The sequence below is a fragment of the Chionomys nivalis genome, chromosome 12 (assembly GCF_950005125.1).
Source record: "Chionomys nivalis chromosome 12, mChiNiv1.1, whole genome shotgun sequence".
NCBI classification, from domain to species: domain Eukaryota; kingdom Metazoa; phylum Chordata; class Mammalia; order Rodentia; family Cricetidae; genus Chionomys; species Chionomys nivalis.
Window position 1 is genome coordinate 59510393 of NC_080097.1, and position 56358 is coordinate 59566750.

General features: G+C 47.9%; 5 protein-coding genes across 10 annotated transcripts; 1 reads left to right on the plus strand and 4 right to left on the minus strand.

Moving 5' to 3' along the window:
• Positions 1 to 2493: 2493 nt before the first annotated feature.
• Emc9 (ER membrane protein complex subunit 9) lies at positions 2494 to 5251 on the plus strand. The gene is made up of 5 exons (XM_057786564.1): positions 2494 to 2905; positions 3045 to 3121; positions 4609 to 4678; positions 4760 to 4854; positions 5012 to 5251. The coding sequence occupies exons 1-5, from the start codon at positions 2708 to 2710 to the stop codon at positions 5190 to 5192; spliced, it is 621 nt and encodes a 206-aa protein (XP_057642547.1). The 5' UTR covers positions 2494 to 2707; the 3' UTR covers positions 5193 to 5251.
• Psme1 (proteasome activator subunit 1) lies at positions 5228 to 8062 on the minus strand. The gene is made up of 11 exons (XM_057786565.1): positions 7875 to 8062; positions 7099 to 7131; positions 6902 to 6964; positions 6707 to 6817; positions 6588 to 6633; positions 6377 to 6474; positions 6073 to 6141; positions 5929 to 5996; positions 5768 to 5822; positions 5608 to 5694; positions 5228 to 5446 (listed from the first exon to the last, which is right to left on the minus strand). The coding sequence occupies exons 1-11, from the start codon at positions 7911 to 7913 to the stop codon at positions 5366 to 5368; spliced, it is 750 nt and encodes a 249-aa protein (XP_057642548.1). The 5' UTR covers positions 7914 to 8062; the 3' UTR covers positions 5228 to 5365.
• Positions 8063 to 10681: 2619 nt separating this feature from the next.
• Positions 10682 to 11974, minus strand: Fitm1 (fat storage inducing transmembrane protein 1). Its single transcript, XM_057786563.1, has 2 exons — positions 11656 to 11974; positions 10682 to 11321 (listed from the first exon to the last, which is right to left on the minus strand). Exons 1-2 carry the CDS (start codon positions 11919 to 11921, stop codon positions 10709 to 10711), a joined length of 879 nt encoding a protein of 292 aa, XP_057642546.1. The 5' UTR covers positions 11922 to 11974; the 3' UTR covers positions 10682 to 10708.
• A 5815-nt stretch (positions 11975 to 17789) lies between these two features.
• Dcaf11 (DDB1 and CUL4 associated factor 11) lies at positions 17790 to 28725 on the minus strand. Of its 5 annotated transcripts, none has more exons than XM_057786401.1 (15): positions 28577 to 28725; positions 27290 to 27632; positions 25329 to 25456; positions 24799 to 24926; positions 24484 to 24548; positions 24142 to 24242; positions 23570 to 23716; positions 23311 to 23365; positions 22926 to 22994; positions 22588 to 22645; positions 22312 to 22497; positions 21479 to 21632; positions 20920 to 21072; positions 18892 to 18998; positions 17790 to 18794 (listed from the first exon to the last, which is right to left on the minus strand). In XM_057786401.1, the coding sequence occupies exons 2-15, from the start codon at positions 27310 to 27312 to the stop codon at positions 18660 to 18662; spliced, it is 1509 nt and encodes a 502-aa protein (XP_057642384.1). In that variant the 5' UTR covers positions 27313 to 27632; positions 28577 to 28725; the 3' UTR covers positions 17790 to 18659. The 5 variants fall into 5 exon arrangements, with proteins under 5 accessions (XP_057642384.1, XP_057642380.1, XP_057642383.1 ...); XM_057786397.1 differs by having other exon boundaries at positions 17791 to 18794; positions 27267 to 27632; XM_057786400.1 differs by lacking the exon at positions 28577 to 28725 and adding an exon at positions 28172 to 28191 and having other exon boundaries at positions 17791 to 18794; positions 27267 to 27632.
• Positions 28726 to 35732: 7007 nt separating this feature from the next.
• On the minus strand, positions 35733 to 46966 carry Pck2 (phosphoenolpyruvate carboxykinase 2, mitochondrial). 2 transcript variants are annotated; one of them, XM_057786201.1, is made up of 10 exons: positions 46762 to 46966; positions 44547 to 44792; positions 43740 to 43924; positions 43456 to 43659; positions 42911 to 43098; positions 42460 to 42622; positions 42048 to 42266; positions 39867 to 40004; positions 39567 to 39662; positions 35734 to 39351 (listed from the first exon to the last, which is right to left on the minus strand). In XM_057786201.1, exons 1-10 carry the CDS (start codon positions 46788 to 46790, stop codon positions 38897 to 38899), a joined length of 1923 nt encoding a protein of 640 aa, XP_057642184.1. In that variant the 5' UTR covers positions 46791 to 46966; the 3' UTR covers positions 35734 to 38896. The 2 variants fall into 2 exon arrangements, with proteins under 2 accessions (XP_057642185.1, XP_057642184.1); XM_057786202.1 differs by lacking the exons at positions 43740 to 43924; positions 46762 to 46966 and having other exon boundaries at positions 35733 to 39351; positions 44547 to 44672.
• Positions 46967 to 56358: the final 9392 nt, after the last annotated feature.

The window sequence follows — 56358 nt, forward strand, 5'->3', positions numbered from 1 at the left end:
CACAGGCATACATGCAAGCAAACACTCTTACACATGAAATAAAAACAAAGAATTACAAGAGAAAATGGGAGAGGGTGCCTGGAAAGTGAGGTTGATGTGTTCTTACCAGTTCCTTCTAAAGAACAGGGTAGAGCAGGGCATGGTGAGTATGCCTTCGATCTCAGCACTCGGGAGGCAGAGGTAAGTGGATCTCAAGTTCAGGGCACCCTGGTTACACAGTAAGTTGAAAAGGAACAGGGTAGAAGTTTGCATGCCTTGTCAGCTATGCAGGTAACCCGTAGTTTGTAATGTCACAAAGGTATGTCCATCCGATGTTACCATGGTAAAGACTATATTGGGCAAAGCTGTTGGAGGAGGAATTAGCCTTTGGATAGACGGGGAAGCTTTATGGCTATGGTGTGGGAATTAAGAACAGTTGTGGAGTTGAAAACAAGCTTGGAGGCGAATGAGATCCTGAGATTTCTCAGTGCTGGCAGAGAGGAAGGTCTTAAAAAGGCATTAAACGAGAACATATTACCATCCACGGGCATTATTCGGAGTGGGGGGAGTTGTCTTTTTATCTTTTGCCCTCCCCCAATCAATTTCTGTTTTTACATCTGTTGAGATTTGGGTAGATTTGGGTATTTTTCTTGTTTTTTTTTTTTTTTTTTAAATTGTGACTGTGCATGTGTGTGCGCGTACGTGTGTGAATGTATTCCACGTGTGTGCTTGTATGCTGGTGCCCATAAAGACCTGAAGATAGCGCTGGATCCCCTGAAGCCGTGGTTCACAGGTGCTTGTGAGCCACCTGATAGGGTGCTAGATACAGAAGTTGTAAAGTTGTACCTTGACTGTTGAGTTATCTCTCCAGACCTGTTTTTGAGACTGTTTTTGTTTTGTTTTTAGATAAGTTTTTCCATAGCTTAGGTTGGCCTCAAATGCACCGTGTAGCTAATGCTAACTTGAACTCTTGTTCCTTCCGCCTCTTGATGGAGGTGGGTCTTGTATTTATCTGTTGCTTTCATTGGTTAATTAATAAAGAAAACTGCTTGGCCCTAATAGGACAGAAAATTAGATAGGTGGAGTAGACAGAACAGAATGCTGGGAGAAAGAAGCCGAGTCAGTGAGTCGCCATGATTCTCCCACTCCAGACAGACGCAGGTTAAGATCTTTCCTGGTAAGCCAGCTCATGGTGCTACACAAAATATTAGAAATGGGTTAGATCAATATGTAAGAGCTAGTCAATAAGAGGCCAGAACTAATGGGCCAGGCAGTGATTAAAAGTACAGTTTCCGTGTAATTATTTTGGGTAAAGCCATGTGGGCGGCTGGGTGCCGGGGACGCAGCCCCGCCGCTCATATTACAACAGCCTCTACCCTGTGAGTGATGGGATTGCAGTTTAGGATTCACTTCTGAGGCGGTGGAGACATTGATTCCTCTGCTGTGTGGCCGGTTATAGACTCCAAGGGACTTTTAAATTCAAGCTCGTGTCCTGTTTTAAAATTTATTTATTTATTTATTTATTTGTTTATTTATTTATTTATTGGTTTTTCGAGACAGGGTTTCTCTGTGGCTTTGGAGCCCATCCTGGAACTACTCTGTAGACCAGGCTGGTCTCGAACTCACAGAGATCCACCTGCCTCTGCCTCCCGTCGTGTCATGTTTTAAAATACGTCAAAAGAATGTGCTTCATTCTTATCAGTTTCAGTTTGGAATTCAGTGCACATAATTTATCCTTAAAGGGTCATGGATTTGTACTTTACCTTAAAGGTGCTGCACTACATTAAGGAAGCCAAAGCCCAGAGCTTGAAGTTGGGAAGGCTAGGCTGCTGGTTATCGATGGTGCAGGCCCACTCTTTCTATAGTTGGAGCAAGGCAAACGAGTTTTTTGTTTTGTTTTTAGTTTTTTGAGACAGTGTTTTTCTGTGTAGCTTTGGAGCCTGTCCTGGAACTCACATTAGTAGACCAGGCTGGCTTTGAACTCACAGAGATCCGCCTGCCTCTGCCTTCCAAGTGCTGGGATTAAAGGCATGCGCCACCACTGCCTGGCTAAGGCGAATGGTTTTGTCCCCAAGTTTCTCCAGAACACCCAGCGAGGGGCCAGCCCTCTAACCTACCTGTCTTTGCCCAAAGCCTTTAGGTACAGTAAGAGCTGGTAAACCGGCTAAACCAACCTGCAGTAACCCACACAAATTGGAACTGGGTGTGACGGCCGGGGTCTGTAAACCTAGGGCTTTCACTTGAGATGTGGAGGCAGAAGCATCCGTGAGTTTGAGGTCAGCCTAGGCCGAGACTGTCTTCCCTCCTTAGAACGAAACAAAATCCAAAGTATAAACCGGGTAGGTTAGCTAATAAGCGTTTGCCCTGTGCGTTCTTTCCAGTTCGCTTCAGGCCAAGGCAAGCCAAGCCAAATTTAAAAATTTTTGATTGGACGAAATTAGAACGTCTTGTCCTATCAGAGAGCACTACGGAGGCGGGGTTCTTGGGGGGGGGGATGACCCGGAGCAGGCCTGCGAGCAAGTGCGCCTGCCCAGGAGTGTTTAGAGGAGGCGGAGCTCGATTCCTCGGGTTGTTTCTGCACCGAATTCTGGTTTGTGTTGAGGGCAGGCTGCGCAGAGAGGTTACCTGGTATTAGAGACTACTTAGACCTAAGTGAGGAGCCACAACTCGCTTGCCGTGGTTGGGAAGCCACACTGGTTGGTCTGCGTGCCGAGAGGCACGGTTCGCTATGGGGGAGGTGGAGATTTCCGCCCGGGCCTACGGGAAGATGTGCTTGCACGCCTCTCGGTACCCATACGCTGCTGTCAACGGGTTGTTGCTGGCTCCCGCGCCGCGGTCGGGAGAATGCCTCTGCCTCACCGACTGTGTGCCCCTCTTCCACAGCCACCTGGCCCTGTCAGTCATGCTGGAGGTTGCGCTCAATCAGGTGTGGCCTCGAGAACCCCGCCCCCATCCCTACTCACCGCCCCCTCCCGCTCCCGTTCTTTAGGTCCCTCAGCCTAAATGCATGCTCGACTCCTTGTCCTAAGTACGCACCCAATGAATCGTTGATTTATTCACGACAGGTGGATGTGTGGGGCGCACAGGCCGGTCTGGTAGTAGCTGGGTACTACCACGCTAATGCTGCTCTGGACGACCAGAGGTGAGTTTGGTAGCTCGGGACGAGAAGGCAGATGATTGTGGCAGGTGTGGGTGAGGTGCAGCTAGGCAGAGCAGCGTCATTCCATTTATTTATTTGTTTGTTTGTTTGTTTATTTGTTTATTTATTTATTTTTTAAGTCAAGTGTTTAGCAGCAGGGCTGTTCACCAATCATTATACCGAGTACTGGAGTGAGAAAATACCAGTGATGAATATGGCCGTCAAAGGTTCCTGCCGTGGGGGTGGGACATACAGGCATCTGGTGCTTCCCAGGTTCTGTAAGAAGTGAGGAAGAGCGACTAGCGACTTAAAAGCCCACCATTTTTAAACCGGTATGTGGTGGTGCTTGCCTTTAATCCCAGAATTTTGGGGAGCAGAGACAGGCAGATCTCTGTGAATTTCAGGCCTGGTTTACAGAGGGAGATCCAGGACGGCCAGGGATACAGAGAAAACCCTGCCTCGAAAAAAAAAAAAAAAAAAAAGCCCACCACTTTATACATATATACTACAGACACCAAATACACTTGATTTTGATATGGACTAAGATCTACTGTAATTTGCTTTCCCCCTCCCCAAACTTAATACTTTTGATGTTCCATCTCAAGGTCTATCTCATCCTATCTTTAAAGAGATTTTAACTATAACTATATATATATATATTTGTGTAGCTCTGGCTATCTTGGAACTAACTCTCTAGATCAGGCTGACCTCGAACTCAGTGATCCACCTGCCTCTGCCTCCTGAGTGCTGGGATTAAAGGTGTGCACCACCATGCCCAGCTAAAAATAATGTTCTGTTTTTGTTTTTTAGTGGAAAGAAGAAAAAAATATTTATTTAATATGGCCATGCTAGAAAGAGGACAAAGCTCCAGGGAGATACTGCTACTCTTCCCAAGTCTGACTTCTGGGTCACGAAGAGAGATTAAAGTTTAAACAGAGGGACAAGGATATGCATATCTAGGCAGGCAGGAGCAAGGTGTGGCCTTGCCCAACACTGACCCATCTTTAGGTGTAGATCTGTCCTGTAGGATCGTCTGACAAGTTGTTAGAGCTGTGTGAAATTACTGTATACATCACGTTATATCTGTATACCATGTGCATGCAGTGCCCCAAGAGGCCAGAAGAGGACGTTGAATCCCCTGGGGCTGGCCGTAAACTGACATGTGGGTGCTGAGATTCAAACCTAAGTCCTCTGGAAGAGTAGTTAGTACTTTAACCAGTGAGCCATTGCTCCAGCCCTCTTGGTTTTAATTTAATGATTTAGGCAAATTGCCTTCCTCAAAGCCTACTTTAGATTTCCACTCTCATCAGCAGAATCTGAGCACGTTTCCCACAGCGTTCAAGCATCAAGCAGTCGTGCGTCAAGCAGGCCCGACACTCCCAGGACAGCTGCAGGGAAAGGCTACAGCTGTGCGCATCTGTGAGACCTGGGAGGAGACCTGGGTCTGCCCTCAGTTGGCTCCTCACTCCTCTGATCTTCCCCCTACACAGCCCCGGGATTCTGGCTTTGAAAATCGCCGGGCGAATTGCAGAAGTCTTCCCTGATGCAGTGCTTATTATGGTGAGACTTGGGCTTTCCGGTGGGGAGGTGAAGAGGAAGTGGGGAGAGCATCTTGAGACTCTCACCCCTTTATCCACTCAGCTGGATAATAAGAAATTGGTGACTCGGCCTCGTGTCCCTCCAGTCATTGTCCTGGAGAACCAAGGTCTTCGATGGGTGCCTAAGGACAAGAACTTGTGAGTGCCCCACTACCTCTATCGCTTCTTGGAAGTCCAAGGCTCCCCAGGCCTCCTTTGTCCTTGGTCCTGCCCTGTGGTTTCTTTAGACACAATCCTTTAAGTCTGGGTCTGGCCCCACTGTTTGACCTCCATGGTTGCTTTCCTTTAATTTCAGAGTGATGTGGAGAGACTGGGAAGAGTCAAGACAGATGGTGGGAGCTCTGCTGGAGGGCCAGGCCCACCGCCACCTTGTGGACTTTGACTGCCATCTTGATGACATTCGGCAGGACTGGACCAACCAGCAGCTTAACACTCAGATCACCCAATGGAGCGGTCCCACCAGTGGAAATGCCTGAACCAGAGGGTCAGAGTACAATAAAGAGATAGGCTGTTGGGCAACCCTATATTTATTGTGTTTGGGAGGCAAGTAAGGGGGAACCTCAGCAGGAAGAAGATTGGGTACAGTCTATAATTCTGATGAAGAGCAGGAAGGTCTCTATTGTACCCATCACGGAATGAGAGAGGGGGCTCAATAGATCATTCCCTTCGTTTCTCCACGGGGCTTCTTGAGCTTCTCGAAGTTCTTCAGGATGATGTCGTATAACACAGCCTATAGGATTATGGTGGAGTGGTGGAGGTCAGCCACCGACCCCCGGTGGCTCTGTGTCCTAGTTCTAGCTTTGGAAAGGCTGATCTTGTCATCCTCCACCCCAAGTCTGCTTGGCCAGAAAGGTGCTTCTGTCCACCCCTGCCCTCCGTTCCCCTTCTCACGTAAGCATTACGGATCTCCATGACCATCAGCCGGATGTCCTGGTACTCTGCCTCGTCCAGCTCGTGCACCAGCTGCCGATAATCACCCTGCAGAAACCCAGCGTTAGTCCCAACTTGCAATGTGTCTTCCCCAGCTTAACCCGATCTGGGCCTCACCTACCACATGGGGCTGTTTGGCTGCTTTGGCCACTGCGTCGCCCCTCTCTGAGAAGTACCTGTGGGAAATGGAAGCAGTGTGCATGGAGCAGGAAAGAAAGGAGGGAGCCCCGGCCTATCCCCAAAGGCAGAGTGAGCTGGGGGTGTGGTGGCCAGGCAACTCACTTAGAGATTTGAGTGTGGAAGCCCTCCAGCTTGGTGTGAAGGCTGGTCATCAGCTCAAACACCTTCTCCTGGGAAAGAAAGGGGTGAGAAGGAAGCACGGGCTACCTGGGAGGGCTGTGTAGGATTGAGGGGCAGTGCTCTTACCTGGACAGCCACTCCAAAGTTATTCCCATCCTCTATCCGAGGTATCTGTAGTTGCAGCCAGGTAGTGACCTTGGAGCAAAGGAAGGTGTTCGGTTTATTACCATCTTCCTTCCTTCCCTCCATATACACATCCCAAGTCCCATGTTCCTATTCTTCCCTTGTCTGCCCACAGTGAATGGAGGAGTGCCAGGTCCATGCTGAGCCCAAGGCTGGCTCACTTGCTCTGCCCTCTCCGATGTGCCATTGTCCTAATTGGCTGGGACTAAGAGGACAATGCTGAAGCATGGATAAAAGCAGACCTCACCAGATTGAGTTGCTCAATGACATCCTTGATCTCAGGCTTTAGGCGCTGCAGGAGGACCACAATCTTCTCATTGCAGTTGACTGGGCCACAGGGAGGACCTAGAGTGCAATGGGTCAGTTAATAACCAAGCTTCCGAGGGCTAGAAAGCCGAGTGTAGAACGCAAGCTGGAAGTTGGGAGACACAAGCCTGTCTCTGCCTGGGTTCAGGTACCTTTTTCTTCATCTTCCCCCTTCTTCTTCTCATCCTTCTCTTCCTTCTGTGGGGAGGAAGACAGGACTGAGGCTGGGTTTTCTCTATGGTTGGCCCACCTCCCGGGTCTCCCAGCTTGCCTCCTGTTGTTTCTTCCGCTCCTCCTTCTCTTTCTCCTTGACTGGATCAGGTATGGGGATGTCCAGTGGAGCCTTCAGACTGCCCAGGTTGGCTTCATTGAGATCTGGCTCCTAGTGGTAGAGCTGGAGATGAGGGTGTTCCTCTTATCACATCCCTATCCCAGGCCCCTCCTGAGTCCTTGCAGGACCCTGTACCTTTAAGAATGCATCCAGCTCTGCGATCTTCTTGGGAAAATAGCTCCCAAGCAGGTTTTCTGTCTGTATGAGGTGTTGGAGGAGGATGGGGTCATAATCAAATGCCCTTACCCAGTAAAGTAAGGGCTCACACCGCCCAACAAGGAAGGGCGCAGCAGTAGCAGCTGGACGGGGTTGCCGATGACTGAAGGTCTTACCTTGCTACACAGGTCTTCACGGAACACATCCACCTGTAGGGTACAGGCAACCCTTCAGAAACCTAGCTTTAGGCCACTTCATTTGAGGGCAGTTCCCTTTTGGGAACAGAGTGGATCCCTCTATGGCCACTCCTGAAGAAAGAGAGATGAGTCCCTCCCTGAATAGGGTGGTCTGAGGTGGTGTGGCAGTTTTCAGCACACCTCAATCTGAGGACGAGTTCAGTGGAACCCCATGGGGGCTGGATTTGGGGAGAACATCCCTTGGGTCACCAGAGTTGTGTAAGGAGAGATAAGAAAGCCCTCTGACCGGGCGTGGCACACCATGCACGCCTTTAACACCAGCACTTGAGAGGTAAAGTCAGGTGGGTCTCTGATCTACATAAAGAGTTTCGGACAGCCGGGGCTACATAATAAAGAGACCCTGTCTCGAACAAAACAAAACCCTATGCCAGTGGGCAGGGGCAGGGAGCAGGCGTGTGTCCTTCCTGAACTGAGTCAAAGATCTCGAAGTGGCCGGGGCAAGTCCCTCTCCCCGGCTCTTCGTGTAGCCCGGGCCCCAAGCCAGGAGACTTCACACTAGCTCTCGGCTTCATTTCACCCCACTGGACCACAGCCGCCTCACCTACTCCCAGGGGATCAGGTGCGTCTGGCTGCAGGCTAGTAAGCAGACCCCCGACCCAGATGTGGGGGCTTGGGGCTGATCCCGGGAACCCTGGTCCGCTCCGAGCCACGCCTCTCTAATGCCTCTCATCCGGACTCGAACCCGCAGCACTTACCTTGGCTTGGGCTTCAGGATGGACCCTCAGTGTGGCCATGGTCGGAGCGGGCGGGGGGCTAAGCGCCACACGAGGAGTCTGGAGTGGGCAGCGGGAAGGGAAAGCGAAAGCAGAGCTCGAAACCTGCACAGCCTTCCTTGGCTTGGGGAGCGGAGGGACTGGAGGAGGCGGGGACAGCCTACTGAGGGGCGGGGGCTCCTCCTGCAGCCCGAGTATTGCTTCCGCCCAGCATTCGGGGCTCTCCCCTCTGCGCCCAGGCCCGCCTCCCAGAGCCCGCCTGCCAACGCCAGCATCTCTGCCCCTTCCCACCCCCGCCTTCCATTTCCGGTCGCCCCCTACTTCTCCTGCTAGGGCCAGGGCAATAATAAGCCTTACTGGGGGGGGGGGGAGGTTAAATCTTCTCTGATTTGGAGCAAGACCTGGTCTCTTCTCGCCTTGCCGGAATGGTCCCCTGATTTCACCTGCATACTCCTGCACACCAAACGACCACGCTGAGACACTGGCACTATCATCCGCACAAAACCATTGTGGCACACTCTATTACCCTATGAACTATCCCCCCGACAGCTGGGAGTCAGGTCTCTATGATAAAATTCGAAACCCTTTCTTTCACAATCACCTGTCCCCTTCAAGTTGACGCTCTGTTGCTTTCCACACTCATTACACAAGCAAATACTTGTAGGTAGTGTTTATTCCAGGTCAAGGGCTCAGCCCTTGGGAAATCTACAACACTCTTCCCTCAATGTCCTCACTCATTTCGGTTGTCAGTTTTTCAGAGAGAATTTTCCACCGTCACTTTCAGAAAGTACCTTCCCTGCCCATTACAAGCCGTCCTGTTTCAGTACCTCTGCAGCACCCGCGACTCTGACATTAACTATTTTTGTTTGTTTTTGTTTTTGAGAGAGGATAATATAGTGGTTTGAACAGGGTCAGGCAAGTTTTTCTGTAAGGGGTTGGTGATGGGTAGTTAGGTTTGGGAAGTGTTACCATGTCTGTAGCTGCTCAATTCTGGTACTGCAAAAGGCAAGCAGCCCATGAAATGAATTAGTGTGGGTGAGTTTCAATTAAACCTAACTTATGGACCCGAGATTTTGAGTTACATGTAATTTTCACACATCACTTTTTTTCCAACCTTTTTTTTTTTTTTTTTAAATGTTGAGTAAAAAGCCAGGCTTAGAGCCGGGAGGTGGTGGCACAGGTCTTTGATCCCAGCATTCTGGAAGCAGAGGCAGGTGGATCTCTAAGTTGGAGGCCAGCCTGGTCTACAGAACAAGTCCTAGGACAGCCAGGGCTACACAGAGAAACCCTGTCTCAAAAAACAAACAAAGATGGTGTGTGATGGGAGGTGCTCAGTGGTTAAGAGAACTGGCTGCTCTTCCAGAGCGCTTCTGATCAATTCTTGGCAGCCACACGACAGTTCACAATTGCCTGTAACTCCAGTTCGCGAGGATCCAATGCCTTCTCTGACCTCCACGGATATGTTCACACGCACATACAGTAAAAACACCTATGCACATAAAAAAAAAAATCACAATAGGAACACTACTGAACTTATCTCCCTGGGATGTTGTGGGGGTTAAAACTGTGCATATGTACATGAGAGTGCATGCACACACATGAGTCCATGGAAGCCAGAGGTGAATGGTGTCTTCCTCGCCCCTCCCACGTCTCACTTATTGAAAAAAGGCTCTCATACCAAACCTGGAGCTCACCCCTAAGCTACACTAGCTGTTAGCCAGCTCCAGGAATTTTCCTGCTTCTGCCTCTGCTGCACTGGAGTGACAGATGCGTGCTGCCATACTCAGCTTTTTTAAAAGAATATTTATTTATTTATTTATTATGTATACAATATTCTGTCTGTGTGCATGTCTGCAGGCCAGAAGAGGGCACCAGACATCTTTACAGATGGTTATGAGCCATCATGTGGTTGCCGGGAATTGAACTCAGGACCTTTGGAAGAGCAGGCAATGCTCTTAACCATTGAGCCATCTCTCCAGTCCCCCATGCCCAGCTTTTTTTTTTTTTTTTTTTTGGTTTTTCGAGACAGGGTTTCTTTGTGGTTTTGGAACCTGTCCTGGAACTAGCTCTTGTAGACCAGGCTGGTCTCGAACTCACAGAGATCCGCCTGCCTCTGCCTCCCAAGTGCTGGGATTAAATGCCCAGCTTTTTATCTGGGCTCTGGATAACCAAATGCTGGTCCTTAGGCTCGCACAGCAAGCACTGTACCCGCCAACCATTCCCCTGGCCTCTAAATCTATTCATTTATATAAATAATATATACACTCTTAGAACAGTGCCTGACGTGCAAGCACCAGCAAGCATTTGCTACTTGTGTGTTTCTCTTTTGCTTTTTCCAGAGCTGATCTGTTTCTGAGCAGCAGAAGTCTTGTTTGTCTTGTTCACACAGCACAGAACTATGCCTGGTTTAACACACCTTCGTGAAATGAATGAGTGTGCCATCCTTATGAGACAGAGGTAGGAAAGGTCCTGGTGTGAGCTGCCTAGAGAGGCAGGCTCCTAAGGAAATCAGGAGTCTGTGACGGAGGCAGGAAAAAAACCGAAGTTACCAGGTTGGAGATGAAGCATCTGCCAGTGGAAAGCTTATAAACACACCTAAGGGCAATTACCGGCCTCCGTAGAACCATCCCTTGACATCACAGCTCCAGAAAGCTGGAAGTCGAGTTCAAGAAGACACATTCAAGGTCAACGACGTTCAGGGAATGACGAGGAGGGGACTCAAGCGTCTATCAGCCTATTCTCTTACCCCTCCCACCCTCTTAGGCCTGACAAGAACAGGAAGAGCCAGAGCCAGGCCTGGTATGATTTTATTTCTTTCAGTTATGTTTGCGGATTGAGCGGGATCGGGGGAAGAGCCCATGGCCTGGGATCCCAGGAGACCAGGGCTGGTGGTACCAGCTACCATAGGTAAGGTACCATGCGAACGTGCCTACGGCTGCACCCACCACCTTGTGGGTGTACTGATGGAAGTAGATGACGGTGCAGAGCAGCAGGAAGTTCCAGAGGCCCAGCAATAGCACATTGAGTAGGAAAACAAGGCGCAGGGGGGCCCCAGCCGGTAGCCCGTGGGCCAGGTACTTGGCAAATACAGCGGCTTCCTCAGCCATGAGGAGGCAGCAGAAGGTGAGCAGGAAGGTGTGGGAGGAGACAGTGTAGCCTCGCCACTGGTGGCCGGCTGCCAGGCAGCTCCTGCGGTCAGGCAACTCATGCAGCAGTAGGCCCTGGGGCAGAGGCTCGAAGCAGGAACCGGTCAGGTCCTCGATGAGTAGAAAGGCCCGGCCGGCCCCCCGCCAGACAGCTGCCCCCACCACCAGTCGGCTCAGGTGCCTGGCCGTCACTGCCACGCGTCGTGTAGCCAGGAACACCACCAGCAACACAAAGCCCCCCAAGAAGGTACATGTCCAGCCCCATGCTGAATTCACAAACTTTCTGTGGGCAGAAAGAGGGAAAGCAAGTTGAGCCCCAGTCCCATCTCCCTACCTTGATCTGTGTTCCACACCCCATCTCCAACCCCCACCATTTCCACATTGCCCCGCTCCTTAGCGGACCACTGGGCATTCTAGGGTCCACATCTCCTCTCAGTTCTTTACTTCCCCTGCACCCCCAGGCTCTGTTCCTCTCCTCCCTCCTCTTCTCCCCGACCTTCTCAACCTCCTAGCCTATTTTTAGTGTTCCGACTGGCAACAGAAGAGAGAGGCCTGGAGAAGGAAGCCGGGATCTGAGAGTATAGGGAGCCAGCTCCCGTGGACTCCAGTGGACTCACATGTTGAAGAAGTTGCCGTGGCTAGCGAAGATCGTCCGGGAGTTGACATGAAACTGCAGAAGGGGCCCAAAGATGACCACTGCTGCCAACCAAGCGTGGTAGAGGCGCCGTAAGCAGGGGCTGCCTAGGAGGCGCGCGGCTTGTTCACTTCCAAAATACAGTAAGGCAGAGGCCACCCAGAGCAGCGCCTTGACCATGCATCCGAGCAGCGCTCGGACTCGGGTCCCGGCCCCCGGCCCTGCCCCCACCATCGGTCCCCGTTCCATGTTCCCTCCCCTCCCCACTAACTGCCTGCTCCGCTGGGAGGCTGAGGAGGGGCTAATACTAGTCCCCCTCGGACAAGGATAGGCAGTGACAGGTGTGGAAGACACAGGGCAGAGCCCTGCTGGCAGCTGGCAGGCGGGGAAGGGGCAGTAATGGGCCAGTTGGAGGGCTGACAGTCAGCATGGTCCTGGCCCTGGGTGTGTGGAAGTGTGTCCTGACACAGCCTCTGTCCTTTCCTGTTAGCTTTGAGTTCTCAGTTCCAGCCACATTCCAGTTCATGTCTCAGGACAAGGCCTGCTGCTCAGAGCTGTCCTGGTCCACACTCAGCTCGTGTCTGCTTGTCTTGTTTTGGCCAGCTGAAGCCCATCTACCTTCATCTCAGCTCTACCTTTTTCCCTCCACAGGGAACCTCAGATGCCAGTGTTAGGCAGGGTTCTCTAGAGGAGCAGAGCAGATGGAATCTATCTGAATGAAGGGAGTTTTACTAGAGTGGCTTCCAGGCTGTGTCTGCCTCATGTCAACAATAACTATCTCCCTATGGAAGACAGGCAGTCCTTCAGTCCATGAGGCTGGATGGCTCAGTGGGTCTTTGGTCTGTGGGAGTCCCCGAGAAGTAGGTTCTGATACCTGGGAAAGAACGCCTCGGCATCGTCAGGATAGATGCACTCGCCAGGGAGACTGACGGCAAGCCGGCGAAAGGCGAAGGCTCCCTTCTTCCACGTCCTTTAACTTGGGCTGCCACCAAACGATGTGGACCAGATTTATAGTGGTTCGTCTAACCCAAAAGATTCAGATTTGGGGTGAAACTTCTTGCTTCAAATTAGCCAATCAAGACAAATTTCTCACAGGTGTGCCCAGCTGCTTCCGTTTTAGTTCATTCCAGATGTAGTCGAGTTGACAACCAAGATTAGCCATCGTAAGGCATTAAAACAAACCAACAGACTTTATCTTTCCCCCCAAATGTGGGTCCTTCTCTTGGGCCCTGAGAGCAGTGAGGTGTGTACACAGTTTGGTGTCATAGGCAGGTCATGGAAGTGGATTCACTGGGGTAGTCATAGTTATGGTGGCCCTAGCAGCTTAGCTAGGCTCCTGCTCCCACCCAGATGAAGATCTCCGAAAGGCCAGTTTGTCCCAGGATGGCTGTGCACATTGGTGGTGGCAGAATACAGTGCTCAGGGCATTATCTAATGGGCTGCAGCTTGTGTTCATGATGATAAGAATCAGTAGGTGAGGGGCTGGAGAGATGGCTCAGAGGTTAAGAGCATTGCCTGCTCTTCCAAAGGTCCTGAGTTCAATTCCCAGCAACCACATGGTGGCTCATAACCATCTGTAATGGGGTCTGGTGCCCTCTTCTGGCCTGCAGGCATACATACAGACAGAATATTGTATACATAATAAATAAATAAATATTTAAAAAAAAAAAAGAATCAGTAGGTGAAATCCAGGAGCCTTGAGAAAGCCACTTGTATGGAATGATGGTGGCCATGACTGGGTGATCCCGGTCCTCCAAGGTGATGGGTAAAGAGCCTAAGACAAGATTACCCAATCTGTTATCCATCAAACTTTAAATCTGGCTGGGCGATGGTGGTGCACGCCTTTAGTGCCAGTACTCAGGAGGCATAGACAGGTGTATCTCTGTGAGATCGAGGTCAGCCTGGTCTACAGAGTGAGTTCCAGGACAACCAGGGTTATACAGATAAACTGTCTCTAAACAATAACAACCAAATGAACAAACCAACAAAAGAACCACCCCCCAAAAAACTTGAAGTCAATTCTCTGGTCAATTACTCTGGGTCCCATGGTTGACACAAACCTGGCCTCTCATCTCAGACTGAGCCCTGGGCAGGACCTACCTATGAAGTACCTGTTACTGGGTAGCTGTTTCAAGATGGCTTGTCACTTTCTTTCCTTATTCCGCAAAGCTGGGGTTTCAGAGCAGTGGAGGCCCACAACGCAGTGAGAGGAATGAGTGAACAAGGACACCCAGGTTGTGCGCCCAGCTGTGGTTGGGGAAAACCCACTAGCCCCCCTCTTCTTATACATGCTACTGGGGATCAAACACAGTGCCTCAGGTATCCTAGTCAAGTACACTACCACTGAACTGTACCCCAGTACCCCTAGTCAAGTACACTACCACTGAACTGTACCCCAGTATCCTCCTAGTCAAGTACACTACCACTGAACTGTACCCAGTATTTTAGTCAAGTACACTACCACTGAACTGTACCCCAGTACCCCCTAGTCAAGTACACTACCACCAAACTGTACCCAGTATTCTAGTCAAGTACACTACCACTGAACTGTACCCCAGTACCCCCTAGTCAAGTACACTACCACTGAACTGTACCCAGTATTCTAGTCAAGTACACTACCACTGAACTGTACCCCAGTATCCTCCTAGTCAAGTACACTACCACTGAACTGTACCCCAGTACCCCCTAGTCAAGTACACTACCACTGAACTGTACCCTCAATAGCCTCCTCCTTCTCCTTTTTTGGAAGCAGGGTCTCATGTTTCCCAGATTGGCCTCAAACTTTTATTTATTTATTTATTTATTTATTTATTTATTTATTTAAGATTTCTGCCTCCTCCCCTGGCCTCAAACTTTCTACATAACCAAAGAGACCCTGAACTTCTGATCCTCCTGTTTCCACCTCCTTCCTGAGGGTTGAGTGCTGGATAACAAGTATGTACCACTATGCACATTAAAAAAAATTTTTTTAATTACTCGTGTGTGTGTGTGTGTGTATGAGAGATGTGAGGATGGGGGCATACAGAGGACAACTTTTGGGAATCAGTTCTCTCCTTCCATTGGGTTCTGGGGATCAAACTCAAGTTTTCAGGGACACACAGCTCACTGGGCCATTTGGCCAGGCCCCATTCCCAGTTTAAAGGAGTACTGGAGGTGGGATCCAGAGAAACTGGGCTATGTCTCCAGCCCCTTTATTTCTTCCTGTTTCTCTTCTTTCTTAGAATCTTATCCCTAGCCCTGGCTAGCCTGAAATTGTGACAGTCCTCCTACCTTAGCCTCCCAAGTCCACTACCACGCCCAGCCCAATATGCTTTTAAGCTCTGAAGGTCTTTTATTGGTCATTTATAACATCTTTGTAAAAAAAAAATTTTAAATTTAGCTAAAAAAATTTAAATCTGGGTGTGGTGGTGCACTCCGTTAATCCCAGCCCTCTGGAAGTAGAGGCAGTCGATCCCTGAGTTTGAGGCCAGCCTGGCCTACATAGTGATTTTCAGGACAGCCAGGCCTACATAGAGATAAACTGTCTCAAATAACTAATAAATAAATAATAACAATAAAAACCAGACATGGTTTCATGTTTTTGTAATTACAGCACTCGGGAATTCCAAGCAGGAGGATCAACTCAAGTTCATTCCAGCCTGATCTACCTAGTGAATTCCAGGCTAGCCTGGGCTACAGTGAGGCTGTCTCAAAAACACTAAAACAACAAAACCCGTAAACAAAAAGATTCCCAAACATAAAAACCAACAACAAACACTTCTAGAGACCATAAAATGATAGTTATTTTTTTCTCTGGAATTAAATTTCTATAATAATTATTATTGGGGTTTTTTGTTTTATTTTTTTGGTATTTTGAGACAGGGTTTCTCTGTAGCTTTAGAGCCTGTCCTGGCAAACTATTTTTACTTCATGTTTACTGTATTGTAACTATTTTTTTAAAAAAAAAATTTATTAATTATATTTATAGTATTGTGCCTGTATGTGTGCCTTTATGCCAGAAGAGGGCACCAGATCTCATTGCAGATGGTTATGAGCCACCATGTGGTTGCTGGAAATTGAACTCAGGACTCTGGAAGAATGGCCCGTGCGCTTAACCTCTGAGCTATCTCTCCAGCCCATACTGTAACTATTAATAGTACTATTTATATTTGTTAATAACAACAGTGTATGGTAATATCTTGAATGATATTCTGTGGGTCTTTGAAAATACTAACAATTTTTTCTTTAGATTTGGAACCCTGGAATATAGGTTCACCGTAGGGGTAAAATGACAGAGAAGGGCTTATCCTAGTTAGGGTTTTCAAATTCACACAACCTAGAGTCATCTGGGAGGAAAACTTCAGTCAAGGAAACGCCTAGATCATCCTGTGGACATGACTGTGGGGGATTGTCTTGATATTTAAAGCAGGAGGGCCCAGCTCACTTGGGACAACCATTCCCTGTGCAGATGCTCCAGTTATGGAAGGTAGCTACATAAACAAGGTAACGAGTCAGTGCCGTCCCTCCATGGCTCCTGCCTTACTTCCTCAGTGATGGGCTGGCTGTTCCCTGGAGTGTGAGCCAAGTAGCTTACAGGCTACTTTTTGTTAGTGTTGTTTCAATTTATTTTATGCATCTTTTGCCTCATGTATGTTTCTGCAACACTTGTGTGCCTGTTGCCCATGGAGGCCAGAAAAAGGTGTTTGCTCTCCTAGGACTGGAGTTACAAGTGGTTGTGGGCTTTGTGTGGGTGCTTAGAGAATTGAGCCCAGACAGTCTGGAAGTCTGGAAGAACAGCCTGCACTCCTAACCACTGACCCCTGGTCAGAAGTTAGCACAATAAAAATACAGTAGGCAAAGGAGCAAAAGGACAGACAAGATAAAACATGTTCGTTTTCTTTTTTGTTATGGTTTTGTCTTGTTAGAGACAGGATCTCATGCAGCCCAGCCTGCCTTCAAACTGCTCTGTAGCGAAGACCTTGACCTGTGAGCCTTCTCCTCTGCTTCCACCTCTTAAGTGCTGAGATTAGAGGCAAATGCCACCAAACCCAGTTAAATTTGGTGATGGGAATAACCCAGGGCTGCCTTCTCAGCTCTGGATAGTTTTCAATTATTTTATTTATTGTGTGGACACATACACACCAGTGTGTGTGTGTGTGTGTGCTGGTCAGAGGACAACCTTTAGGAGTTGGCTCTCTTCTGAGTTTCAGGGACTGAACTGAGATCAACAACAGCATTGTCACTTCAAGGCAAGCTGCTTTGGGGGCCAGGTGTAGTGGTGTGTGTCTGTCATCTTTGCTACTCAAGCTAGAGGACTGAGAGAGCACAAGCATTCAAGACCAGCCCAACACTTCTGTGGCCGTGAACACCACCTCTTCAGATGCATACCCAGTTTAAAAGCCGCCTCAAAGAGCAAGATGCGTGAGGAAAGACTTAGACTGCAGCGTGTGAAGAATGCCATCCCCTCTGACTTCGACTGCTCTAAGACTTGTGGTTCTTTTTTTTCTTTTCCTTAGAGATTTATTTTTTATCTATACGGCGTTCTGCTTGCACATATGCCTGCAGGCTAGAAGAGGGCACCAGATCTCATAACGGTTGTGAGCCGCCATGTGGATGTTGGTCCTTTGGAGGAGCAGCCAGTGCTCTTAACTACTGAGCCATCACTCCAGGTCCCATTTTGGGTTCATTTATTACACTTATTTGTGTGTGTGTGTCTGTGGGTGCTCAGCAAGAGGAGTTTCTGAAAATCAGTTCCCTCCCACCACATGGGCTCCAGGCATGAAGCTCAGCTTTCAGTCTTGTCACTGGGTGAGCCATCTTGCTAGCCTAAGGAACTTGGGTTGTGAGTGGGCTGACTGGCACTGCTCAGGTTCTCTACATGTGTACTTAGCCTACCCCCTCTGCATACTGGAACAGCTCCAGAGCAGAGGTGACTCGGGTATGCCTGAGCTTTAACAGAAAATGTGCATATTGTCTGCTGCCTCCAGGCCTACATGATGCCAAGTTTCTGTGTTGGAGAGGAAAGACTTTTACAAGCCTTAATAAATGCTGTAGATTTTCATTCACTTGAGTCATCCAAGAAGTGTCTTCTAGAGAGCAGCACACTTTCTGTAGAAACTTTTATTTTGGTTTTCTGAGACAGGTCTCATGTAGCAGTCTAGGCTCAAGCTGATTATGTGGCTGAAGATAACCTTCAACTTCTGATCCTTTGCCCTCAGTTCCAAGTACTGAGATTACAGTATGTGTCACCACACCCATTTTAAAAACTGTTTCCTTCAAGTGAGGTGACAACAGAGCTCAGATGGAAAAGGAGAGAGTGACACACTGAGCCAGTTTCCCACAGACAGTTTATTGGGAAAACCAAAGCCAGTGAAAAGGTGAGAGGTCCTGCTTTAACCTCTCTTGTTGAAGCTGCTGCCACCAGCAATGATAGGATCCAATGGCAAGGAGGGCCATATAGAGCTTCGGGAGACTCCTACTTCTCGGACCATAGTCTCTTAACCTCGAGAAGACTCACCCCCAAGAGGGTGCCGAGGAAACAAGCTCTACCCACCCTGTCCTCCTTCAAAGATCTCAGGAAGAAAGGCCAGTATACTTAGCCCTGATTGGCCAATCTAATCCTCAGTGTGAAGACCTGGGCAAAGGGCACTGCTGATGGGTCTATTCAGACCTCAGGGATCTACACTATGAGCCAATATCTAACATTGGAACATGATTCAAAACACTCAGGACAATTGACTTGTTGGCAGAAGCTGCACCCCAGATAAAGGCTGTCCGGCCACACTCTGGCTACAGACAGAAATCCAAGCAGACTGGGTGTGAATGCGTGAGGAAACCTCTTGGCCTGGGGGTGGGGGTAGACCAGGCTCAGCTTGGGCCCAGACCCTGGGCTTCTGTTTCTCACCACCCAATGTCATCAGTTCCTCCTCATTCTTCCCAGAAGGGGAAAGGGAGGAGCAGGCAGAGAATATGTTGAGAATCCACCCTCTACAGAGCTGGAGGTCAGATCTACTGAGGGGAGGAAAAGGCCACAGAAGGGCAGGACGCCGGAGAGGGAGCACTGGAACCTTTCTCAGACTCTGGCATGTCATCCTGGAAGTATTCAGCCTGGCGGTACTGCCAAAGACGCAGACTCCCATCCCACTGTGGAGCAGAAAGTGTTAAGTAGTCAGGGAGATGCCCCCTCCCAGGTCCAAGCTCTAGACAGCTGTCCTCCTATTCCCAACCCTTGGAGTCTCACCGAACTGCTGACAATCTTCTCTTCAAAGGGGTGCCAGCTGACATCACGCACACATGCCTTGTGGTTGGTCAGCTTCTTCACAATGTGGCCACTTAGGAGGTCATATACTGTCCAGGAAAAGCCAGACAGGGTTGCTGTAGAACTTCAAACCACCCCTCAGTCTCCCAAGCAGCACCACTGACTTGCTTCTCAGGCAGCATCCCACTTTCCCAAGGAAGCAAAGCCCACCTCAGAGGATGGTGCCCTATTGGCTTCCTTCTCTGGCTCCTGTCCCTACCTTGGGTTGAAGGTAGAGTGGAATGTGGATATTTCTGGGCCTTAGCTAGAATTCTAAGGACTACTGGGAGGAAAATGAGATTATGGTGGTAATCTCAACATTTGGGAAGTTAAAGCAGGATAATCAAGAGCTCAAGGCTAGTCTTAGGTATATAATCCCAAGGCTAGCCCGGATTACACTGTCCCAGTCTCAAACAAAATGAAAACTGGAAATGCACTGGCCTCAAAAAACTTTTAGCAATGCTGGGCATGGTGGTGCATGTCTTTACCCTAGCACTCAGGAGGCAGAAACAGGTGGATCTCTGTGAAATTGAGGCCAGCCTGATCTACACAGTGATTTCCAAGATAGCCAGGGTGGTTACACAGAGAAACCCTGTCTCTTAAAATTAAACAAAAACTTTTAGCAAGATACACAAGGTACTGCCAGTGAATTCTAGGCTGAGTTGATGTGTGCACTTGCTCCTTGTCTGACATTTCTGCTTTTTAAACTTTAGCCAGTGTGCAGGGTGGAGGTATTTCCATGTTTGTGAATGCATGTACACGTAGAGGCCAGGGGTCAATGATGGCTATTTTTCTCAACTATTCTCCACTCTATTTGGTTTTTCAAGTCAGGGTTTCTTTGCATTGCCTGGCTGTTCTGGATCTTGCTCTGTAGATCAGTCTGAGCTCAAACTCATAGAGATACACCTGCCTCTGAGCCCCAAATGTTGGGATTAAAGACGTGCATCACCACTGCCCGGCTTCCACTGTAGTTTTTGAAAAAGCATCTTTCACTGAATTGAGAGCACGCTGATTTGGCCAATGCAGTGGTTTGAAAGAAAATGGCCCCCAAAGGGAGTGTCACTATTAGGAGGTGTAGACTTGATGGAAGAAGCGTGTCACCGTGGGGGTGGACTTTGAGGTCCCTTTTCCTCAAGCTTCTCTCAGTGAGGCTCCCAGTCGACTTCCTGTTGCTTACAAGATGCAGCACTGTCAGCTCCAGCACCATGTCAATGATGGACTGAGCCACCCCAACAAAATCTTTTCTTGCTAAGAGTTGCCATGGTCAGGGTGTCTTCACTAAGACAACTAGAGTGGCTGGTCTGCATGTTCCCGGATCCTCCTGTTTCTGTCCCCAACTTCAGGTGCTCAAGATATAGTTGCATTATGTATGGGTTCTGGGGACCTGAGCTCAGACCCTCGTGTGTGGACAGCAAGTGCTTTACGGCCTGAGCCATGCCCCTAGCCCAGCTTCTCTCCTGTGCATTCCCCTGGTTTGGGTCCTGCACGACCTCTCTGCCCTCTTCTCTCCTATGCATTCCCCCAGCTTCGGTCCTGTTATTACCCATGCTGTTTTTTATTCTGAGAGGCAGGGTCTTGATTAATAGTCCAAGCTGGCCCAGAATTCCCTATGTAGTTCAGTCTGGCCTTGAACTCCTAAGTGCTGGAATCACAGGCATGAGTTACTATGCTCAGCAACTCAGTGCTGTCTTTTTGTCATTTGTTTGCCTCTGTTGCCCTTCCATCTTTTCTGTGACCCCTTTCCTTGACTCGATGAAAAAAACAGAATTATGTTTTTGGTTATCTATAATTGACTAGAATTCTATGTTCCCTTTCTTAATTAAAAATGCTCATGAATGCTTCCTATCTCCTTATTTAAGCCTTTTATGCTCCAACAAAATTCACTTGTGCTTGTTACTGAGGTTTTACGGTGCTCACTGTAGTTATGGACAGAATGCCAGAGAAACACGCCTGTTCTCACAAAATCCTTACCAACTACTTTGCCAGTAGAGCAGCCACTGTAGATGAACTGCTGGCCAGTGCTGTGGGCTGGGGAGAACCGGCAGCGGATGAGAGTGTGCAGCACTCCATGGCCTCGGTAGGTCATCAAGGAGCTGTCTCCCGGGAGCTTCAGCTTCTTCCAGGCTGGGGAAGGATACACAGTTTTGGAGGTGGGCCTTGGATAAGGGAGTTTCTACTAAACTGTCCTGTACCACCAGCTCTTAACAATCAACACTCAAAGGCAACTGGCTACCCAACCCAAAACTGCTGACCTTCCCCATGTGACAGAAGTCACCAACACGGCCCTGCTGATTTGACAATGTTAACGATACTAAAATATTTTTACGTTGGTTGGTTCTGTGTTCCCTCAAGCCTGGGAACCCCTCCCCCAAATAAAAAGTCTAAAAGAAAAGACTGAGGGAAGGGCTCCAAGATTCCCAGGCAACAGACAAACCCACACCAGTCCCATTCCAGGCCACACCAGGGGCTAAGTATTCTAGCCCCCGCCCAACATCCAATCCCCAGACCTTAGCCTCACTCTCACCCTCACCTTTCTTGGGCACCTGCTGCCACCGATAGTCCCAGTTTTGCTGTGTGGCAGCCTGGCGTGATGCTTCCATGCCTTCTCGGCTGGAAAAGCGTCTGATATCCCAAAGCTTAATGGTCTGGTCTTTGGAGTTGGAGATGAGATACCGGGCATCACCCTATGAATCCAAAGACAGACACACGCATCAGGGCTTGCCAGGATTAGTGCCTGCCAGGGTAGTTCCTCTGCTCTAGCTGACGCTAGACCTCTAAGCTGCTCAATCTGCTTTGGTCTTGACTCATCCAGATCAGCTTGCTTTTGATGTCCTGCTTCAGGTCTCCTTGTCTCCAGGTTTTTTTTCTTTTTTCTTTCCTAGAGTACTAGCTACGTCCCTCATTCTAACTTGGACTAAACTGTTTTCTACTTCCTTTTTTGATTTATCTATTTTATATATATATGGGTGTTTTGCCTGCATGTATGTCTGTGTACCATGAGCATGCCTGATACCTCAGGAGGTCAGAAGAGGGGGTTAGATCTCCTGGAACTGGAGTTATAGATGGTTGTGAGCTGTGGTGTGGGAGCTGGGAACTGAACCTGGGTCTTTTGGAAGAATAGCCATTGCTCTTAACCACTGAGCCATCTTTTTAGCCCCATCTTGCACTTTTCTTATAAAGTCCTGTTGTGGTCCTTGCAGGCTGATGAGTACAGAAGAAACTCATGCTTCTTGGCTTAAACAGTTTTCCTAAACGCCAGTTCCTGCACACCCTAAGAAGGAACTTTTTGAGTTTCCAATCCAGTCCACTGTCACACCCTCCTGGGCAACCAGAACCTTTATGCAGTCTTGTTTCCATGCTCACCTTGCTGTCAATAAAGGTGATGCCATCCTGGTGTCCAGCCAGGGCACCCACAGGCTTGGGATCATCCTCTCTCATGGTGCGTCGATCCCACACTTTGCAGATGGCATCATCTCCCCCAGAAAACAGGATTTGGGAGCTTATGTCAGCAAACGCCACTGCATTCACGTCGTCCTCATGAGACTCAATCTAGAGGAAGCTAAGGGTCTTAGAATTTCTTTCTGGTTTTAAAATAGGTCAAAGACCAAGAGGAGGAGGTTCTTGTCTCACAAACAATACCTGAAGAGTGCGCCGGTTTTGTTCTCGGTCAAAGACATATAGACAGCCATCATTGGCGCTGTAGGAAATGAGACAAGAGGTCCTAGAGCCAAGACTATTGTTCTGTGTGCTTGTTCACATGTGGGAGAAGCAGCAGCTTAGTCTTCAAGGAGGCTCAAGACCTGACACCTCACACAGGGAAACGGTGAGCAGAAGTGAAGCAATTTGTAAACCCTGATCTTGGAGAAGTCAGCTGGGTTTCCGTAGCTGCTAGTATAGTTTCTGCAACAGCAGAACCTGCCTCTGGCAGAGCACTCACCTCACTAACAAGGTAGACATTTCCCACAGGGCTCACTCACCCTCCTAGTACTTCTCGTCCATCTGAGGAGACAGCAATGGAGAAGACAGCAAAGCGACGTTCTTCTGGCCTAGAGATAGCAAAGGAGGAGCTACGCTAAGGGGATGTCCTTTTACTTCTCGTCAGTCTACAAAGAATATACAAGAATTATAGAGAGGAGGACACGGAGGGCTGCCAACTCAAGCTAGCATGCAGATCACCTGAGAGAACCCGGAAGCAGTCCTTTAACTAGGGCTCACAGGATGGGCAATGCTCTCAGGAAGCCACACAGAGAAATTGGCAACCAGTGCACTTTTCCATCTAGCTGGGAGCTCCTGATCGAGAGGTGCTCCTGGAAAGCCTTCCTTGGGAAGCTTCTGAGAAGTCTGACAAGAAAAAGCCAATACCTTAGGTCCAGGGCAGTGTGTGTGTCTCCTTCCCCATAGATATTGCAGATATGAACTAAGAGAAGAGAAACAAGAATTCCTTAGGATTGTGGGAAAGAGAACAGAAGTAAAACTAAGAAGGGAAGGAGCAAATGGGAAGGATGTCAGAGCACTTTGGGAGTGATTTCCCGAGGGCAAGGCAAGGCGTCCTCTCTGAGGGGTGGACCTGGAAGCTTCAGGTTCCAAGCCGGAGACACTGTGGAACCTGGTGCATACTCACTGTAATCAGACCAGCTGGAGTACAGAAAGTGGTTTCCGTCAGGAGTGAAGGCCACGTCCAAGACACTCCAGCCTACGTCCCGGGCCTTGATGCTTTTGAATTTATGGAAGCGGCCATACCGACAGTCGTATAGTCGGATTGTCTGATCTGGAGAGTTGATTTCAGGCAGAATTATGGACTGTTCTCCTTATAGCCTTCTTCATCAGATCTCTTTTTCTTGGTGTATCTATGGTGCCCCCCCCTTTTAAAGATTTATTTATTTTATGTATATGAGTATTCTATATGCATGTATGCCTGCACAACAGAAGATGGGATCCAATCCCACTATAGATGACTGTGAGCCACCATGTAGTTGCTGGGAATTGAACTCAGGACCTCTGGAAGAGCAACCAGTGCTCTTAACCTCTGAGCCATATCTCCAGCCCCTGGTTTCACTTTACCAAGGGGAATCATGCTCTAGGCTAAACATCTCTAAGCCAGGTTTTGAGTTCTCTGGGTCTGAGGCTTCCTATTCCAGTTGAGGATATTCTTTGTCCTCGGTTAAGGCAGTTACTAGGACTGGGGTCTAGTACCTTGGCAAGCAGACATGAAGATTTGACCATCTTTACTGTAGATGCCACAGAATGCCTTCTGAGAGTAGGTATCAGTGAAGCTTTGATCATTGGGCAAGAAGCTAGAGAGAGGATAAGGGAAGCCCTGAGTGAGAAGACCCAGTTAGCAGAATGGAATGGCAGCACATTCCCTGTTTATCCGTTCTGTCAGCTTTTACACTTTTCCATTTTGTTTATTCTCAAAGCTTCAACCCCCTTTAGCCTAGCCTTAATATTTCTGAGAATCCTTTAACTTCTACCCTTCCAAGTGTAGAAGCTAAGTCTGCTGGCCCTCAGAGTCTCTCCACCAAGCCCCATACTCACTGAGACATCACTCGAGACTGTTCTCCAAGGGAGAAGCTTCCCCGGTGGCAGAGGCCCCGTTCTCTCTAAATGGAAGGGATTGGGGGGAATATTGCTAGCAGAACAGGAGGGCCACTGCAATCACAAGCCCCGCCTCCAAGGACAGTTCTCTTACTACAGAAACAATGCCTTGCAGCACTGATGCAGGCTGGCTAAGACACACCAGCCCCCACAATTGAGGTCTCCTTGGGAAGTTCACTTCTGTTTGTCTGGGGCTGGTAGAGCTTCTGGCCTCAACAGGTCAGCTGCCAGCTGACTAGAGATGGAAAAGCCTACCTGGCGTAGCATTCGCGGGAAGCTGTGCTCCTGAGCAGTTCTCCTGAGGCCTAGCCGCCCTGTGGCCAGTTCCACCTGCGTCTTGATCTCATTGTATTCCAGCTCCCCAGTGTCAGGGGTTGCATCCACTGTGAGCACCAAAAAGAGGAGTTTCATTCCAGGTCTTCCGGCCCAGAAGATAGCTAGCAGAATTGTACCCATTCAATATGGGAACAAGGATTCCTTCGTTCCCTGAATTACCTTTTTTCAATGTAACCTATTAAGCTTTAGGAGATTGATTACTTTTAAAAGTAAAAGGGGTCTGGTGAACATCTTCCAACATTAAGATTAGACTGTTAGTTATGCAACACCTTTAATCCCAGCACTCGGGAGGCAGAGGTAGGCAATCTCTGATTTTGAGGGAAGCCTGGCTTACACTGAGAGTTCTAGAATAGCCAGGGATACAGAGAGACCCTAGCTCAAAAACAAAAAAGAAAACAAACAAACAAACAAACAAAAACCCAAAAAGATTAGATTGCCTTTGGTCTTACCAGGTGGGTTGTATCGATCCCCAAGGCGACCATCCCAGGCACTGTCATGCTCTTCCTCTGAGTCTGAGAGGGCCTGGATGAGTTGTAAGTTTGCTGCGCCTCCTCCTTGCACCAGCCTCACTTGGCCTCTGTGGAGAGATCGCCATTATAAAGGGGGTGGGATCCCATCTCCCAAATAGCCAATGGCTATCTAGCTCTTAGTACGCGTGGTTCTCATTTTGAAGTCTAAGGATGACCAGACTTTGGCTGTTATTTTAAGTCTCCTATAAGACATAATAGGGTCAGGGGATAGTAGTGTATGCCTTTAATTCCAGCACTTGGGAGGTAGAAGCCGGTAGATCTCTGTGAGTTCAAGGCCAACCTAATCAACTTAGTGAGTTCCAGGGCAGCCAGGATGTTGAGAAACCCTGTTTTGAAAAACAAACAAACCAAACCAACCCCAAGAAGATATAATTTGTACTTTTATTATTTTTGAGACAGGGTTTCTCTATGTAACTGCCCTAGCTGTCCTGGAACTAGCACTGTCGACCAGGCTGGCCTTGAACTCACAGAGATCCAACTGCTTACCTCTGCCTCCCAAGTGCTGAGATTAAAGGCATGCACTGCCACTACCCGACTTCTTCTTCTTCTTAAAGATTTATTTATTTAGTATATGGCGTTTTGCCTGTATATATCCCTGCATGCCAGAAGAGGATCTAGATGGTTGTGAGCCACCATGTGGCTGCTGGAAATTGAACTCAGGACCTCTGGAAGAGCAGCCAGTGCTCTTAACCTCTGAGCCATCTATCCAGCCCTAATTTGTACTCTTAAAAATCAAAGCACAGAATTCTAACAGTTTATGAAGACTGACCCACTAAATTGATTTCTTGCAGAGAGAAACATTATTTCCCCTCAGGTGTGGAATGACCCCCAGGGCCTCAGTGCATGCTAGGTGAGCTTCTACCACTGAGCTACACGGCTAGTTCAAGAGCTAATTTAGCATATCCACTTGTCCTTCTTAGTCTCCTTTCCTGCTGTGATGGAACACCCTGATGAGAGCAACTTCAGAGAGGAAAGGTTTGTGTTAGCTCACAGTTCAGGGTAGAGTCCAAAGCAGGGAAGTCAAGGCCCTGAAGCAGTGGCTACGTAGCATTGGCAGTCAGGAAGCAGAGGTGGATGCGGATGAATGATCGTGGTTTGTTAGCTTGCTTCTTTCATACAGTCTAAGACCCACACCCTAGGAACGGTGCCACCCACGTTTAGTTTGGACCTCCCTGCTTCAAGAAACTTAATCACTGTAATCCCTCGTGGGCCTGCTCAGAGAGGTTAAATAATCCCTCAGAGGTGTGCAGTCTCCTGGGTGATTCCCGACCCCATCAAGGTGACAAGATAACAGGCCAGTGCTGGAGGAAACACAGCACAGAACACGACATTCCGCAGGAATACCAGGCTTATCTTTTCCCCAAGAACCAAATGCAAGCAAACAAAGCCAGGTACACACCTTTTATCAGTTCCTGGTGGTCACCCCCTTCAGGGCATTCTTTTCCTAAGAACAGGGCTAATAAAGTCGATTTAAACTTGTTCTTCAAGTAAATCCACCTGGTTTCATCTCAAATGGCAAGTGATTTAACACCCCCTTCCCAACTCTTGGCTTCTCCCGTCTCTCCTTTTCTCCGCATCCTCCTCCTTTTATTTTCTCAGAAAACAGACTAAATTTGTGTCGTGACAGCCAAAGGGGCTGCCCTAAGAAGCCCCTCAAACACAGGAGCTGAGCGTGTCGGTGATCTGCCCTAGGTGGAACCATCCCGGGTATGGGGCTGGGTAGTCTGGGTGTCCAGCAGGAACCGGTCCTGTTCAAACACGACCGTTGTCCTGGGCTAACACCATTCCCTAGCCTCTGCACCTTTCCTGCCTGGAGTTGAGATCAACTTAGCAGTGTCACAGCAGAGGGTAAGTTACCTGCGGAGGAGATAGGCCAGTACCTGGGCCAGATCCACATCTTCATCCTCTTCCTCTTCTTCCTCACTCCGACGCGAGCCAGCCGCTCTTCGGGACAAGCCCTCGGAGGGCTCTAAGGACCCGGATCCTGCGCTGCTGCTGTTCCGCGATCCCATCTTCTGGTTACAGCATCCTTATGTCCTGTCCAGGGACTCCTCCTCTCACCAACTTGTGTTTGGTGAAAGTAATTTCTGCTCTAGAAATACCAGATTTCCAGAAACGGGACAGTAGCTACCTTTAGAGGGGTGCCCCCCTCCTGGAGACAGAATTCCTTCTCTTTAGCTATGACAGCTCCCGAGGTTTCGGGAATATAAACCTTCCTCAATCCTGTGAAGCAAAGAAAGCCATATGAAACCTAGGGTGCAACCCTAGCTTACTACTGTGAGTCCAAAAGGAAAAATTCCCCATTTTCCTACCGAAACTCACCTATCAAAGTCCCCGGCCCCGGGTGGCCGAATCCCAAATAACCTCTCCGGCCGACCAATCAAAAGCCCTTGCGGAAGAACGCGCCTCACTAGCTTATTTCAGGCAACCAACCAGAAGCATTAGAACTCAGACCTCGACTCCCCTCTGCTGACCAATCAGAGCAATTTCTTGCCAGTGCCGGCAGCAGCGACAGCGAATGAAATTAGAAGTCAGCCTAACACCCCCCCTTCAGTTTAGCTTCATGCCCACGTGGTGCGCTGGGGGTGTGTACAACAGGGGGAGGGAAAGCGGAGAAGCACCTCACCCGGCGGCCGGCGGTTACCGCCCCACGCGAGACCACCCACCAGCCAGGAGCCGTCGCAGGACCCGCAAAGGCGAGGCCCTTGTTTACACCGATTACCGCTGCGCTGCCCGCTAACAGCTCAAGTCGCGAGCCTCACCCGTCAGGCATCGGGATGCCAGGCCCGCGGGTGCTTACGTCACTCGACGCGCCTCGCAGTTCCGCCCCCCTTCTGCCCACTGATTGGACAGCTGAGTCCGCTGATTGATAGGTGGGCTGGAGAAAGTGAGAGACCCAAGAGGGGCGTTCGTTCGTAGCGGACGGGAATTGGCCGTGGCGTGCATTAGAGTTGGCGAAACGAGACGTAACGTCTGTGAGGCGGCCCCTTAAGGTCGCTTGGCCTCGAGTTTTTTAACTGCCTGCCCAGTCGCTTTTTTTTCACTCAGTGCCCAGCAACCCCAGCTCAACCGTTTTGCCGCGGCTAGAGCGCCAGAGGCCTGCCCGAAAGCAAGCTTCTTCACCGGCGGGGACCCAGGCCTCCTCCCCGTGCTGTGTACCCACTTACCCGCGGCGCTCTTCTCAGACGACCCCTAGCTTCCTTTCCCGGTCTTTACAGACGCTCTAAGTCCCGCAACCTGCCCCGGAGCTTTTCCGGTTGCGTTAGTGCGCACGCGCCCCCTCCGGCTGAGTTTTGCAGACCTTCCCTAGGCTTTGCTAGCGCGCCGCCTCCTCCGGGTTTACGAGTAACAAGGTCGCGTCCAAGGCCGAGCCCGACCTACCCCGTCAGGACTGTTCCCCACGCGGAGGGCGGAGAGCTGGTGAAGTCGGCCTTGGCCCAGAACCAGGCCTCCGCGAGGACACCTCGGCTCCCTGGACGAGCATGTGGCCGGTCCTGTGGGGGTGTCCCCCTGGCCTCTAGGCCAGAGACCCGAACATTTTCTCCCGGACCCACACCGTGGATGATTGCACTGCCAGTGTTGCCTAGTGTCACTGCGCCTAGTTTCCTATTCCGCTGTCACTGCCTTAGAATTCTTAACTTTAACCAAGAGTCCAGCATTTGTTCTTCGGCTGGTTTCCATTAGTTAATGTGGACAGTATTTCTTAATACTTCCAGCCCTCATAATTCCAAGGGTTATCCGGCCTGGAAAGTCTATAATTTTAAAAAATATTTTTCCTTCCTTATTACTCCATAAATCCTAGCAGGTTCTGTAGATATTTTCACATTACTTGAGGTTATTTTCACAGTCGCAGTTTCCCCCACTTCAAACCTCTTCCACTTGTCGATCTGCTCACAGCCTCTTAACAGTCTTTTGTTCTTAAGAGCTGATCAGTGATTTTTCCATTTTTTATTACTTCAAATACAGACTTCCAAGCCTGATGGTCTTTTTACTAACCTTTAATTTTTTTTTTCCTGCCAAGCAAATGTGCCTGTGAGTGTTTTTTCTACTTGTGGACCTTTCTAGAAGGTCCTTTCTGAGAGATGCTTTATCTTTACCGGTCCTAGCCGGCTCTAATAGCCCTAAACTTTGGCCTAGTAGTACTGTCTGTCAGTAAACATGCGGGGACCTGCAGAAAGTTCACGTTCTGCTTAACGGTTTCTGATAATAGTGGAACACTGGGAACAAAAGAAATTCAAATATACAATAAAAATTGATTAAATAAGTTACGATCAGCATTGTACAGATAAGAAAATACCAGGTAGCCCCTGAAATAAATTTTGTAATGGGCTGAGAATATTTCTATGGGCGAGTGCTTACCTGGCATTGACAGTACACTGGGGTCAATTGCCAGCACACACACGTACACACACACACACACACACAAAACAAAACCAGCCCTGCTGCAGTTCTTAATATAGTATAAAAGTAACCAAGTATGGGCCAGTGAGACGGTTCAGCTCACTAGGTAAAGGTGCTTACTACTAAATCTTATGGCTTGAGTTTAGTCCCTGGGACTCACATGTAGGAGCAGAGAGAATAGACTCCCACTGGTTGTCCTCTGAACGCCACGTTTACTTCCCTATTCACCCACCAGAAATAAAAAAAATCCAAGCTCATTACGTGATTAAATAGTAAAATGGACAGGCTCTTGTACATCATAACAAAGGTAAGACATGAACAAAGCATGGGTAATAGGACTATAACGCCTAAGGTCCAGAAACGGGGTCTGTAAAATAGTTCCTTACTGCCTTTCTGTATGTGTGTGTGTGAGTGTGTGGGTGTAGGTGTGGTGTGCTTGTGTGTTCAGGTATGTTCTGGTGGATGTGCACATGTGTACCAGTTGGTGTAGAGGCCTGAAATGGATGTCTGGTGTCTTCCTCCATAAAATTTCCAACTTATTTATTTTAGAGTATCTTTGTTTATGTGTGACAATTTCACACATGTGTATAATGTATGTTGATCACATTCACTTGAACTACTCCCCTTCCCTCTGATATTCTCCTACACACCCCCTTCTACTTTTATATCTTTAAAAGTTTTTTTTGGTGTTTGGGTTTTTTGTTTGTTTGTTTTTGTTTTTCAAGACAGGGTTTCTCTGTGTAACAGCCCTAGATGACCTGGAACTAACAATGTAGACCGGGCTGGCCTCGAACCTACAGAGATCCACCTGCCTCTGCCTCCTGAGTGCTGAGTTAAAGGTGAGTGCCACCACCACTGGGCTTAATTTTTTTTTTTCTTTTTAAAGATTGATTTATTATGTATACAACATTCTGCCTCCATGTTCACCCGCATGCCAGAAGAGGGCACCAGATCTCCTTACAGATGGTTGTGAGCCACCATGTGGTTGCTGGGAATTGAACTCAGGACCTCTGGAAGAGCAGTCAGTGCTCTTAACCACTGAGCCATCTCTCCAGCCCTGGGCTTAATTTTTTTTAACCAACTTCCCTTTTGAGCCAGGACCTACCACTGACCTGGAGCTAGCTGATTGGTTTGCTGGCTCACCAGTGCAGGAACTCTTTTTTCTGCTTCCTTAGCCCTAGGGTTTCAGACCTGGGACCTGAGCATTGCTGGGTTTTTTTAGGTGGGTGCTGGGGATCTGAATTCAGGTGCCCCTGTTGAAAATTTATTGACTGAGTTGCACTATGACTAGGTCTAAGCAAAATCTGTAAGTGCTAAGAAGACGAGAGAGGTCATCAATTAAAAAAAAAAAATGCCACGTAATTTCACCGCCATCTTGATTACAGGTGACCATGTGGAGTGGGCCTAACAAATCTCCAAGATAGTTTGGATTGGGATAAACTTTTGCATAATGTTATGTTTTATCTTGTTAATGCTTAAACTTAAAATAAAAGGCTAAAAATTAGGATCTGAGCCATCCGCACCAAAAGCTAACCAGAAATGGAAATGTTCATATATATATATGGCAGGGGGTGGTGACACCCCCACACAAAAGGACCATTTTGACATGTTCTTGGCCTTGCAGAGCACGGTGAGTTTGTAAAGTGCTTTGACTTTGAGCAGCTTCTGCTTTCCCCAGCAGTGCTCAGTCACTTTAGTCCACAGAGAGGTTTTCTTCTTCCGGTTAAGACCAAGTCCACTAATTACTAAGTAAATATCAGTTGATTAACTTCCCGTTCCACCAGGTTTGGCCAGTTTGTTTTGTTTTGTTTTGTTGGGTTTTTCTTTTTGTCCTTGAGCAGCCCCACTAGAGGGCGACCTGGTCTGTGGAGGAAAAGGCCAGCAAGTTTTCACGTTGGGGGTGGTCACGCGGTGCCTCTCTGGTTTCAGAGTGAGCCCAGCAGGAGGATGAGTATGTCTGGGCTGAGACGAGTTCAGAAGGGGAGAAGGGATTTATTAGAGAGTAATTGGATAGAATTCTAATACTCTCATGTCTTAGATCTTTTTTTTTTTTTTTTTTTTTTTTTGCCTAGGCTGATCTGGAACTCATCGTATAGCTGAGGATAACTCTGAACTTGATTAATCTTCCTGACTCTGATGTAGACACACTTGTAGTCCTGGGAACTTGGGAACTACAAGTGGGTACCACCATAACCTTTGTTTTCTTTCTTTTCTTTTTGAGACAGGGTTTCTCTGTGTAGCTTTGGATCCTGTCCTGAAACTCATTGTGAAACCAGGCTACCCTTGAACTCACAGAGATCCGTTTGTCTCAGCCTCCTGAGTGCTAGGATTAAAGGCGAGCGCCACTGCTAACTGGCTTAAAGGGCTTTTTTTTCCTTTTTCCTCTCTCTCTCTCTCTCTCTCTCTCTCTCTCTCTCTCTCTCTCTCTCTCTCTCTCTCTCTCTCTCTCTGTCTCTCTCTCTCTGTCTCTCTGTCTCTCTCCCTCTCCCTCTCCCTCTCTCTTTCTTTTTTCCCCCCAGAGACAGTGTTTCTCTGTGAAACAGTCCTGGAACTCACTATGTAGACCAGGCTGCCCATGAACTCAGAAAGATCCACCTGCCTCTGCCTCTCGAATGCTGGGATTTTGCCTCTGCCTCCTGAGTGCTGGGATTAAAGGCATGAGTCACCACTGCCCAGCCATAACCAGTTTTATATAGAATTTAGATTGAACCTGGAGCTTCATGCATGCTAGGGAAGCATTCTACTAATTGGGTTACATCCTCAGCCATCTTAGGTCCTTAAGAATTAAGTTTTTGGGGTGATGGCTAGCCAGGCTGGCTCAGTGGTTAAGAGCCCTGGCTGTTCTTTTAGAGGACCCAAGTTTGATCTTAGCACCCACATGGCAGCTCACAACCATCTGTAACTCCAGTTATTATATATATATATATACACAGATATGTGTGTAGGCCAACCAGCCATACACATAGAAAAAAAAATCTGTGTGTGTGTGTGTGTTTTGTTTTATAGAAGTAAAACCTGTAATGCTATTTTAATGTGTGTTTGGTTCTGGGGTTTGAACAAAGGCTTTGCACATGCACTTTAAGACAATTCTGAGGACAATTCTGAGCCCTCTCAGTCTCAGCAGTAATGCTTTTCCCTCCCCACTGGGAACTTTCCATCATATCCCTGAGTCCCTGTGAATGTTCTATTAAATAGGGGCAAGATAACCCTTAGGTGTTGACTCAGTTAACAACTACACACGCACGTACTACTTGACGTTTTGACTCAGTCCCTGGGAAAGGGACAAATTGACCCTCAGATATTCTCCCTTACCTCATCTGATCTAGCAACCACTCTCCAGCCAATTATTGGTAATAGTCCTTTTGAATAAGCCAATCATAATAGGTAAAGAACAACCCCCAGACACCCCCCTTCCTTCTGTGGCTTTTTCCTTTATAATTAGTCTATACCAGCCATTCGGGGTCTTTCTGGCCTCTCTAATGCTGAAAGACCCAGTCATGACAGAATTAAATAAAATCCTCATGCCTTTACATCAGCTGTGGTGTGAGAGATGGCCTCTTGGGGCGACTCCTCCTGGGTGATTGGACTCTAGGGTCCAACATAAGTAAGTGTTCTACAACTCAACTACATCTCTAGTTCTATTTTTTTTTTTTGCTTTTGAATTTGAGACAAGGTCTTATTGAGGATAGCCCAAGGTGGCCCTGTACTTTTATCCCTCCATCCTCATCGTTCCAGGGGCTTCAGTTATAGGTGTCTACCACCTCATGAGCTAGCAACCCTGATTTTGAGCAGTAATATAAAATTATGAAGTGTTGTGGTAGTTTGAATGATAAATGCCCCGCTGTAGTCTCTGTTATGTGAATACTTGGTGGAACTGTTTGGGTAGGTTTAGAAGGTATAGCCTTGTTGGAGGTGAGTCATTGGGTGCTGGTTCTGAGATTTCAAAATTTTCAGGTTTCAGAGCCCATGCTGTCCCTGCTTCCCAATCTCTGCTTCCTTCCTTCTTTCTTTTTTTTTCTTTTTTTCTGTAGAAAGTCTTTTTTTTTTTTTTTTTTTTTTTTTTTTTTTTTTTTGGTTTTTCGAGACAGGGTTTCTCTGTGGTTTTGGAGCCTGTCCTGGAACTAGCTCTTGTAGACCAGGCTGGTCTCGAAGAAAGTCTTTTTTTTTTAAAAAAAAAAAAAAAAAAAAAGCAAAACTTAATTTTGTATTTAATTCAGACTTAATTCTTGACTAGCCGTAAAGCTTAAGGAGTAGAAAGTCATGTTGGCACAACAATAAAACAAGGATTAAGCTGAAATGCAAAACTGTGTAATAGGTTCCATAAAGCTCTATAGTTGTTCTGTTACTGCATGAGTCAGAGCAGTGCTGACTTGGTAATAATTGAATTTAACTCCTCTGTTTCTCTGAGACTTGACCTGTTCATCTACAGCATCAAAATGGAAACTCAGTGAAGTCCACTGTAAACAAAAGTGTAGATCTCAGAGTACTGTAAGATACTTTTAAGTCAAGCTCCCTCTTACCAATACTGATGGCAGTAACCATTAGCATCATTGATTGTTGATGTGTTGGTCCTGTTTCTTTTTCTTTTTTTTTAATTGATTTTTATTGAGCTCTACCTTTTTCTCTGCTCCCCTCCCTGCCTCTCCCTTCCCGCCTTCAACCCTTCCCCAAGGTCCCCATGCTCCCAATTTACTCAGGAGACCTTGTCTTTTTCTACTTTCTACTTCCCATGTAGATTAGATCTATGTAAGTGTCTCTTGGTGTCCTCTTGTTGTCTAAGTTCTCTAGGATTGTGGTTTGTAGGCTGGTTTTCTTTGCTTTATGTTTAAAAATCACCTATGAGTGAGTACATGTGATAATTGTCTTTCTGTGTCTGGGTTACCTCACTCAAAATAATGTTTTCTAGTTCCATCCATTTTCCTGCAAAATTCAAGCTGTCGTTATTTTTTTCCTGCTGTGTAGTACTCCATTGTGTAAATGTACTACATTTTCCATATCCATTCTTTGGTCAAGGGGCATTTAGGTTGTTTCTAGGTTCTGGCTATGACAAACAAAGCTGCAATGAACATAGTTGAGCACATGTCCTTATGGCATGATTGAGCATCCTTTGGATATATACCCAAAAGTGGTATTACTGGGTCTTGAGGAACGTTGTTTCCTAATTTCTTGAGAAATCGCCACACTGACATCCAAAGGGGTTGTACCAGCTTACATTCCCACCAGCAATGCAGAAGTGTTCCCTTTTCCCCACAACCTCTCCAGCATAAGTTGCCATCAGTGTTTTGATCTTGACCATTCTTACAGGTGTAAGATGGAAATCTCAGAGTTGTTTTGATTTGCATTTCTCTGATGACTAAGGATGTTGAACATTTCCTTAAGTGTCTGCTTCCTACTTTCTATTCAAGATGTGAACTCTCGGCTTCCTGCTCCAACTACCATGCCTCTACTCTGTCACCAACATGGACTTTTTTTTTTTTTTAATTATTTTGTTTTTTCAAGATGGTCTCATTATGTAGCTCTGGCTGTCCTGTAATTCACTCTGTAGACCTTGCTGACCTTGAATTTAGGGATCCATCTGTCAGCTGTCTCCTGAGTGCTGCGATTAAAGACATACACTACCGTCAATGCCTCCACCACTACCGTCAGGCTAAAAATGTATGTATTTAATTTTATGTCTGAGTATTTTGCCTGCATATATGTATATACAGCATGTAATTCTTCACGGCCACTGAGATCAAATGACAATAGGATCTTGAGAAATCGAGTTATGGATGATTGTGAACCATGGGACTTGAATCTGGGTCCTCTGCAAGAGCATCGAGTACACTTGCTTTCTGAGCCATCTTTCCAGACTCCCCCTCCCACTATCATGGACTCATCCTTCTGGAACTGGAAGCCCAAATAAATTCTTGTATAGGCTGCCTTGTCATTGTTTTATCACATGTGTTTTATCTTTCTATCACTGGAAAGGTCTAGAAAGAATGACAGATTCACAAACACAGAGTGCACAGGTTGTGTTTTATTTTGTTTTTGCCAGTTTTATTCATGTGCACCTGTGTTTGTGATGTGTGTGGGCTTGTGGATGTGGAAAAGAGAGTTGGTTCCCTCCTACCGTGTGGGTCTTAAGGACTGAACTCAGGTTGTCCGACTTGGCAGCGGGCATCTTCACCTACTGAGCAGTCTTGCTGGCCCTGTTGTCTGTTTTCTGGGACAAGTCAAAGTTGGGTGTGGTGGCTGGTTCCCATAATCCCAGTATGCAGGAAATTTGAGGTCAGCCTGGGCACCATGTCATGGTTATATTGTTAGGCTGGCCTCAAACTCTCCATTGTCCTTGTCTGAGGTTACAAGTGTGTGCTACTATGTTTGGGATCTTGATGGTTTTTCATATTGTTTCCTACTGAAAGACTCCAGTTTCTTAGAGGGCTGGTTGATTCCAGGGCTGGAGCATAAAATATACAGGATGTTTGTACAGCAATCCTTATCACCAGAGAAATAGGCAGGGACTGTCAGCACCCTGTTAAAATGACTCAGCCAAGTTTCTATAAGCTAAGGTGGGAAGATTTGAGCATTAGTAAATATACTTTATTAAGTGCAGTATTTAAATTTATTATGTGTGCTGTTTTAACTGACTATCCTTTTGAAAGGCCATAGTCTGGGGGAATGTAGCCAAGTTGGTAGAGCATTTGCCTATCACTCAAGGCTTTGGGTGCTATCTATTGCCAGTACATCATCCTGGCTTGGTGATGTGTGCTTGTCTCTAGAGATAGGAGGCAGGAGGCAGGAGAACCTCCTATTCAAGGTTATTCTTGGCTACATAGAAAGGTGTCTTTTCCTCCTAAATTTTCTTTTCACTGCTTTTTTTTTTCTTTCGGTTTTTCAAGTCAGGGTTTCTCTGTGTAATAGCCCTGACTGTCTTGGAACTAGCTCTTGTAGACCAGACTGGCCTTGAACTCACAGAGCTCTGCCTACCTCTGCTGGGATTAAAGGCATGCGCCACCACCGCCTGGCTCCTTTTTCCTCTTCAATGCAGAGTCAGCTCCATAATTAGGGCCAACTCTAATCACTGTAGAGTGGAGAGGAGCTGACAGCTAACGGTCGCTGCTCGTTAAGTGCTTGCCTCCACTGACTCAAGTTATCCCAGCATTGTACGGTAGAGACACATTCCCACGCTATAGATGAAGGGACAGAGCCACTGTGTGCAGAAAACATTGTTTTCACCCCTTGCTAATGATGAAGATAAGGATCTGACTGTAAGATTGTGCATATTTATGAGGTATCGTGGGATGCTCAGCTGCATGGGTGCACTATGTAATGTTCAAATTAGGATGAACTCCCCTCAACCATTTCTTTGTGGTACAAAACAGAAAGCACTCAAAATCCTTCAGTTCTTTTTTGCTTTCTTTTTTCTGGGACAGGGTCTCCCCCCTGGCTGTCCTGGAACGTGCTCTATAGACAAGACTGACCTCGAACTCTAAGATTCTTCTGCCTCTGCCTCCTGAGTGCTAGGATTAAAGGCCTGTGCCACCATACCCGGCCCTTCAGCTCCTTTTTGGTATTGTTATCCTTAGCTGCCTTAAAGTGCAGCAGAGCAGAATGTTAGACCTTACTTCTGCCATAATTCGGGACCCAATCAGCCTTCCCTGGCTGCAGTTTTGTGTTGTGTACTCCACTGCTGTGTTCTGTGTGTAGCCACCCTGACCTCTCTTCCTTGACTAGTTTTCTGGCCTTTTCTTGGAGAACACTCACTATTTCTTCCTTCATCTAGTTATTTCTTCTGAGGAGTTTTCCAGGAATCCCATTTTGTTTGAAGGTTTTTCTCATATTTTATTATTTATTATTATTTGAGAATTTCATATGTATATGTCTTTTGATCAAGTTCACTTCCCCTTTCCAATTTTCCCCAGACCCCTTCCAACATATTCCCCTCTGAACTTCAAGTCTTTTTTTCTTTTACTAACACCCTGCTGCCCGTACACACAAAGGTGTGGGGCCGTTCTCTGGATGATCTTTGGTCTGTGATTTTCTGTGTAGACAGGGTCACTGTGTACACAATTCTCTTGCCTTGGTGATAGGGTCCTTCAAGTGCCAGGATTTTAAGACATGTCATTTTGCTCAATCCAACTCTCACTTTTGAGCTGTAAAATGGGACTTTCATAAGGTGCTTAGAAACGGCACCTAGCATACAGATGGTGGCATGCTTGCCAGGAGGGAGAGAGGAGGATCAGGAGGACAGGGTTATCTTTAGCTGCACAGTGAGTTTGAATCCAGCCTGGGCTTCATGAGACCTTGTCTCAAGTTAAAAAAAAAAAAAAAAGAAAAAAAAATAGTATGGTTCCTGGTTCAAGTCAGGTGGGGGAAACCAGCACAAGAATTAATGTTGGAGCTGCCCTCACTGACCTTGTCTCCAAAAAGACTGCATGACTCCTGGTTCAAGTCAGGTGGGAGAAACCAGCAGAAGAACCAGCAATGGAGCTGTCACTGCAGAATGAAACTTCTGCAGACATGCATGTCTGCATGGGACAAAGAACCCTAACCCTAGACACTGAGCAGCCTGCTGTGGCCTCCCTTTTTCTTTCTTTCTTTCTTTCTTTCTTTCTTTCTTTCTTTCTTTCTTTCTTTCTTTCTTCCTTCCTTCCTTCCTTCCTTCCTTCCTTCCTTCCTTCCTTCCTTTCTTTCTTTCTTCTTCTTCTTTTTTTTTTTTTAATTGATCTTTACCATGTAGCCCCAGCTGGCCTGGCACTTGCTATGTAGACCAGGCAGACTGGTCTCAAACTCCCCGAGATCGGGCTGCCTCTAGGATTAAAGGTGTATATCACCATACCAGGCTACATTCTTCTGAAGAATCATGCCTTCTTCCACAAGTTCTTACTATGTGAGCCAGTATCGAGACTGATATTAGAAGGAAGCCTACGGAGACAAATGGGGAGTGAAAACAGCACAGACGTATAAGATAACAAGGGAGAAGGTCTGTGGCCTGGCCTTCCAATACTCACACATTTAATATCAAACCGTCCATGTTTTCTATGAGCCTGGGAATTCCCTAGCCAGATGGGGGTGTTGTGTTCTTGCTAGCCTAGAGCCTCAGGTCACATTCTTCGCACACGCCCCTCCAGAGCCTCGAGCTCTGACAACACCTCCTTAGGCAGATCCTGGTTGACTTGCTCGGTCAGGTAGCTCCTAATATCACGAACCTCCTGTTCCCAGAAGTCCTTGGGGATGGAGAACAGCTGAATGTTGTCTATCGCTTTGAGGCCACTGAGATTCAGGGCTCCTTCCTTTGGTACCAGCCCGATGGGAGTCTCTTGGGCACTGTCTTCCCCATCTAACCGTCTGCAGATCCAATCTAGCACACGAGCGTTCTCCCCAAAACCTGGCCACAGGAAGCGGCCCGCTTCATCTCGCCGGAACCAGTTGACATGGAAGATACGAGGCAGCCGGGCTCCTTTGTGTCCCTCCATGCTCAGCCAGTGTTGGAGGTAGTGTCCAAAGTTATAGCCAAAAAAAGGCCGCATGGCAAAGGGATCATGCATAATGATCTTTCCTAGGACAGGAAGGAGGGTAGGTAAGGAATCCTCTTCCTGTCTAGGGAAGGGAAGGGAGCCCTGTGTCCTGTTGGCAGAGGCGGGGTAAAATCTGACAGTTCTGAAATATCTTCAGGGAAAGTGAAGAGAAACAGCAGAAGGAAGGAGGAAGGGATAGGAGAGAGCTGGGATGCACGTGCGAGCAGGGACGGGACAATGGAAGGTGTAAACTCACCTTTGTGCTCAGCAGCTGCAGTGGACTCTGAACGCATGGAGCTACCTACAAACACCCCATGACGCCAGCTGAAGGCTTCATACACAAGAGGTACCCCTAAAACACCAATGAACAGGCTTAGAGGCAACCCTTCTCGTCCATCTCCAGACCCATGCCTCCCACGGATTTTGCATTCACTATGGGGGAAGGTGATGGACAGCAGCAGCCAGAGGTCATGTAGTTTCAAATACAGGAAGGCTGGAGCTTGACTGCAGAGCTGGACCTTCTACTACAAAGGCACAGAGCCCACCTGCTGCTTACCTTTGGGCCTGCGGCCTCCAAAGATGATGGCATCAATGGGGACACCCTCTGGTGCTTCCCAGGCTGGGTCCATGATGGGACACTGGCGAGCCGGGACACAGAAGCGTGAATTGGGATGTGCACAGGGTTCCTTGTCACCTGGCAGAGGAAACGCAAAGACCATCTTCCAAGGTCATGTCCACCTTAACACAGTCATACATACATGAGCAATGACACATTTTCATGATGCTGAGGCTTAACCCAGGGTCTTATACATGCTAGGCCAGTCCTCTATCACTGAGCTCTGTCTCCAGCCCTTGCAAGGTTTCTTTTGGTTTCATCAGCTACTTATAATCTTGTGTGGTAAAGAAGAAGGGGGAAGGAGCCCAGGACATCTTCCCACAAAGATCAGGCTGATTATCAATCAATAATGGTGCTGCTCAACAATAGTGGAGAGGAAATCAGGATGACAGGGCACTCTGGGCACTTGGCATTGACCAAGACTTAAGGGAATAGTTAGATATTGGCATGTCGTCATAATAATAATTTTAATAATAATACTATAGAAATAATATTTGCAGGATTATTAGTTCTCAAACTAATTTTTCCTAAGTCCAAAGCAAAAGCTGAGAATGTTAGGTCAATATTTTAAGCAATTGGCTTTGCATTAACAAACCAGGGAAGAAAATCTCGCAAGCTATCAAAATACAAACAAGAATTCCTTTATTATACATTTACTTATTTGTTTATTGTGATGGGGGTTAGGAGTTGCTGTGGCATGCATTGTGGAAATCAGAGGACAACTTGTTCAGTCTTCTTCCTCCACGAGGGTCCTGGGCTCTAACTCAGGCCATCAGACCTGGCACTTTAACATGCCGAGTCATCACGCTAGCCCAGTGATCGATGGAACTGGTTATTTATCTTGACCTGCCTAGACCCTGACAGTGGTAGGTTAGGGCATGAACTCAGTCAGGGACATAACCTGAGGAACCCAGAGCATTTGACACCTTCAGGTATATTGGAGAGAAGCTGGAACAAGTCAGTGACATATGTGTGAGGGAGCCATGGGTCAACAAGACTGTCCCTGTCACCTCCCAGCCTAGGGCCCTGGTACAGGATGTTTATGGTTCTGGGAACTAAAGATGGGCATGTGGCTCTCTAGTTCTATCAGTGGATTCAGAGTTGATGGAAGGGTTGGGCAACTAGCCTGTAGGGAAGATTATCGTCTGTGGATTTCTCAGCTGGGCAGAGAGACTGAGGGGGACTTAATGATGGTGTTAAGAGAAAATAAAGGCTGATCAAAGAAGGAGGTTAACTGCCAGGCCGTCTGGAAAACTCAAGTTCGGCCTTCAGTGACCACAAGCCCTTCTTCCTCTGTGTTCTTTTTCTATGACCTCAGAAGGCCAATTGTTAGAGTGCAAAGCTTGGGGAGGGATGGGTCTCTAAGGCACCCAGGTAATGACAGGGTCAGGAAATCAGCCTCCAAGAAAGTGTAAAGTGCTAACCTGAGTTCATGTCGAAGGATTGCAGTATAGTGAGGGATGGGAAGGGGAGGGTAACTTCAGACACTGGCATCAGCAGGGAAATGCCAGAGCCAAGTGTCAAAGGACAGGCTTTCTTCTTTCCAAATAGGTCAAATGTTACCAGCCCAATTCTTTTTATAACTTTCCAAATAGTTCTTCCCCCACAACTCTGGCTTATATTTTCTGTAGACAAGTGCTATGTATTTGACAGTATGTTAAACTCCTTTTAGGTGTTATTTAAGTCTCTTAACAGGTGAGTACTATGATAAGCCTCATTCAGTTGGTTGGAAAAACTGTGTAAAACTTAAGGGAAGTTAAGTAATTACTCAGATTCCCAAACAACGATTAATGGGATCAGAGACGTAAACTGAGATCTTGCCTGGTGTTAGAAACTACAAAAAGCTAGGGTTTTAGAGTGTTTTCCATCATTAAAGTTGCTATGGTTGGGGACTGGTTGCTTTTTCAAGAGGATACAGATTCGATTCCCAACGCCTACATGGTGGGCTCACGGCCTCCTGTAATCCTGGTTCCAGGGGATCTGATGCCCTGTTCACTGCATACATACGATACGCAGACACTTGCCGGAAAAGCACACATTCACATTAAAAAGAAAAAAAAAAAGAAAAAGAAAAAGTGCTGAGCCCTGGGGCCTTTGTCACAACCTCCTCACCCCACGTACCAGGTTTCCAGGGCTTTCCCAGCCAGGAGGTCACAGTGACACCAGGTGGAAGAGGCTGGTCAATGCCTTCCCAGTACACACCACCGTCACTGGTCTCGGCCACATTGGTGAAAAGAGTGTTACTCTGGATTGTGGCCATTGCATTGGGATTGGTGGTAGCAGATGTGCCAGGGGCCACCCCAAAGAAGCCATTCTCAGGGTTGATGGCCCGGAGCTGACCTGCCAGAAGTGAAACAAGGAAAGACCTTAGGAAAAGCTGAGATGTGAGGCTGAAGGAGGGCCTTCTCTGTCCCCCCCCCTTTTTTTTGAGGGGGGGGTGTCTAGATCTGACTGATAAAGGCTTTGTTTCTGGGACTGCTAGACTAACTGGGGCAGGGGACCATATGGGCTGTTTAGGAAAAGGCTCCCTCACCTTCACTGTCAAACCTCATCCAGGCGATATCATCCCCCACACACTCTACTTTCCAGCCTGGCAATGCAGGCTGCATCATAGCCAGATTGGTTTTGCCACAGGCACTGGGGAAAGCAGCTGCCACATAGCGCTTTTTCCCTGCAGGGTTGGTGATCCCCAAAATCTGTGTTGGAGACAGAGAGAACAGAAGGAAGTCACCCAAAGTCAGGGTGTAGTCTTTACGGATAAGGACAGCTAGCTGGTAATGGGGTAGGAAGCAGGGAGTGGACTGTTGGATATTCACTAAGCCAGTGTCCTGCCTGACACCAGGGCAAGGGTAGCAGTGTTCAGCCAGGCTTTCAGGCTCACCATCCTGGCACCTGGCAGGAAGGAGCAAGGTTGAGGCAGATTGCCAAGGCTTCCCCAACCACCCCCTCCTCCACAGCTGCTCAGTTCCTCACCAGGCCCTCACCAGCATATGCTCTGCCAGCCAGCCCTCATCCCTGGCCAGGCGAGAGGCGATGCGCAGGGCAAAGCACTTCTTGCCCAGCAAGGAGTTACCACCATAGCCGCTGCCGAAGGAGACGATCTCCCGCTGGTCTGGCACGTGGCCAATCAGGGTTTTTTCCGGATTGCATGGCCACGGGCTCACAGGATCCCCTGGAGACAATGGGTCATAGTGCTGCTGGTAGTGGCCTCAGAAACCAGGGTGTCAGGGACTGGTGGAATCAAGGATTGACCCAAGAGACACTTGAAAACATTGGCAGTGCCCAGAGGTAGCTAAGCCCCCTTTTCCAGTACCCATCAGCTCTTGTGCTTCTGTCAGACATGGAGACTGACTTCTGAATCTTGTGTAAACTGTTCTTGAAACAGTGTTACTCCAGTCCAGAATGCTTCCCTGGGCTTTGGGGAGTAATCATTCACATCCACAATTTCTCTGTGGGTGGGTAAGATTTGGGGCTCCCTCTGAGTACTGGAAGGTCTCAGTGTCCTACTCTAGATAAGGCAGGTACTCACCATGCCCAGTCAGGGGCTGGCCTACTGAATGCAGACACTTGATGAAGTCACCATCTCCCAGGGCCTGAAGCACAGGTGTTCCCAGGCGGGTCATGATACGCATGCTTGCTACCACATAAGCTGAGTCAGTGAGCTGCACTCCGATGCGGGACAGTGGGGAGCCCACGGGACCCATGCTGAACGGAAGCACGTACATGGTGCGGCCTGTAGAGGAAGGTGTCACTGGGATGACGGTTCCCAGTCAGACCTTCAGTGCCCCTGCTCCTGTGCCCCTGACTTGTTACCCTGCATGCATCCTGGGAATCTCTCATCCACAGCTCGCTGGAACTCATCTGGGGACATCCAGTTGCCCAGCTGCCCACGGGCCCCATCAGCCAGGAGGGGCACTGTGTCCCTCTGCGAAGGGGTTACAATCACCGTCTTGCTTTCTACCCGTGCCACATCCTTGGGGTCTGTGCGAGCCAGCCAGCTGGGGAGAGAGGATTGCCAGGAGATGGTGGCTGGTAGACTTCACTTACCTTCAGAGTCACTTTTGTTGCTTATGTTTCTCTCAAGATGGTTTCACCATACAGTTCTAGCTGTCCTGAAACTCTGCAGACCAGACTGACCTCAGACTCACAGAGATCCTCTTGCCTCTGCCTTTAAGTGCTGGGATTAAAGGCGTGCACCACTAAGCCTGGCCAGACTCACTTTTTAAGTCCAACTTTGACTCTAGGTCTGTTTGCCTTATGTTTTCTTATCCAACTACGTTTTAGCCCCTTTAGGTTTGTCTCGTTAAGAGGTGGTTTCTGCAAGGCCCAGCCTCGAAGCCTCTACCCCTGACAGATTATGTTTCATCAACTGATTCATGGAGTGGTGGTGGGGGCAGTTGGTCTCCCACTCCCCGAAAAAGCAAGAGCTCCAATTCGTAAATTCATATCAACTTTTTCATTTAATGTGAAAACAATCACTTCCTAGTTGATTTTCCCTCAAGCTCCCATTCTGTTTTGTTCCACTGATATTATCCAGAAATATCTTTGTCTTGGTTAACCTAAGAGACTTCAGTCTAAGCAGCTGCCTGTTTTGGGGGGGCTGTTGGCTTCAAGACTTACCAGTTCTCATACTTGGGGAGCTTCCGGATAAGCCCCTGCTGTTCCAGCAGGGCCAGTGTGGCAGCGTTCTCAGCCTCAGACCCATCACAAATGTGAATGCTCTCTGGTTGGCACAGACGGGCACTGCGTGCCACAAAGTCCTGGACTCCAGCAGGCAGCTGGCCCAGGTCTCCACTGAGTACCCGCAGAGTTTGGATGTTACGGCATGGTGACCAGCGCCAGGGCCTCAGCCCATGCAAGCTAAGCCTAGAAGAGCCCAAACAGAGAGGCAACCATCCGATGGCTATCATGGGAGACAGCTACTGGGGAGGGAGGACAGGAAGCTCGTGCCTTGGGAAAGTACTAAGGCATATCTGATTGCGGGCACCACGAAGACCAGGCTACGGTCGGTATGTGGAAGGAGTTCAGACTAGCTATGTTTGTGGCCTTTATGGGGTATGTGTTTCCTGGTCAGGGAAGGGGAGCTGGTCAAATAAGCATCCAAGCACACATCTGGCTGTGGGAGTGTACGTGCCGATACCACACGTGTCGCCCGTGCCCTGTTTTACTTCGTCCGCTGTAGGATTAGGAAAAAAGCAGGTGCCCTGTGGTCCAAGAGTCAAGGAACTGCCCAGATGAGAGCTTCATAAGGCTATTTTTAAAAACCTCACCAATGTTCTTTTCAGTCACAGTTTTTATGTTAAAATGGCAGTTATTTTTATCTTTTTCTTTGGTGTAGATGCCTCACTAAGGGGCGTAGTTTGTGCGATGGTAGAGCCCTCTTCCAGTATCTGGTTTTTTAGATTAGGATTCTTACATGAAGACAAGGGATGCTGGGGGTTCAGGCAGTGCATTTGTTCACCTGGGTCGACAATGATTGGCTAGTTAGGTGTTTTTTAACTAAGTGAAAGGCGAATTAAGAATAACCAATGCCACTGCCTGGAGTTCGTGCCTAGATCCTCAGAAGAGCAGCGACTCAGTATTGTTTGTTCTGTGAGGCTCCTGGGAGATAGTAGGGTCTGCTGTGATTGGTCTGGACCCAAGACAGTAAAGGCCAAGAGAACCTTTCTCACAGGCGAGGCCTCACCTGCCAGAAACCCACAGCAGACCACGCTGGCTTTAGCCTGCCTATGCACTCCCTGGCTCACCTTAGAAGCCACATGCCTACAGAACTCTAGGGGTTGGTGGTAGGTCAGAACACTAGAGGACAGGAAATTCAGATCACAGGCTAGATGCCTGGGAAGGAAGAAAACGGAGGTCTTGGATGTGGGGGTTTGGGTCTGGGTGGTTTATTTTCCAGAAGACAAAAAAGGCAGCACACTTAGTGCGGTCCTAGGCGCACAGCAAAACAGGGCTCCTTGTACTGCTTTCTGCCTGGAACGTTTCCCCAAGGAATTAATTTTAAAGGCCCAGTCTTGAACGCTTCTCTCCCTTGGAATCTGGCTCCCCCCAAACCCCCATCCTCCTGCATGCCTCTAGGAGGGACTGCTCACTATCTTTCATACCACACATGAACTGACCACGTAAAACCTGCGTGGGAGAGATAAGGAGTCAGTTTAGACTCAGTGTCAAAGACCCCGGAGAAGGGGACACACGGGAGAGACCTGGTTGCATGTAGGCAGAGCGGCCCGCCAGGACAAGCTTGGCGCCCAGGATCTGCTATGGGAAGATGTCAGCCAAGTTAAAAAGAAAGCAATTTGTCTCCCTTCTCCCATCTTCCTTCCTTCCCTCCCTCCTTCCCTCCCTCCCTCCCTCCCTAGTCCCCAGATCCCCGAGGCTCCTCTGGGCTTCATGCCAGGCTCCATTCTCGGGAGGCAGCGAAGGATGTTTACCTTCTACCTTCTTTAGGGAGCTTGGAGCTTGGGCTCCCAAAGGCTCAAGCCCTTTGGCCTCAGGGCCTTATGGCTCCGCACAGCACTGAGGGGTGGACTGGAAGCCCCAGTCAGAAAGAATTACATCTGGTAAGTAAAGGATTTGCAGAGACAGGGCTCGGGAAGGCAAAGGAGAAGGGGGAGGAGGTTGAGAGTGGCAGATAGAAGACAGCACAAGCGGGCAGGGAGGGGTAGGAGAGCACAGAGGTTGGAAGAGCGCATGGTTGAGGATGGGGGCTGGGGCACCACCGTGAGACCCAGATTAGTAAACAGCCGCCCTGCCAGTCTCTTCCTAGGCTGGGAAACAAGCGGAGGGAGCTCCGCTAGTGGAGCACGGAGTGGGCCCAGGGTTGTGGGTCACTCACCGCAGGCTGGGGAGGTACATAGCAGTCATGGCACCTGGGCTGGCGCTGCGGGGTGGCCACAGGAACCAGAGCAGTCGGGGGAGACAAGGAAGGCGGGGTAGGAAAGAGCGTGGCAAAGCCAGAGGGAGCTGAGGTTGGGCGGGAGGCGCTTAAAAAGGAGGCGGGCAGGCACCGGGGCGGAACCTAGCTGGTTTTCTCGCCTGTGGGCCGGCTCACTGGCCGGGGCTCCGGGCATCAGCTCTGTGAGCTCTGTGAAGCCTCCGCCTCACAGTCACCGTACCCTCAAGCCTACTCTCCCCATTGGAGACTTGAGTTCACCTTGGATCCCGCCCACTCCGACGCTCCGCCCTACGACCCGCCACGCTGTAGGGCTACTGATGTAACTTTGAAGGCTGTTGCTCCTTAGAGATAGCAACCAAGAGACACCGAATGTCAGACAAGCTAAGGATGAGGAATGAGACCAGAAGTGGGAGCCCCGATGTCTAAAATCTCAGGGACTGGCTTTTCCTTTTTAGGGCACTCCTAGCTTTAGGCGTTTCTTTTTCTGGGTCCCAATTCCAAGGTCTCCTTAGTCCGCAAATAAAAACGAAAGCAAACAACTGTTGTCCTTGTCTTGCTTCTTATTAAGGGAGTTTTCTCTAACACCATGAAATTGGTGAGCTCTTTCAGGACTAGGGACATTTACTGTGTTCTCTAATCACTCACCCCTCACCCCCTGCCTCACCTCTAATCCTAAGGGACATATCATCTTGTTACTATCGTGAAGACCTTGGGTAATTTCTCAACTTGTCGTTCCAACGGGAGGACATTGGGTATCTACAATCCAAATGCTGTAGTGCTTCAAACTCAACCCATCTGTGGTAAGCATTTGCTCGGAATCCTCTTTCCAGCTGCAGCACTTTAACCCAACTTTGGAGAACCAAAAGGCCACGTGGGTCTCTGCCTTTGCTTCTCTTAGGGTCAATTTGTACGGCCCACACTGTGACCACAGCAATCGGGATGCTCAGAGATGGGGAAATGAGATCTCTGTCTGAGACCTTTTCTGTAGAGTTTGGAAATAAACTCATTTTCAGCTGAATTGCTGAGTTGGGAGAATATAAACTGGTCTTTGTTGGATGTCAGCTTGGTACTGTAAAGCATGAGCCGGCCTGAGACAGAAGCAGGGACCAGAGATAAAGGTGGCGGCTTCTTCTTCCTCTTCTTCTTCTTCTTCTTCTTCTTCTTCTTCTTCTTCTTCTTCTTCTTCTTCTTCTTCTTCTTCTTCTTCTTCTTCTTCTTCTTCTCCTCCTCCTCCTCCTCCTCCTCCTCCTCCCCTTCCCCTCCTCCCCCTCCTCCTCCTCCTTCTTCTGATTTATTATTTATTTATTATGTATATTTGAGTTTGCCTGCATGTATGTCTGTGTGAGGATGCCAGATCCCCTGGAACCAGAGTTATTAGATAGTTGTTAGCTGTCATGTGGGTGCTGGGAATTGAACCCAGGTCCTTTGGAAGAGCAGTGAGTGCTCTTAGCTGCGGAGCCATCTTTCCAGGTTCCCTGAAGGCTTCTTAAGCCCCCACCTTCTCCTGGGGATCTGGAATGGACACTGTGAGAGAAGATGCCCAGTGTGTAGGGGACTGAGTTGGGCCAGGGTTTCTTTAACAGCTGAGGGTTTTTCTTTTCTTATCCTGTTCTTGCTGGGGAAGGTGGTCCAGGGTTTCTTACTCCTTGGAGGCCATGTGGACCATGAAGACCACCACTCTGTTGCTGTAGCCAAATTCTTTGTCATATCCAGACATGAGCTTGACAAAGTGGTTGTTGAGAACAATGCTGGTCCCACTATCAGAGGTAGAATGGATGCTCCTGTTAAAGTCTCAGGAAACAGCCTGGTCCCCAGATAAGCCCAGAATGCCCTCCAATGTATGCTTCATAATACACTTTCTAGTGTATGTATGTATGTATGTATATATGTATGTATGTATGTATTTTTGAGACAGGATCTCTCTATATAGCCCCAGCTATCCTGGAACTCACTATGTAGACCAAGTTGGCCTCGAACGCACAGAGATTCACCTGCTTCTGTCTCCCAAGTGCTAGGATTAAAGGTGTGTTCCACCATCTTATTGGTGTCTTCAAAATGGCAGTTTTCAGATCCAGGCAGCCCATCAGATCCAGGATGTACGGGGGAGAAGGAACACAGAAGGCATGTTGATGATCTTCATGTTTAGCTCTAGGGTGATCTTTGCCCATAGCTTTAGAAGTGGGAATGATGCTTTGGGTAACCCCATGGTCATTACACCACAGTTTCCTGGGGCATGGGGGGCAACCAAGGACTTCTGGGTTACAGTGGTAGCATGAACTGTGGTCATAAGTCCCTTGCTGATGCTGAACTGTTTGCATGGGTGACCTTGGCTTGGGACTGGGGGCTGCTGAGCGGTGTGTGGTACAGGAGGCCTTGCTGACAAGTTTGAGTTGTTGTACCTCTCATGGTTCACACCCATCCCAAACAGGGAGGATCAACATAAAGAGCAGAGGTGGTGACCAGTGTGGCTTTTTTTTTTCAAGTGGACCACACTCTTCTTCATCATAGTGAAGGCGCCATGACATACTTGGCACCAGCATCAATCCATTGGATGTTGGCAGGATCTAACTTTCTGAAGATTAAAGACAAAGTTTCCATTCTCATCCTGTAGTGTACCACGGGTATAATCATACTAGGACATGTAGACCTCATAGTTGAGGTAAACGAAGGGGTCACTGATGTCAACAATATCCCCTCTGCTAGAGTTGAAAGCAGCCTTGTTGACTAAGCACTCAGTGCAGTCAAATTCATTCTTTCTAACCTTTGCTATCATGTCTCAGATATTAGCCTGGCCCTTCAAGGAGATGTGGCTGTTTCTGGAACGCTGTGGAGCAGAAAGTCTATATTCTTGTGACAAGAGTGAATATATTTATTCTTTTACTTAAGCTAATTTTAAGTAGATTCTGCCACTTTCCATAAAAGTAATCTTGATTTTTTTTGACTCTTCAGAGTTTTGTGCTGATGTGTAGTAGCACAAGGAGAGCTGGCCCCTAATGGTGGTCTCTAGGGGTCCCCAGTGATTCTCATTTAGACTCAAGTTTGTCTTAATTTCCGGTACGTAAACTTCTAGCACTCTCACCCCTGTGCCCCGCCCTATAGTCCCTGTATCAAAACCCTGTTTATATTCACCTTGCCACCACCAGTTTACTCCTTGACTGCATTTTAGGCCTCAAGGTGTTCACAGTGGCATCAGCTCGGTTGACTTCCTGAAGGTCATCATCTTGTTCACAATCCCTCCAGGTCCCATGGTCACCTGTCTCAGCAAATGGTATCATCATTTAGTAAGTTGCCCCAGAGAGCTCCCAAATCAGGCTACAGCATTTTTTTTTCTAATTTTCCATAGCTAATTAGACACCAGAACCAGGATTGTTCTACCCAATTCACTCTTAAATCTGACTGTACCAGGGTCCTAATGAGGAGCAGAGGGAGGGAGAACATGAACAAGGAAGTCAGGACCACGAGGGGTGCACCCACCCACTGAGACAGTGGGGCCGATCTATTGGGAGCTCACCACGGCCAGCTGGACTGTGACTGAAAAAGTATGGGATAAAACCGGACTCTCTGAACATGGCGGACAATGAGAGCTGACGAGAGGCCAAGGACAATGGCATGGGGTTTTGATCCTACTTCGTGTTCTGGCTTTGTGGGAGCCTAGACAGTTTGGATGTTCACCTTCCTAGACCTGGATGGAGGAGGGAGGACCTTGGACTTTCCACAGGGCAGGGAACCCTGACTGCTCTTGGGACTAGAGAGGGAGGAGAAGAGGAGTGGGGGGAGGGGGAGAGGGGCGGGAGGAGGGGGAGGGAAATGGGAGGCGGGGAGGGAAATGGGAGGCGGGGAGGAAGCGGAATTTTTTTTTTCAATAAAAAAAAGTTAAATAATCCTAAAATATTAAATAAAAATTAAAAAAAAACTGACTGTACCACACTTTAGTGTAGGGTTTACCTTTCACCTGGCTTTATGTGATAGCTTTCCAGGCACTTCCTGGTGCCGCACTTTTCAACAGCCCGTGTGTCTTTTGTGTGTATAGCATCACTTTGGAGAGTTAAGAGAAAGGATTGACATTGATGGTGTGGGTGCTTGGCTCTGTGCTCTCTGTGCAAGTCTCATTGAGTCCACAATAACTTTGTCTTTGCAGATGTAGACACTGAAGGTTAAGTCAGTTGCTCAAGACCGCACATCTGGTTGTTGGGAGAGATGAAACTTGGCTCTAGGTTTTTCTGACTCTAATTACCAAGGCTTTTTTCGTCAATGCGATCCTATAATATACTATTTCCTCGGTTTATGGTTAGCTAGACACCATCTCAAAAATCAAATGGTGGGGCCAGGCGGTGGTGGCGCACGCCTTTAATCCCAGCACTTGGGAGGCAGAGGCTGGTGGATCTCTGTGAGTTCGAGACCAGCCTGGTCTACAAGAGCTAGTTCCAGGACAGGCTCCAAAACCACAGAGAAACCCTGTCTCGAAAAACAAAAAACAAAAAACAAAAAAACAAAAAAAAAAAATCAAATGGTGGATGATTGGAGAGATGGCTCAGTGGTTAAGAGCACTCACTGATCTTCTGAAGGTCCTGAGTTCAATTCCTAGCACCCACATGGCAGCTCACAACTGTCTGATGCCTTCTTCTGGTGAGCAGATGTACAAGTAGACAAAGTACCAACACACATAAAATTCATGAATTAAAAAAAACAAATGAGGGAAAAAGAGGACTCCTAAGACTCTTAGACTAGGCATAGGCTTCAAATTCCTAGTCTGGCCCCTGGCTGTCTCCAGTTATCACCCTCACATCCCTTCTTGCCTGCCCTTTCTCTGCTTTGTAGAGAGACAAATCTAAATAAGCCAAGTCTCGATTTTATATGTCCCCTCCCACTGTCCTCTCACAAAAATCACTCGGAGAATGATGATTGGGTGAAGGAATGGATGCTCCCTCATTCTTTGTTGCTTTTTGTTTTGGGGACAGTTTCCACTACATGGCCCTGGTTGGTCTGGGTTTGTTGTGTAGAATAGGTAAGCTTTGCCTCCTGAGTGCTGGGATTAAAAGCATGTAGCACCACGCCTAGCAAGTCCTGCATTTCTTCAATTCTTTCCCACCATTTCCTTACCAGCTTCAGGGAGACAAAACAAAGGCACGCTGGAGGATTTTCCTGCATTACTGCTGCATGCTCCACTCTTCTTCAGCTGCTCCCCAATCCTGGCCTGCTCCACTAGATGGCCTTTTGTCCAAACAGCACCACCAGGGGGCAGGGCGTGACTAGCCTTGCCCTGTTCTCTCGCTGTGTGGTTGTTTTTTTTTTTTTTCTCCTTCTTGGGGACAATCTTGATTTATCCCTTGGATGTCTCACAGATTGGCTAGTGTTAAGAACGGTTCCAACTTATTTGAGAGAGATACTAACCCCAAATCCATGTTAGATTCTTGAAAAAACAACAGTAGCTCTGGGCATGGTGGCACATATCTTTAACCCCAGCACTCTGGACGTAAGGGCAGGTGGATCTCTGAGTTCGAAGCCAGCCTGGTCTACAGAATGAGTTCCAGGACAGCCAGGACTACACAGAGAAAACCTGTCTTGAAAAACTAAACAAGAGAGGGAGAGAGAGAGAGAGAGAGAAAGAGAGAGAGAGAGAAACAACAGACTCAATACTCAAGTTTCATATGGCATCTCCATATTTCTTACACATACATTTCTATGATAAAATTTGATCTATAAATACTCATAGTCAGTGATTGATAATAAAGTAATAAGGGACTGGGATGGTGGTAAAGTTCCAAGCAAACATAAGGAACTGAATTTGGATCCCCAGGACCCAGGTAAAAAGCTGGGTTTGGTGGCAGACATCTTTAATTCCAGTACTGAGAGGCAGAGAGAGGAAGATCTCAGGTCCACTGACCAGTCAGTCTTGCTAATTTATGAACTCCAGGTACAGTGAGAGACCCTTTCTCAAAAATTAAGGTGGAGAAGCAACAGAGGAAGACACCTATGCTGACCCCTGGACTCCACATGTGCACACGTTTGTGCATGCACACACACGCACACACACACACACACGCACACAAGCACATACACACATGTTTTAAAAAGTGCTGGGCTATGTGGTTCACGACTCTGATCTGGAGAGACAAAGACAGAGGTTCTCTGGAGCTCGTTGTACAGTCAGTCGAGCTGGATTTGTGAGTTCCAGGTTCAGTGAGAGGCCTTGTCTATAAGACAAACAATAGAGTAAAACATCTAACATTGACCTCTGGTCTCCACATGTGCACATATGTGGGTATGTACCTGTACACACATGAACATGTACATATATACACTACATACGCCCACAGAGATAAACAGGTTAAAAAATAATGAGAACGAGCCAGGCATAGTAGTGTGTGCCTTAGTTCTAGCACTTGGGAGGCAGAGGCAGAGGCAGGCTGGTATCTGGATGTTCTAGGTCAGGCTGATCTACAGAGTGAGTTCCAGGACAGCCAGGGCTATGTAGAGAGATCCTGTCTCAAGAAACAAACAAATAGAATAATAAGAGACTAATTATTACAGCATACTATGATGGAAGTTGTGAATATATAGTCTTTTTTCTTGAGTCAGGGTCTTGCTAGGCACCACTAGCTGGCCTGGAACTCACTATGTAGACAAGGCTGGTCTCAAGTTTACAGAGATCCATCTGCCTCTGCCTTCCTAGTGCTGGGATTAAAGGCGTGTGCCACCCATGCCTGGCCTTATAGTCTTTATCAGAGCCTCATTTTACCATTCTTTCTATGACATGAGATGATCCAATGCCTACCTGATGAGAGAAAATATGACATAGGGTTAGGTTACCATTGATCTGATGATATATCCGAAGGAAAATTGTTTGCCCTCGCCGTGACTCTTGAACTTCGTGGCAAGTAGTAAGTAAAATAATCCCTGAATGAACACAAGCAATATGATACCAGCACAGCCTATCCGCTAGCTACGACAACTCCAACTGACTTTTCACTGGAAGGTGCTGTGCAGCAGAGATGGTTCATTTCCTGGGTGGAACAGGGCAAGAAGGCCTGATATTTTATCACGGCATTCTTGTTAGCTACTTTTCCTATGGCTGTAAAAGAGCTGAAGTAAACAAGGTGGTGGGGGTGGGGGAGTTCATTAGCTCAGAGGTTTTCGACCATCATGGCCAACTCTGTTGTCTCTGGGCCCTTAGAGAGAGGTCACCACAGTGACGGGAGCACAGGAAAGGAAGGCTGCTCACCTCCTAGGAAGCAGAGAGCAATAAAGCAAGAAAACAGGTACTATCAGGGCAAGATAGATCTCTGAGGACACAGCCCTAGTGACATACTTCTTCCAACGACGTTCTGTCTCCCACTTTTCACAACCTTCCAATAATGCTATCAGATTATGAGTCTATCAAAGACAGCAATCTGTTGATTAGATCAGAACCTTCAGAATCCAATCATTCCTCAAAGCCTATCAGTCAATACATGGACCCAGGGGAACACTTCATTTTCAAAGGTGAATGATACATTATAAAAGTTATGCATTTTCTGAGGATGGCTCACACCTGCAATCCTGGTACTCAGGAACTGCGGTGGAGAGATTACCGTAAGTCGGAGGCCAGCCTGGGGTACGGAGTGAGACTGCCTCAAAAACAATTGCACAAACCATCCCCAAAACAAACTTAATATTTTGGACCATGTTTGGCCACAGGTAGTTAAAATCAGGGCAGGTGAACCGGGCTAAAAAGGTCCTGCTGTGCCCTCTTAAGCACCGTGGTGAAGGGGAGCTGAAGATAAAGGGACCTGCTGTACATACTTAAGCATTCTCGGAGACCAAAGGGGGGCCCGTGCTGGCAAATGCAATGCCCCTTCCCGGGGCGCTGTGTCTAATGACTGGTCCTTGGAAGAATACAGAAGCTCACCTCCTTGCCTCAATTCAAGCTAACTTTGCAGCTCCTCAGCGCCTATGCCTATGGATCACATTGATTGCAACGGCAACATAATTCATTTTCCCCTCTCTGTAGCCCTTTCTCTTACCTCCACCCGCCCCCCCCAAAGTCTGTCCCAATAAGCCGCTTATATCCATCCAAGTGGGGACAGGTAGATTCATTCGAAGGCTACCTGTTTATACGCAAAGCCCCTTGCAGTCAGACATAGTGTGAAGGAGAGGGCGGGATGGTCCTGGATTAGTGTCCACGACCGGAAGCTGTCCCTCCACACACCACTAGACTTTGGTGCCGGCACCAGCTTTCACTGTCTGCAAACTCTGCTCAGACGTGTCTGCGTTCCAGCTCCACCTCTGAGTCCGCTTTGCTCCCCTGCACAAACAAAAGCGCTGAATATATCTTTTCATGGACAAATGTGATCCCAGCCGTGTCACCACGGACAAACCTGCAGCGGCTTCTCATTGCCCGTAAAGAAAGCCTACATCCTTGAAGTAGCTGGTCCTGCTCTACCTTGTTCCTTCCTACCTGTCGCCGTTTCGCTCCCTTTCTTTACTTCCCTCAGGCTGGTCAGTCTTCGGTTTGATGATTCCGTCTACCTCCTTCCTACCTCAGAGCCTTTCATAGGTTCTCCCCGCCACCTGGAATCTTCACCCTCTTCATGTTTTCGGGGTTGATTATTTGACCAGTCTTAGTTTAATGTGACTTCTTTAGGCAGCCTGGCCCTTACTTGGAAGCAGACTAAGGTAGAAAAGGTCAATTCTGAGGCACTGATTTATTGATGCATTTAGTGATTTGCTTAAAGCGCTGTTTGGATAGCCTAGTCCATGACTTCACTTGCAACTGGGAACAGAATGACCTGGAGAAACAGCAGAAAGCATGGGCCGTTGCCTGGAGCCGTCTGCTGAATGCCATGTGCGCTTCTGCAAAATCTTGCTTGTTTGACTACCCCATCTCGTGGTTTTAGAGTACAAAATGAGAATACAAACTAGATCTGGTATCGAAGCCTTTCAAGAGCTTTGGTCCACCAGTGACAGCTACTCTCTTCTATATTGGTGTTGGGATACTTATTCCAGGAAGGTTCCCGCCACAGCTCCTATTGGAGTACATGTTCATGGCGCCAGAGAGATGGCCCACCAAGCCAAGGCTTTGGCTGCTAAGACTTACCACCTTGGTTCAGCTACAGAATAGGAGAGAACTGGTGCCTGCAATTTGCTATTTTACCTCCTCTCTCTTTCCTTCTCCAAATAAACAAATCAATGAACAAATAAATATCACATCTTTATGAAATAAATTCTCATAGCACCCTGCCCTTCTTTAGAGCACTCATCTCAATTAAAAGGATTAGTTTGCACTTGTAGTCACAGCTGCTTTGGAGGCTGAGGTGTGAGGATGGTTTATGTACAGAAGCCCCAGGTAAGTCCAGGTAATATAGTCAGATATCTGTCTGTTTCAAAATAAAAAATGTGTGTGTTTGTGTGTGTGTGTGTGTGAGAGAGAGAGAGAGAGAAAGAGAAAAGAGAAAGAGAAAGAGAGAGTTTTTGCTTGTTTAAGCAGATAAACAACTGTATTTTATTTTATTGGTACATATTTTCGTGAATGAACAAAAATTTTTTCCATAGCTAAGT

What these genes read in the sequence shown, in the direction of transcription:
- Emc9 (XM_057786564.1), top strand. Translation starts at nt 2,708, where the DNA reads ATGGGGGAGGTGGAGATTTCCGCCCGGGCCTACGGGAAGATGTGCTTG. An exon ending in GCTGCTCTGGACGACCAGAG is followed by an intron (nt 3,122 to 4,608) that starts GTGAGTTTGGTA and finishes CCCCCTACACAG; the next exon opens with CCCCGGGATTCTGGCTTTGA. An exon ending in GTGCCTAAGGACAAGAACTT is followed by an intron (nt 4,855 to 5,011) that starts GTGAGTGCCCCA and finishes CTTTAATTTCAG; the next exon opens with AGTGATGTGGAGAGACTGGG.
- Psme1 (XM_057786565.1), bottom strand. Translation starts at nt 7,913, where the DNA reads ATGGCCACACTGAGGGTCCATCCTGAAGCCCAAGCCAAG. An exon ending in AGCTGGATGCATTCTTAAAG is followed by an intron (nt 6,818 to 6,901) that starts GTACAGGGTCCT and finishes CTCTACCACTAG; the next exon opens with GAGCCAGATCTCAATGAAGC. An exon ending in CAGCCAAACAGCCCCATGTG is followed by an intron (nt 5,695 to 5,767) that starts GTAGGTGAGGCC and finishes GGGTTTCTGCAG; the next exon opens with GGTGATTATCGGCAGCTGGT.
- Fitm1 (XM_057786563.1), bottom strand. Translation starts at nt 11,921, where the DNA reads ATGGAACGGGGACCGATGGTGGGGGCAGGGCCGGGGGCCGGGACCCGA. An exon ending in CACGGCAACTTCTTCAACAT is followed by an intron (nt 11,322 to 11,655) that starts GTGAGTCCACTG and finishes TTCTGCCCACAG; the next exon opens with AAAGTTTGTGAATTCAGCAT.
- Dcaf11 (XM_057786397.1), bottom strand. Translation starts at nt 27,421, where the DNA reads ATGGGATCGCGGAACAGCAGCAGCGCAGGATCCGGGTCCTTAGAGCCC. An exon ending in GGACGAGAAGTACTAGGAGG is followed by an intron (nt 22,646 to 22,925) that starts GTGAGTGAGCCC and finishes CATTTCCTACAG; the next exon opens with CGCCAATGATGGCTGTCTAT. An exon ending in GCAGCAGGTGCCCAAGAAAG is followed by an intron (nt 21,073 to 21,478) that starts GTGAGGGTGAGA and finishes ATCCTTCCCCAG; the next exon opens with CCTGGAAGAAGCTGAAGCTC.
- Pck2 (XM_057786201.1), bottom strand. Translation starts at nt 46,790, where the DNA reads ATGACTGCTATGTACCTCCCCAGCCTGCG. An exon ending in ATTCCCAGGATGCATGCAGG is followed by an intron (nt 43,660 to 43,739) that starts GTAACAAGTCAG and finishes CTTCCTCTACAG; the next exon opens with GCCGCACCATGTACGTGCTT. An exon ending in GGGAAAGCCCTGGAAACCTG is followed by an intron (nt 40,005 to 42,047) that starts GTACGTGGGGTG and finishes TTCCTCTGCCAG; the next exon opens with GTGACAAGGAACCCTGTGCA.